The sequence below is a fragment of the Schistocerca nitens genome, chromosome 1 (genome assembly GCF_023898315.1).
Source record: "Schistocerca nitens isolate TAMUIC-IGC-003100 chromosome 1, iqSchNite1.1, whole genome shotgun sequence".
Classification (NCBI taxonomy): domain Eukaryota; kingdom Metazoa; phylum Arthropoda; class Insecta; order Orthoptera; family Acrididae; genus Schistocerca; species Schistocerca nitens.
The window spans coordinates 1,020,828,186-1,020,900,274 of NC_064614.1; positions in this window are offsets into that span (position 1 = coordinate 1,020,828,186).

Consider the following 72,089-nt stretch of genomic DNA (forward strand, 5'->3'; position numbering starts at 1 on the left):
TAATCGCCAGTAGCATATTGTATAGAATCAATAGCTGCTTCTCTTTCGTTATTTCTTTAACAACGGATAATTCCATACTCATGTAGTTACATTACTACGTAAATCAGGAAGATATTTAGAGTGGTTTTAATCTAACGTAACTTGGACTGAATTAGTTGTCCTGAAGCATCTCGTTCAAGTAATGCTACAGCACTAACCAGTTGTAAAAAAAAAAAAAAAATAAAAAAAAATTAAATTAAATTAAATTAAATTGGAGTCCAGCTATTCATTGATATGCGTGTCCTTTTAATCTACCTCGCAAAATCATTTGAAAATCTCTGTCTCTGAACATCCAGACGTTCTTTTAAAATTTCCCCTTGCTTTACGCCTAAGTTGCTTATTCTCTCAGTTAACTGCTGGACAGTTCCTTTTAAGCTACATTCGTCCGACCGTATCGAACTAATTTTGTCGGTTAAACTTCCTGTAGAATCGTTCAGTTTTGCAATTCAGTAAACGACTCCGCAGTGGGGCTAGTTTCCGGTAGAACTCCATCACATTCAGCTTGCGGTTTCATTTCACTAGTTGAGGGTCCGTTCTATTTACCGCCGCATCAGAAAATTTGCTGCTGTTGGCTTCCAGTTCGTGGTGGCAGTTTTCTACATATTAGATATTTAACATTTTGGCTCTCTTTATCATACCAGAAATGGTTAGTATTATTGTGGTTCTTTTACTGATTATACTTTAAATTGAAATAAGTAAATAACATCAACTTGCGGAATGAACTTGGAACAAAAAATGCACGATATGGACAAACAAACTAGCAGCTCGCACAACTCACAAAGTAGGCCAATTTTTTGCCTCTAATCTAATGTAAAATGCACTTATTTAACACAAATTGAAAATTAAGTTTAAAAGATATTGTCGGTCATGAACGATCCAGCCAATCGAATTGAAAGTGCAACGCGCAAAGAGAGATAAATAAACAATGAAACATTTGCCTTCAATTCTGTGATGTATTTCAGTTCATTAATTACTGTAATCACAATTTGCTAAAATTATTTCTGTTTCCTGCGCTTGATTTTATTATTGTTTCGTTTGTTAATTCTCATCCTCAAAATGCAGTGGTTGATAGTAACACGCGAAAAAAGTAAGTCACAAATTTTATTTACGTAATACGAAAACTTCGCTCATACGTAATATCCAAAAATATTACAAACAAATGCGTCCTGGAAACAGGTCGCCATTTGAAGTGGTTCTTTTCGTGCCACTCGTTCAATTACTACGACAGCGCTATTATCGTAAATGTTCATTGAAAGGATCCACTTCATGAATGGTGGATCAAAAATTCTTTACGTTCTACATACTATGAGAAATTATGATTTTAATTATTTGTCTTATGATTCCTTGTGATTATTTGAATGTCTTCCTCTCTTTAAGAAATTTGAAGTTAGATTCATGTTTGTTGCCGTATGTTAGGAAACGTATGAGCAGGTATTTGTTTTGTAAAAACAAAAACATTGAACCGTAGTAAATCTGCAGATTTACCTTTTAATGAACAAATAGTTAACGATAGGGTGCTAGTAGCACTCGATGACTGCATCACAGAACTAGCCACCGCACACTTAGTTAAAACTTTCTATCATTTTAAATTAAGAGGAATAACAGGTTAATCAGTTCACCGAGATAAAACAGTTCTTTAACTAAACGCAACGTTATTATTCACAAACATCCAGCGTCCAGAAGAAAAAAAAGCAAAGTTTCAAGCAATTTAATAACGTTTTTGAACATAGAGATAATTCTTTCCGGATAAAATATTTGAAGTATAGGACCGTGTAACTGTAACTACAAAAACAGCTAAACTGTCGACGTCTCCACCGAATTGCTGCCGTCCTCTTCAGACCAGTTCCCTGAGAATCATATGTCTCCAGGAAAATTTAATTCCTTCAAATCGACAGATTATATACCCCCTGAGGTACAGGTAGCATTTACCCATTGTCGGAGCAATTCGGAAGTAAAGAAGGAGGAAACGGGCTGAAGGAGCGAATATAAGTTCATGTTAGGAAGGGCACTGTACTGAGATAGTCTGTACATCTTCGGTAGCCAAAATCTAGTGATTACCATATCTGCCTAGTATGCGGGACACTTGTGTTCAAGTTCCAGTCGTAGCACTGTTATTAATTCATTGCTTCAATTTCTTTCTTTATTGAATGTCTTATACAATAACACAATAGGAATAACAGCCAAATCTTAATGGAACAAGAGCGAGCGATAGACTCAGTCACATAAAAATAATAGCTCAATAAACTCTAAGTGAATTAATTAAAAGTTGATTTTTTTATCACTGCGAGTGTAAATAATTTGGCTAATCCACTTTTTTAAGAGTGTCTAATGATACAGTTATGCGTGCTCTTTCTCACAGCACGCACTGTCACACACCAAGCCTGCAGTATATAACGAAGAACCAGCTACACAGCATCCACGGGTTTCTGTGCAGATAGTTGTTTCCTAGTGGCTATATTCAATGCACGACTCGCACAAGACACGGTGCAGCTGTACAGTCACAATGCCACCTGCAGGCAATCATTTGTTGCGGTAGCAGTCAAGTAATATTCCTTAAGACATGCAGCGGTTCCTTCGCATCCACTCGAACTGTTGTGCATGCGACCCAGAAAGACAAAAATCGCTGCATCGGATTGATGTCCACATGGCAGCAACGTCTATTCTGACTGTCGTCTCGTCCGAAAACACTCCCCCGTTCCAGACTGCGGCCCATCTTACTTGTGTCACTGCAGTAGTTAATCAGGTAAAATAACTTCAGATGCTGTTCGCCGTTACTGACACCTCGCCCCCCAGCGCTACATCGGAGCTAGGCGGCAAGTCGTGAGCTTCTCCCACCACACCGACGGCGCCGGCCTCAGAACACATAGCCAGTTCTGATCGCTACAGTAGACTATGGCCTTCCGGGCTGTCCCCCGCTCGGGCACGACAGCGCTCTCATCCACTACGTGACAGCGCCATTCGCCCTCTGGTGGCAGAATTGCGACACTCTACATCTACATCTACATCCATACTCCACAAGCCACCTGACGGTGTGTGGCGGAGGTTACCTTGAGTACCTCTATCGGTTCTGCCTTCTATTCCACTCTCGTATTGTTCGTGGAAAGAAGGATTGTCGGTATGCCTCTGTGTGGGCTCTAATCTGATATTACCCTCATGGTCTCTACGCGAGATATACGTAGGAGGGAGCAATATACTGCTTGACTCCTCGGTGAAGATACTTTCTCGAAACTTCAACAAAAGTCCGTACCGAGCTACTGAGCGTCTCTCCTGCAGAGTCTTCCACTGCAGTTTATCTATCATCTCCGTAACGCTTTCGCGATTACTAAATGATCCTGTAACGAAGCGTGTTACTCTCCGTTGGATCTTCTCTGTCTCTTCTATCAACCCTATCTGGTACGGATCCCACACTGCTGCCAAGGGAACCTCCCCATCGCACCCCCCTCAGATTTAGTTATAAGTTGGCACAGTGGATAGGCCTTGAAAAACTGAACACAGATCAATTGACAAAACAGGAAGAAGTTGTGGGGAACTATGAAAAAAAATAGTAAAATATACAAACTGAGTAGTCCATGCGAAGATAGGCAACATCAAGGACAGTGGGAGTCAAGGAGCGCCGTGGTACCATTGTTAGCGAAAGCAGCTACGGAACGAGAGGTCCTAGGTTCAAGTCTTCCTTCGAGTGAAAAGTTTAATTTTTTATTTTCAGTTTATGTGACAAACTCTTATGTTTTCAACACTCTTTTGGGAGTAATTATCACATCCACAAGAAAACCTAAATCGGGCAAGGTAGAAGAATATTTTTACCCATTCGCTAAGTGTACAAGTTAGGTGGGTCGAAAACATATTCCTGCCATGTGACGCACATGCCGTCACCAGTGTCGTATAGAATATATCAGACGTGTTTTCCTGTGGAGGAATCGGTTGGACTATGACCTTGCGATCAAATGTTTTCGGTTCCCATTGGAGAGGCACGTCCTTTCGTCTACTAATCGCACGGTTTGGTGGTGCGGCCGCAAAACATAGACACTAAACTTATTGCAGTGAACAGAGACGTCAATGAACGAACGGACAGATCATAACTTTGCGAAAATAAAATTTTCAGTCGAGGGAAGACTTGAACCAAGGACCTACTATTCCGCAGCTATTCACGCTAACCACGGGACCACGGCGCTCCTGAGGTCATATTCTCTTTGATGTTACATATATTGGGCGTCGACTACTCAGTTCGTATATTTTACTAATTTTTTTCATAGTTCCACACAACTTCTTCCTGTTTTCTCGATTGATCTGTATTCAGTTTTTAAAGGCATATCCACTGTGCCAACTTATAACTAAATCTGAGGGGGGTGCGATGGGGTGGTTCCCTTGTGAGCAGTATTCAAGCAGTGGGCGAACAAGCGTACTGTAACCTACTTCCTTTGTTTTCGGATTGCGTTTCCTTAGGATTCTTCCAATGAATCTTAGTCTGGTATCTGCTTTATCGACTATCAGCTTTATATGATCATTCCATTTTAAATCACTCCGAATGCGTACTCCGAGATAATTTATGGAATTAACTGCTTCCAGTTGCTGACCTGATATAGACGGCCGCGGTGGTCTAGCGGTTCTGGCGCTGCAGTCCGGAACCGCGGGACTGCTACGGTCGCAGGTTCGAATCCTGCCTCGGGCATGGGTGTGTGTGATGTCCTTAGGTTACTTAGGTTTAAGTAGTTACAAATTCTAGGGGACTTATGACCTAAGATGTTGAGTCCCATAGTGCTCAGAGCCATCTGAATTTTTTTTTTTTTTTTTTTTTTTTTGCTGACCTGATATATTGTAGCTAAATGATATGGGATCTTTCTTTCTGTGTATTCGCAGCACATTACACTTGTCTACATTTAGATTCAATTGCCATTCCCTGCACCATACGTCAATTCGCTGCAGATCCTCCTGCATTTCAGTACAATTTTCTATTGTTACAACTGTAAGTAGGCTGTTTATGTTTTCTTATTGGCAACGTTACGTAGCGCTCTGTATGAAAATCACTGGCTGTGCTGTGTGCAGTCTGTGGCTAGTTTGCATTGTTGTCTGCGATTGTAGTGTTGGGCAGCGGCAGCTGGATGTTAACAGCGCGTAGCGTTGCGCAGTTGGAGGTGAGCCGCCAGTAGTGGTGGATATGGGGAGAGAGATGGCGGAGTTTTGAAATTTGTAAGACTGGATGTCAATTATGACTATTAAGGTAAATACATTGTTTGTTCTCTATTAAAATCTTTCATTTGCTATCTATGCCTATCAGTAGTTAGTGCCTTCCGTAGTTTGAATCTTTTATTTAGCTGGCAGTAGTGGCGCTCGCTGTATTGCAGTAGTTCGAGTAACGAAGATTTTTGGTGAGGTAAGTGATTTGTGAAAGGTATAGGTTAATGTTAGTCAGGGCCATTCTTTTGTAGGGGTTTTGAAAGTCAGATTGCGTTGCGCTAAAAATATTGTGTGTCAGTTTAAGCACAGTCATGTATAATTGTTCAAAGGGGACGTTTCATATGTCGACCCTTAGCCGAGGATACCTCACTGGAATCTTCTGATTTTTTCTTGTAGTTTGTGTAATTAGTGTAGCTATTGTTTATTGCTAGCGCGTAATCATAGAGAGAATTTCCTTTGTAGTTGTAGTTTTTCATTGTTGTACAGTAAAACAGTTGTGGCATGCATGTAGATTTGCACCAAGTATTGCGCAGCTGCAATTAACTAGATATTATTTTCAGTGCTATGTTAATGTGTTCTCTTACTTTTGCTCTTCAAATTGTGCTTTTCTGTGTTATCGTGTGAAATATTGTGACAATAATGGCGTGTGAAAAACGTAACACTAGGCTACAAAGTAAACTGAGAAATAATAGTGACGACGAGCGTAGCTTATCAGCACCACTGTGTAATGAATTAACAGACATTCAAAGTGGTAATTTGGTAATTGTGCATAGGGAAATGGAGCGGGCGGCAAATAATGGCGTAGACAGTGGAACAATTAGTGAACAGGGAAGCATTATCGATCGATCGGTCGGCAACAGCTCGCCTCAGGAATCCGAAATGACAGAACACAATATTGCAAATACTGTAGACTCAGGTTTTGGGTCCTCACCGTTTTCTCAAATAAGTCAAGACACATTTTCTGCTCGTCAAAATGTAAATGTTGCCGGTGCAAATGCACTGCCGAAAAGCATAGAGGAACAGATTCCAGACACTAATACATTATTATTGCAATTAATGCAGCAAATGAAACAAAATCAGAGACAAACACAGCAACAGTTAGACACAATGGAACAAAATCTTCAAAAGTTAGACAATGGAACAACACCAGAGACAAACACAGCAACAGTTAGACACAATGGAACAAAATCTTCGAAAGTTAGACACAATCGAACAACACCAGAGACAAACACAGCAACAGCTTCAAACTCATTGGAACAAACTCTTGAACAAACACGTGAAGATTTAACTACTGAGTTACATAACATTGAATCGAAATGTCAAAAAGCCTGTAATGACGTAAAAACACAAATTTGTGAGCATTTTCAACCTATTTTTTCGCGGCATGAAAATGCATTACAGAATCACGAAGCAGCCATAAAAGAACTGTAAATTATTGTTCATGAAAATCATGAGACCTTGCAAGCTAAAATTAACTCAGTTGCATCTACGGATACGGTTACGCAACTTGCGAAAACTCAGGAAAACTTAAAGGACATAGTAGATACGATTTCAACACAAATGGACACTCTGAAACTTGGTTCAGAAAAACATACAGAGGAAATAATTTCACTATCGGATAAAGTAGCCGAACTTTCAGATCAGTTCACTAACTTATCTACAAAGGTAGATGATGATCTGAATGACACAACACCTGTAGCCTTCACTGACACTGAAGAGTATGAAGAAATTAGAAAATTGAAACAAAATCAAAATCAAATCAATACACAGTACAAAAGAGAAATCCTGGAAGTGCAAGATCAGTTGGCACAAGTAGTACAAGAATTACGTATTTCAGAGGACACTCGCGCCCCAATACGGGAAGAGGGACATAGAAATACGGAACAGCCACAAATAATAACACAGCGCATTTCGGAAATTATGAAAGAAATTGGCAAGGTGCACTGAATTTTGAAATGGAACCGCCGAAACGACGTAACAATGACCGATATGCGACTCGCCGACATGATGATTTTGACTATAAGCTGTTCATTACTACACGTAAATTCAAAACATTTAAGAATTCTGGCTACGATATTCATCCACAAGCATGGCTCCATCAATTCTCTCATTGTTTTCCTCCCAACTGGTCTTTGGAGCACAGGTTAGAATTTATGTGTGGCTACTTGGAGAATGAACCAGCTGTAAGAATGCGATCGGTCATTCACGATCGTCACAGTGAAGGAGATTTTTATCATGCCTTCCTCTCAGCATATTCGTCTCAAGCTACACAAGACCGAGTAAAACATAGCATCATAATGATGAAACATTTCGAACAATCTCTCTTTTCCAGTCTTGTGAAATATTTTGAAGACATGTTGCACAAGAATCAGTACCTGTCAAACCTATACAGCCCCTCAGAACTCATCCGCATTTGCTTAATCAAACTGCCTGAACATGTACGACATATTATTTTAGCAGGACGTTGCAAAGACGACATTGAAGCTTTTCAGGGACTGTTACAAGAACTGGAAATTGACACTCACAATCGCGGAACGCGAAAACAGGAGCACAACTATTACAGATCACATCCGTCACAATTCCGCGATGACAGAAATAATACACGACAAGGCTATTCTTTCAACGTAAATCGTGACCAAAACAGACACCACCCATGTGACAACCACTGGCAGAGTAATAATAGTTGCAGAGAAAGATCGCATTTCCGTAGTAATGAATATGACAGAGATTACCATAGAAACAGACAATATGGGAACAAAAACAATTATTATCAGGGGAGACAGAATAACTTCAGACGCAACAATTCAGCGCGCAATTACGATTCCGGGAGAATTTCTCCACCACATGACCGACAAACAAGAAACTATGTAAACTACCGACAAAACGACAGACCTGAATTCCATCAGAACTGGCGGGATTCAAACAGAGCAGGGCACTCTCAACAAGGTGAATTTGTAGAAGTTAGGTCTCCTAATCCCAATAACGACGCACTCCAACAAAGAGATAGCAGATAATGACCCGCACCGCAGGCTGCCACGTGCGCCGGCTGGCTCAGAGAAAAATAACATAGACGCTAACATTGAGAAAAATTCCAGTATTCTTTACCGACGTATACCGTATGATAATTGCGTTCAAGTTGAAACTCTGTGTACTAGGAAGAGTAAAGGTTTACACCACATTTCACATGTAAAACCGTTTATTGAAAGATAATCTGCTTTTTAACTTTGTCTTTGCCATAAAACTTTTCACTTCACATTTCTAGTATTCTTTGTCAGACTTAAGAAACTGTTAACATGCAACAATGTTTGAGGTTAAATATCCAGTCTAGAACCTAGGGAACATTTTTAAATAGAAATTGCGAATGCATTGTTATTGTGAACAGACGACACAGTGTTATTGTGTGTGTACATTCTTGCTTGTTAGTTGCTCGATTACGTAACGACTATAAGGCTCACATACTTAGAACATTTACCAGTACTGCTAATGAGATTTTAATGCAACATTTTGGTTTACTTGAAAATACATTCTGGATTTAAAGTACTTTCTGTGAAATACCAGATAACACAGTGGTTAGTTTATGTGACAGTTACACGATTTAATCACGACGCTACTAATGAGTGACAATTTACAATGTTGCTTTTGTGGTGTATCTGTTTTATATCTGCACAGTTTTTCTGAATTATTCTGGAAAGTAAAACATGTTTTAGTAGTAACTTTTGTGGTATAGCTACAATGAGACAGCCTTTTCCGTAGCACAACAATACGTTACAGCACAGTACTTTCTTCATCACGGCAATAAGCATAATAACTACGATATCTATCTATATGCAAAGCATTTCACTTTTGTTTATCATGAGGTAAGTACATTGACTTCTGCAGAACTTAGCTTTCGGAGGACGATAACTACGACACTTCCACAGAGATTATGTTGCAACAAGATACACAGTTTAGCGCTATAGTGCACGTATTTGAGTGATTAATTTTATACTTAAAACATTTATTTTTAAAGATTTTTGAAATACAAAGAAATTTTTCCGTGATATATTCCATTCCACTGCTGTAATCTGTAACACCTGAGGGTATAATTACATTAATCCTCAGGGGGGTACATGCTTACTTTGTGTACCATGTGTTTGGCAAGCACAAGGAGCCCTAGCTAATATGGTATTTGCTTATACAATTTTACACATCGGTACCATATTTCTCTAACACACAAATTACACAGCTATCTGATCATTTAACTGAGAGATAAACATTTTTTTTACCACATCAGTAACACATGTTTACGCAATTACACAGTTAGGTAACTTCACACTTACGAAATTGTATTTTGTCTGTACTTTGGGAACTCTTCATTTTTTTTTTTGGAACCATTGTGATACTATGTGAGCTTTGAATGATGTGTTTGGTATGGGGTCATGATTTTTAAAGTACGTTTGAGGTAGATGACACTATTTAAATGAGCAGAGAATTTTTTTTTAGGTTGTGACATTATTGCACAAAGCTACGACGTTTTTGAGATTTGACTAAGGTTTTATGATGTTATTATTACGACAACGATGTGTATTATGTTGTTGAGGTATGATTATTATCAATGAGATGATGCTATATGAGGAATCTGATTATGCTATGTATTTATTATGATGAAATATTGAAGACGTGTTGATGAATATGTATATGTGTAATAAGGTAAGGAATAATGAGTAGTGGTTAGGGACTCTGGTTTGTGAAACAGGTTGTTGGAAACCAAGAATCGTACTTTAAGAGTTATGAAATGTATGTAAATGCGTGAGTGTATTACAATGCCGATGAAAATTTTTTGGACTCTGTTATATCAATAGGATTTTGTTTCTACACACTTGTAACGCAAATTCTTGACCTGGGAAATATTTTTATATGAGACTGTCACTGTAGCAGAAACTGCTGTCGTAAATATTTCCGTAAGAAAGTTAAGTGACCACCTGCACGTAATGCGTCTTGGGCACCCAGATGGGCGACAGTCGCCTGGAAAGAATTCATTAGTGAGTGCCTTTCAGAGGCACAGGTGAAAAAAAAACAAAAAAAAAGTCCATTATCCTCGCTATTGACATTCCTTTGTAGAAAGCATCGCAAAAAACGACACGGTCGAACTTGAAAACATATGATTATACTGTGGAGCTCTTAATTTATGATATTTACTAAAATGCCTAATGAAACGATGAGAAACATTTCACAGCTATTGTCTTGCTAATTGAGAGAAATGCCATATGGCTTTCTTTATGTATTTATTTACTCATTTTGTTTAATATCTAGTTTCTAGCTGCACTGCAGCATTGGTTAAAATAAAATTTTACAGATGTACTAATATAAATATTTTCTGTCTACAGATCGAGTAAACAATAATTTTTTTCAAAAAAATGAGGGAGCACAAAAAGACATTTACCTTCACAGGAACTGCATTCATAATTTTCTTTTCAAGTACTTGGTAATTTATTTTGTAGAATAAGTTGTGGTGCACCACTTTAATGACATAGATATTAAGATGTGAATAGACATTTCCCTTATCTGCATTGTGGTCTTTACTGTAATATTTTTCTGCTTGAGCTCTGTCATGTTTAGATATAATTTATTGCATTTGCTTCTGCTGTTTGCCAGGCATAGTACTACTAAATTTCACTTTACATTACTCTGTTAAGCCAGTTTTACTACTGATTTATTTTTCTTGTTTGCTGCTCATTGCATAATATTAGTTGTAATATTGCTGCTTACTTGGCCAATTTGAATATTTTGTCATTGCTGTTTGTGTTAATTGTTTTGTACTGCTGCATTGCCTCGTCCCTTAGTTTAGCATGTGAGCTCAGTAGATTTAAGTTAGCTTAAGATGGGGCAGGCTATATAAGAGAACGAGTTGTGATGAATGGGAAGAAATGCATTGAGAAGCTGTAAGAAAATGGTTTGGCAAAAAAAAAAAGTATTTTGAAAGAGAATATGAACCAAAAAAGTAGGGTTTAGGGACAACAGGTTTAGGTAGGATTTTCTTGGAAATAAATAATGAGGTAAGAAATATGTGAACATATAAATACAGAAAGCATGCTTGGATAGGATTTTTTTGGTGGAAACAAATGTTGAAATAAGACGAAAGATCTATGGAATGAAGTTTTGGGTTGGACTGCAGTACCAAATGTTACACTGAAAACAAACCCTGTCCTTTCCTCCTGTGTTATTCTGGTATGTGTTTGTGCACTCTTGTGTATTTGTGTTTTTCCTGTCTTTATGTGTTTATCTGATAAGAGATATGTTGTAGAATTTTTCAAATACTATGTTATTTTCTTTGTAAAGATGTTTAGACATTATTTATTCTGTTTTGTTTTAATGCTCATGTGTGAAGTTGATGTTTCGAAAGTTATTCTGATCTTTTATGTACGTACTCATGTCATAATTCCTGTAGCACTGACGTATATGTTATTTCGATTCTTTTGTAAAGCCTGTACTACAAATGTTCTCTGAATTGTTATGTTCTTTAATGATGTATTTTGTACCTTTGTAATTGTATTCTTATGTTATAAAATTGTAATTGACACCAGGTCATCATATTAAGTAACTTGTAAGTTCCATTTCACTACACACGTTTCTGTTGGTCATAGTATATGGACAATATGTGAGAATTAGGGACTGTTAGTGTTTGCACGTGTGTTAATAATTCAGCAAGGGACTGGATAACAGCATTGCTGGTTCTAAGGACAATTAAAAAACTTTGTGAGTGCACAAGAGGTGGTTTATGGACTTGCTATATTGTCCGCAAGACTCTCCGATGGGGATTGTGCACCTGCACATTTGCAACAGATGGCTGCTGGCCGTCTCTACAAGGACTACAGTGGGTCTGCACCTTTGATGACCCACCAATACCATTATTTCTACAAGGACTACAGTGGGTCAGCGTCTTTGCTGACTCACCAGTACCATTATTTCTACAAGGACTGCAGTGGGTCTGCGCCTCTGGTGGCCCACCAATACCGTAATCTCTACCAGGACTGCAGTGGGTCTGCTCTGTGGTGACCTACCTACCAATACTCTTCAAAATTTCGACTGACTCTGCTGTGGGTTTGCTCTTTTGTGGACCAATACCTGTCTGCATGTCAAGAGTCAGCACTGTCTTTCCGTTGGAAGGACAACACTACTTCTTCAAGATTGCATGGAAATCAACTACTTCCGTGTGCATTTTCTTTTACTGCTCAGACTTTGAGAAAAACACTGCAATGTTACTGTGATGATGATCAGGACTGTCTTTATGGACTGTGAGAAAATTTTAGTTTTTGACCAACATTGTATCAAGAAGTGTGTGCATTTGATATCTTTCTTACTATAATTATGAAAAATTTTTTCAAATATGTATTGGCCAGTGCCCAAAACAATTTGTAAAATTTTTTTCTGGGGAGCATGGGGGCTATGTAAGTAGGCCGTTTATGTTTTCTTATTGGCAACATTACGTAGCAGTCTGTATGAAAATCACTGGCTGTGCTGTGTGCAGTCTGTGGCTAGTTTGCATTGTGGTCTGCCATTGTAGTGTTGGGCAGCGGCAGCTGGATGTTAACAGCGCGTAGCGTTGCGCAGTTGGAGGTGAGCCGCCAGTAGTGGTGGATGTGGGGAGAGAGATGGCGGAGTTTTGAAATTTGTAAGACTGGATGTCAATTATGACTATTAAGGTAAATACATTGTTTGTTCTCTATCAAAATCTTTCATTTGCTAACTGTGCCTATCAGTAGTTAGTGCCTTCCGTAGTTTGAATCTTTTATTTAGCTGGCAGTAGTAGCGCTCGCTGTATTGCAGTAGTTCGAGTAACGAAGATTTTTGGTGAGGTAAGTGATTTGTGAAAGGTATAGGTTAATGTTAGTCAGGGCCATTCTTTTGTAGGGGTTTTTGAAAGTCAGATTGCGTTGCGCTAAAAATATTGTGTGTCAGTTTAAGCACAGTCATGTATAATTGTTCAAAGGGGATGTTTCATAGAACCTCTCGATATACCACAGCATCATCCTCAAAAAGCCTCAGTGAACTTCCGATGTTACCTACAAGGTCATTTATGTATATTGTGAATAGCAACGGTCCTACGACACTCCCCTGCGGCACACCTGAAATCACTCTTACTTCGGAAGACTTTTCTCCATTGAGAATGACATGCTGCGTTCTGTTATCTAGGAACTCTTCAATCCAATCACATAATTGGTCTGAGAGTCCGTATGCTCTTACTATGTTCATTAAACGACTGTGGGGAACTGTATCGAATGCCTTGCGGAAGTCAAGAAACACGTCATCTACCTGGGAACCCGTGTCTATGGCCCTCTGAGTCTCGTGAACGAATAGCGCGAGCTGGGTTTCACACGATTGTCTTTTTCGAAACCCATGCTGATTCCAACAGAGTAGATTTCTAGTTTCCAGAAAAGTGATTATACTCGAACATAATACGTGTTCCAAAATTCTACAACTGATTGATGTTAGAGATATAGTTCTATAGTTCTGCACATCTGTTCGACTCGAAAAGAATCTTTAGGCATGGGGAAATCGGCCGTGCTGTTCGACACGTAATGAAACGATTCCTGTTGGTGTTGTGAAAGTTGTATCGATGTCTGAACAAGCAATGAGAAAAAAAAAGAAAAAAACACGAGCTACGCTCATTGTTTATATTTCCATAAAATAGCGCAACGTGGAAGCTGTTTATGGATAAATATTACGTTTTCAGCAGCCTCACAAAAACACTTACAGGTTTCTAACGGCGGTGGAACTATGGATAAAGCACATATTTGCTCCGGATAGCTGCCTGATTAGCGATTGTAGGTATGTATTATGTTGTTGCATAAGTTCGTACCGTTTTTGTTTTACATTTTGGTATTTCGGCTTTAACAATTCATTCTCATTTTTATTTGTAGTGAGTCGGGCAGTGGAAGCTAGAAAATGAAGTGCCAGAGGGAGAAATCAGAACATTTCCGAAATATTCTTCGAGTTCAGTAGAGAGGTGACAGCAGTGGAGGCAGCTTGAAACATTTGCGCCGTTTATGAGCATAAATTTTCAGATGGCGACTATTGGGAGGCGTCGCAGATGGATGGTGTATCAGGCCTTCTCCCAGTCCACCACTTGCCTTTTCCTCGGGGAAGAGGAGGTTGCTGTGACCTGTGTACGCCGGTGTGCACAGTAAAAGAAGAGAGACTTTTAACCATTTATTTCCGCCATTACCTCTCTCCTTTTTCGATGCTACGGCAGCCCTTGGCCGCTGCTCGTCCAGGTGCGCCGCCAACGCTCGGCAGCTACTCAGGAGGTGGATGCTGCGTCTCCACCCTCCGCACTCGAAGAAGGTGGCGAGTGCGTATGTGGCTTACACACGCCGGTCTAGGGGGTCCTCGATCACTTCCCGGAACTGGCTCATTTCTGCTCCCCGAACCACAGTGACGGTGTCGTGTGATCGAGAAGTGCACATACCCTGGCTTGCTGCGCAGGTAAGCCCCGTGGGTCTGCTGAAGTGTCATGAACTCTGGTGTCCTGGCCCAAGTCGACACGGAAGACTTTAAGGACTTCCCATCTGCGTTGGAAGCTGTCAGCAGCGCCGAAATCGTGACTGGTACTTGCGGAGATGAAGACATCTCTCCAGCGGCTGTTGGCGGTGTTGAGTACAAGAAGGAAATCTACAACAAACTTATACCCAGCGTATACTGTATACCGTGTCAGGGAATCGAGTATGCGCATCCTGTATGCAATCGATGCTTCTGACAGACTACCTGCTGAACTCAGATGCTGGAGTATTTACAGTGTGAAATATCGGTTGGTGTTGACCCAACGTCACTTGTAATGACCACATAGGCTTTCCTAATACGAATGTATCAGCGATTCATATTGCGTCCTACTTGCGTAATACATTTGTTATACCAACAGACTGGTCTGTAAGAATATTCAGTATGCCTTCTCGCGTCAGCAACGGCGCCCCTTACTTCATGTAAGAAAGTGACGTGATACTTCTCAGTCGTATTGATTTACTAAGCTTCTGCTGATATTAGCCACCCAGTTCACACAAAGCACTCATGTCCTGCTTTCCGCCTAACCTGCTAACGTAATGAAACGCTGCTGTTTCGTTTCGCGCTTGTTGACACTCCCGCAAGAAACAGAAAGTGAACGAAGTCTCGCAGTTACGAAATTCTGCGGCCAGTCGCGTGATACAGGATGGGTACATAACAAATCATTGGACAGATCATGGCAAGAAAATGGTTTTCTCGTTTTAAGTAGGATAGTTTTGATATTAGTGACTCTCCACGATCAGGCACAGCCTCAGGGTTCGATGAATATCGTTGAACCGCATCAGTCCACAATTATCTACGTCAGTGTACTCGAGAATGGTCAAATATGATGAAGTGTGATCAATCCACTACCGTGCGACATTTACACGCGATGGGGAAACTTTAAAAATAGGGTGTATAGGCATTGCGGGCTCTAAGCCAAAATCGTAATAATCAGTGGTTTGGCATATGTACAGTCTTAGACAAAAAAAAACTGACCGCTGGCCGGCCGCCATAGAGACTAGGTCCGAGTCGTTCACTTAAGGTTGCCGATAAAACTGACCGCCCCTGGCAACTCTAAGTCCGGCCATCTGCACAATGTAGCAACGCTGTAAGATGCGGAAGTGTCAGGAGGCAGTGTTGTCTACTTCCGAGATGTTGTCGGATTGTGTGAGCCCGTGGTCTATTGGTAATCGTCGTGCATTCTGAACTTGTGGTCGCCTGTTTCCGTCCACCTGTTTTTTTTTTTTGTTTTTTTTTTTTTACCACGTTTTCGCCCTCATCTAAAGTTATGAGTATTATTGAACATAGAAGATAATTCGCTTCACATACTACCCACCAGAAATAACAAGTACTTCCAGAAACCATTCCGCAGGACAGCTCATGGCCGCGTAGCGATCAGAACAGCTTACGCTCGAGCGTTTCCTCGAGCTGCAGCGGCTACCGGCTACCGGCCAAAAGCCACCCGCTGCCTGAATTCCGGTGCCGCCCAGGTGAACGCCGTGCGATGCCGTCAGTGTAAGTAAGTATCAACTGTCATTTTCGAATTTGAAGTTCTAGTTATCATCTTGCAGTTAAGCATTGGATTTTGCATACTTGCGCAAATTATGAACTACGGTTAGACATTGTAAAATTGAGCCGCAGGTGGAAAAAGGAGTAACACGTGCAACACAATATTTACTTTTGGTGTAACAGAGGGGTGACTGCAGAGGAGACAGCTAGAAAGATTTGAGCTGTGTGTGGAGCGAGTGCTCCCTCTCGTCATATACTCGTAATATATTATCTTTCCCGCTCTTCATCGATCAACTGTCAAGGCAATTCATTTCTAGACGAAAATACTCTTCAAACTACACTGGTTTAATGACGTCGCTGGAACCAGTATGTTTCTACACTCGTAGAATTTGTAAACTGCTTTAGCACTGTCAGATTGTTTTAGATATCTCGAAAGGAAATTCTGCTACTGATTAATCTTTGATGATTACTGCTGCATTCAGTAAACTAATGGAAAACACAATTAAAATATTCACTGTACTAATGCAAATTAAATACAGCTTACTACGGTAACATCACTACGGCAGTCTGTCTTAATAAGGCATTAAGTATCTGTAAGACGACTGAGCCTATTTTAAAACGAATTAATACGATATTACCGACTTTTGACTTGGAAAGGGTCTATATTTACTTCATGTCCTGTATCATTCGCAATTATTATGCAGATATGGCAGTTCATAGATAAAATTATGTTAAATGAAAAGCACCAGTTTGATTTTGTTCTACAATATTACTTTGATTGTTAACCGGTTTTCGGCTTACAAGGCCATCTTCAGAAATTTACTGAGTATTATCACCAAAGAAGTTAAATGTTAGCAGACAACATTGAAAGAGAAGTAACACATCTAGACTGAAGTAGAAACATACAGTAAGTAACATCTTTGCAATGAAAAAGTAAAGACTGAACAGTACATAAATAACAATGGAGTAGACAGGAAAACCTTTAGCACAACATAGGAATAGCATGCCTTCATAACAGTTTCTATTACTAAACAAAACTAATAAAATAAAATTAGTGCTAGACAAGGCTGCATCAAGAGGTATGAAACATGGAGAGTAATCGCAACCAATTAAAAGAAGAGACAGTTATCAATGTAAATACAAAATACATAAGGAACTTAAGAAATATCAATAAGATAAACAGAAATTAATAAATACTGGAAAATGGAGGTGTTTGAGGGAACCTACAGTTTGAGAGTGTGGTGGTACTGCATTTTAACAAAAGCAAATTGGTGCTTTTCATTTATTATAATGTTGTTCTACCAAAAACCGATGGAAGATTCTGTTAATATGATAAAATTATGTATTCACAACAACCTAAAATATTTCGGCAGAAAACAAAAGTAGCATTATGTGTTTTGCAGTACCGTAAGGTTTTTGCTCTGACACTGAGGGCTACTAAAAGTAGCAAGACGAATTTTGCTCGAGCGTTGTCTTACGATTCCCTTATTGAGTTTTTATCTGCCTGGTTGTAGCTCTGCTACAAAAGAATTAAAAATCTGGCCTTCAGTGAGTCTCGAAAGGCGAACGAAAGCAGCTTGCACCTGACAGCCAAGCATGTTACCTGAGAACCGGTTTTTTCCTAAAGCACGTAGACATCATTTTGAGGTTGAATTGTTGGCAAATGTCAGTCAGACGTGTGCAGTTGGTGCAAGTGTTTCGATGTGTTGAATTTGTACCAATGATTTTTCTTTAGGTTTTTTCTGTCTCAAATAGAGAGCTGAAGTTTCCCCATTAGTATTTTCACGTCATCTTGGTGAATTTTGCACATAGTTTTTTCGAGTGTGTTCCAGAAACTTTAGATTATGGTGGGGACATGTGCATTGATGAGTGTATATTTTTTATGGGGGCTCTGAATGAGCATAGTCATAAGTCGATTGTTGATGGGTATGATTTCTTTCACAGAAGTAACGAAATAACAGTTTATTTACAGGAGCAGAGCCCAATCCATCATAGCAGAGCAGTGCAAGATTGGTTTCAGGGCCAAAGAGGACAAGGCTGTTGCCGTTTGTTCTACGATCACCGTATATCAACCAGATAGAGAATATGTGGGCAGAGGTAACAGGGTCATTGCCATGTGGACCTACAAATGCAAGGGACCTTTGGACAAATATAGAAAACGTATGGTGGGAAGTAAGCCATGACGCTACACTATCGACGACTTAATGAAATCAATGCCTCGACTCCTTCGAGAAATCTTACGTAATGATGGTGGGTAGGTTGGTTACTAAAAGTATACTCATCCAAAAAACCCATGTGGACAATTATCTGATAATCGGTCAAGCTTTGCTTTATCGCAGCTCTTTAGCATACAAGTCCATTTACTTTCAGTCTCCTCCTTATAATTCTTGCAATGCAAGGTAATTGAAAAATCTCATCCACTCGAAGCCAACTGAGGAATTGAGAGGTGCATGTCTTGTTAAACACACAGTAGTCGTCACCCTCACTGAAATCAATGACTGTTTGTGTGTGTGTGTGTTTTCGTGTTCATGCACAATCTGAATCAATACTATTAACATTAGAGAGACAACCAATAATAAATATTGCATCAAATATGAGTGTAAAGTATTTTAATGCGATGGGAAGTTACAAATTGAATTTTTACCCAACCCACGTCCTGCATATAACGTTAAGGATGATGCATTAACTCCATAATATCGTTAGGAGAGACAGTGCGCTCTTGTTATCGCAGCTCGCGACAAGTGCAGCGATTAGCAGTGCCCAATGCCGCCGCGACTTGTTTATGTTGGCTGAGCGTGGACACTGCAGCAGACGCTTCGCCATAAACTGAAAGAAATCACCTTGGCTCTGACTGCAGCGAGCGGACATAATTTCCCGCTTGTTCTTATAGTAACAAACGTGAGACTCTACTCACAGGTGCCATGGAAGAATTGCAACGGGTATCATATCATTAGTCACCAGAATATCTACCAGTGATGGAATGTCCACTCTATTGGAATCCCAAGAGAATGGGAAGACGCAAAAACTAACTTCAGAGCTTTTATGCACGCAGTGGTAGCACACAAGGAAATATTATGTCTCGGAAGCGTATATTTCATTTCCTCTTCTCATATCAACGCCCTTGTTTTAGTATGAAGTGAGAAAATAAACACGAAAAACTCAAGTTCCTGAGAAGCATATAAGTCATTTCCTCTTCTCAAATCATAGCTTTTGTTTTAGTATGAAGTAAAAAAATAAACAGTTTAGGGTTCTGAAGCATAATATGACACCTGAATCTTATCGTAGGCGCTATCGGAAAAGAAAAAAGCAGGGAGCTGTCCATTCTTTTGTCCAACAGTCTGTTTCCTTTCATGCATTACTACCGCTCGGAGATTCTAATTTAAGGACTTGGGGGCATCAAGTTCTTCAGCAGAATAAGCCTTATGTTATTGTGCTAATTACAGTATGAAAAAATGCAACAAAGGCGAGTTCCCCTAGAGCAGTCAGGATATTTGCACATGCATGTATTCAGCAATGACTGCCAGTTGTCAGAACACTTCACAGAATCCATGCGGCAGGCAACACGACTGTGTGTGCACTTCAGACTTCATTCAGTAAGACGTCAGGAGATGGACGGAAACGTCAAATTAACGTCACTGTCCGAGTCGTATTCAATCCAGAATGAGGTGTTATTAAGGTAGTTGAGCGTTCTAGCATTTACACTTTGATAATTCCCATATGAGTATTCCGATAGCCAAAAGAACCCATTAGTATGAGACCATCGGGAACGGCATTACTATCAAACTCCAAGAACTTGAGACAATACGTGGACTCTTCTCTTCACTGGGTGTCCTATTACTGTTATTTAGGATTCTCACCGTCCTATGCGTAATTCAAATGGAACTTCACATACATGAGGTGCTTTCCGCTATTCTTGACAAACAATTAGTGTAATACCCGCACGATGATATCTGTAGTCATACTGTATCATTAGCAGCTCGCGAATGGAGTACTATGTTCGTTAAATCGGATTACTCAAGGAACTTGTAATCACTGCGAGTTACAAGTGTGCGAAGATAATGGTACAGGTTGTCAGTAGTTGTGGTGTTGTTGTCGAACTGCTTACAGTAACGTCAATGGTGGCGCTGATAATTTAGCGCTGACTTCCTACTTAAGTAAAGATGGTGTGGTAGCGTCGTCGCTTCTCTTTATTTGGCATCAGTTTGAGTAATCCGATTTAACGAATATAGTACTCCATTCGCGAGCTGCTAATGATACAGTATGACTACAGAGATCATCGTGTGGGTATTACATTAATTATGCAGTGAATTGCTTAACAAATATTACCCTCAGCTATGCAGCTGGAATGAATCATTACACAGGTACTCTACGTTGCACTTGGTTAAGTGATCAGTTCGCTGCAATCCGGCTTCTACTGTTCGTAAATACTTGTATACTGACCATTCGTTATTTGACTAAGTATGCGCTACAATCAGATTCGCATGTATATGACATGGGTTGGCGCCGTGACAAAGAAATGACTAAGGGTGGGATGCCGTTGAAGTCCCGTTACTTTGATGGCAAGACAAATGTTCGCAAATCACCTCTATTGCCTCAAAAAACAATTGCATCTTAAATATCGAAGGACCGACGTCCACACTGTCACATTGCGTTGAAATATAGCAACGACGGCAGATGAAAATTTGTGACCACCGGGCTTCGAACCTGGACCTCCTGCTTACTAGACAGACGTGCAGACCACTGCACTATTATTTTTAAGTTTGAGAAGACTTTCAGCGCCAGGTAGGCGGAGGCAAAGAGGGCAGGGGCTGAAGAACCTGGGCCTGGCCACAATGCCTCCCCCATGCCTGTCACTGAGCAGCTGCATTGTTCCTATGTATTCCATGTTCGTGGCCATATAAGCCTTAAATTGTAGAACAAAATTGAAGTAGTAATTGAGGTAAAATAAATTACAGATTTCCGCCTCCAATGGCGTGCGTTCCTTGTAGAACCTAACTTATAACAGTCGAAAGAGCGACGGAGAAATACATAACAAACATTCATTCAGAAACATATTCACAATTTAAGTTATTGTGCACTGGATGCATATGAGGCCTGTAAAGAAGCCATATATTTTTACACAAATGAAAGAAATTTCGGAGCCAGAGGGGTTTTGCCAAATTTGAACAATTCTGACTTTAGAACCAACGTAAAAGAAGATTCCAAGAATAAATGAAGTGAAAGAATAGTATTCTCCTTCTAATCAATAAAACTGTCCACCTCGTTGTAGCCCACATAAAGCAATAGATAAAGAATTTTGTAACCATTGCTTATGTGGTGTCACCGCCAGACACCACACTTGCTAGGTGGTAGCCTTTAAATGGGCCGCGGTCCACTAGTATACGTCAGACCCGCGTGTCGCCACTATCAGTGATTGCAGATCGAGCGCCGCCACACGGCAGGTCTAGAGAGATTTCCTAGCACTCGTCCCAGTTGTACAGCCGACTTTGCTAGCGATGGTTCCCTGACAAATTACGCTCTCATTTGCCGAGACGATAGTTAGCATAGCCTTTAGCTACGTCATTTGCTACGACCTAGCAAGGCGCCATTATCATTTGCTATTAATCTTGTGATGCATGTACCGTCAGACCGATGTTCACCAGTTATGGATTAAAGTTAAGTATTCCAGCAGCTACGTACTTTATTTGCTAGTATTCATTCCGTGTCCTGTTCCAGACCTCACGCCAGCCTGCGTGAGCTTAAACGCGTGCCTTTCGGCTACCTCATAGTGGCTTGGCTGTCTGGCCAAGTCACAACAGTTTGACGACGAGGATTTTGCGTTCGTATTTATACCGACTGATTTACTTGTGTCATGGCTTCGCCACAATCTCCAGATGTACTGTCCGAATTTTATCGCTTCCAGAATCAGCAGACGGAGGCCTTACTGGATGCCCTTGGACAGCTCGTCCAGGGTCAACGTGCAATGCAAAGCGATGCGGCGGCCGCCGCTCCACCGCTCACGCGGCCACAACACGCAGTGGCACCACCTTTTCGTCCATTTGATGCTGCACTGGAAAGCTGAACGGAGTGGTCACGCCAATTTGGTTTCCATCTCGCCGCCTACAGAATTCAAGGTAACGAGCGGCAGCCTTTTTTGTTAGCATCCGTTGGCGTCCAGACGTACCGTGTGATAGTGAAATTATTTCCCCGACGCGACGTAGCAACTCTGTCCTACGACGAAATTTTGTCTGCATTAGATGCATATTTCAAAGAATCAGTCAATGTAGTTGCAAAAAGGTATACCTTCTTTCGTACAAAACGTACGGCAGGTCAGACTAATACAGAGTGGGTTGCAACTTTGCAAGGCCTTACTAGGGATTGTGCTTTTGAGTGTAAACGTGGACTCCCTTATTCAGATACTATGGTACGTGATGCAATTGCACAGAACGTTTCTGATGTTCGTATAAGAGAACAGATTTTGAAACTAGTCAATCCCTCCCTTCAACAAGTGATGGACATATTGGATCGGCAGGACACACTTGACTCTGGCAGGAATCATTTGATACTTCACCAGCCGTGTGTCACATTAACCGGCCTGCCGGGCAAGCTACACGGAACAGTAAACAGCCCTCGCGCCCGTCCGCACAGCTGCCGCCAAGCTCTCCGCCACGTGTGCTGCGCAAACAAGCAAATGCAGTGAAATCATGCCCGCGGTGTGCAACTAGACATTCGCGTGAGAATTGCCCTTCACGCCAAGCTATTTGCTTTCTCTGTAATAAAAAAGGCCATGTTCAAAGTGTTTGCCAGAAAAAGCTCAGATCGGACACTAACAACCATTCCAGGCCCTTTGCTTCACGCTGGAATCGGAATCGAACCAAGAATACTCAGGCTCGTGAACCTTCGCCCATGGAAATTCATGTAGTTCATTCCACTCCGCCCAGTGCCACTCTCTCTAACAGTGCCTGTGTTCATCCCACAAATAGTGTGCGTCGACATCGACGGAAATCCCGTCAAGGCGCAAGTGTTTCTGTACCAGTGTCAGTTCACGTTGCACGAGACAGTCGCTCTTGTCGTAAGCAGGACAATAAACTTTTTGTAGACTTGGGCATTAATGGCAATGTGATTCCGTTCCAGCTCGATACCGGAGCTGCAGTTTCTCTGATCAATCAAGACACGTACAAACAGCTAGGCACACCTCCGTTGCGTGCCGCAAATGTTAAGCTAAGTAGGTATTCCGGTCAGCATATCCCTGTGTTAGGACAGTGCAGCCTTCTTGCAACATACAAGGGACAAACAAAACTTGTGTCATTTTATGTCCTTCGTTCTTCTGCAGTGAACTTGTTTGGTTTAGATGTATTTCAGTTGTTTAACTTGTCTATAGTCAATCAGGTCCTATCAGTGAACCAGACTGTGCCTTCAGCCAGTGTTTCTTGTCTATGTGAAGAATTTGCAGACATTTTTGCTAGGTGGTAGCCTTTAAATCGGCCGCGGTCCGGTAGTATACGTCGGACCCGCGTGTCGTCACTGTCAGTGATTGCAGATCGAGCGCCACCACACGGCAGGTCTAGCGAGACGTACTAGCACTCGCCCCAGTTGTACAGCAGGCTTTGCTAGCGATGCTACTCTGACAAATACGCTCTCATTTGCCGAGACGATAGTTAGCATAGCCTTCAGCTACGTCATTTGCTACGACCTAGCAAGGCGCAATTATCATTTGCTATTAATCTTGTGATGCATGTACCGTCAGACCGATGTTCACCAATTATGGATTAAAGTTAAGTATTCCAGCAGCTACGTGCTTTATTTGCTAGTATTCATTCCGTGTCCTGTTCTAGACCTCACGCCAGCCTGCGTGAGCTTAAACGCGTGCCTTTCGGCTACCTCACAGTGGCTTGGCTGTCTGGCCAAGACACAACACCTTATATTCGTTATTGTTCTTCAACTTAAAATGTTCTTATGAAATATAAAACATGTACTATTCTAAGCTGGAAGTTTTGTTTGTTAACACGTAAAACACAAACTGTCCCAGAAGCCACGAAAAACTGTTATTCTTTGCGGACGGGCAACATTTCCAGTTGGATTGTAAAGCTTCAGTTATCGGTAGATGACTTTCTGCGGTTGTGTTGATAGTGCTAATTTCGTCCTATTCCATTGCAAATTCTGATTCTATTTTCACATAAGAACATGTGCGCTACAGTTTCTACAAGCCGACATTTGTCGCGGTATGGCAATGGTCTCAGTTTGATTTTCCATAATCGTTCCGCTGTGGGTATGGTTTCGTTTACACCGTCGTACCATACGGCATTGACTCAAGTTGGTAGAATTTTATTGTTGATATTTTTCCATACGTTCATCCAATTTTTAGTAGGTCAATTTACGTGAATTGGGTTGTGAAGACGATGCCTGGTAATATTATCATAGACAGTTCTAGTGTTGGTTTGTGCTGGTGGAAGTCTTATACGGCTGCAATCGAAATAGTACTTTCGGGCGTAATCTAGGTTGGCATCTATATGTGCTACATTAACAGGAGCGTTCCTGTCCCCAGGATCTAACGAGAGGAGCAGAAGTTTCGTGATGCCTGTCTTAGTGACATGAATTAGTTTGGAAGCACGAGTTAGAAACAGTGCGTCACATCTAGATTTAATGTCTTTAACTCCAAGTCCTCCGTTTTGCCTCTGCAAACTCGCCGTGTGGAAGGATACTTTGAAGATATTTTGTATCCACACATACCAGCACGCTGCAGCTAGTAATTTATGTGTAGTCAGACTGCTGCAACATGATATATTTTGCTAAGTATGTATGTATTTATAGACTGAACTTTCTGCAGTCGGTTTAACGATCGCATGTCATGGTCCTTCAACAAGGCTCCGATGACATTAAGTTTCCGCTCCCAATTGTTCGTAGCCGTGTGCTTGGGATTCGCCCTTAACCACAGTCCGAGTTGGAGTCTCTCTTCAGTTACATCTAACCAGTGCGCACCTACTACACTATTGTAAGAATCGTGATGCAGTATTTTGGATTTAAAATTCTGTAAATTTGTGGTAAGATCTTATGGGACCAAGATGCTTAGGTCATCGGTCCCTAAGCTTACTCATTACTTAAACTAACTTACGCTATGGACAAACACACACCCATGCCGGAGGGAGGACTCGAACCTCCGACGGTGGGCACTATCAAGACACAGCAGCCATCCTCTTTGCAACACCTATCTATACACGCTCCTCCTCAGATCCGAATTCCCATCTTTGCCGCGCGGTACCTCCTCCCCTCCCTCCCTCTCGTCCATTATCCCACTCGCCTGCGGCAACACTGCATTTCTGCGAGGGTTCGGACGTTGACGTGCGTCTAGCAGTGAAAACATTCGATGATCCGTCGAGACCTGAATAATTATACAGGACGTTTCAGGAGGAATGGTAAATACTGTAGGAGGTGATAGTAGAGACAAATGGCAGAAATAAATTTCATATAACATGTGTCCAATTTTTACTGAGCGCATTTTCGTTTCGTATGTTGATTCTTACAGGACCCAGTTGTCTACACTTCCTTGAAAAGATCTTCCAGCGTTATTGGAAGAGGTTCATTTGGCGACAAGAATGCGTATGTTCCTCCAGTATGACGGGGCTTCTTCACATTCTAGTCGTCAGGTGACACATTATCCAAGCCTAACATTTCCCGGAAGATGGATCAGTAGAAAGACACTGCAGTCATGGACTGTGCGGCTGGTCCCGGCGGAGGTTCGAGTCCTACCTCGGGCACGGGTGTGTGTGTTTGTCCTTAGGATAATTTAGGTTAAGTAGTGTGTAAGCTTAGGGACTGATGACCTTAGCAGTTAAGTCCCATAAGATTTCACACACATTTGAACATTTTTTTTTTGGATCAGTAGATATGGGCACTTTTCTTGGTCACCAAGGTCCCTGGACCTTACCTCTTTGGATTTCTGCCTGCAGGTATGGTTAAAGGCGAAGTCTACAAAGAAAAAGTAAAATCAAGAAGTTGGAGGAGGAATTTTTGAAAATCACCTTTGAACGTCCTAATCTGCCTTTCCTTTGAGTTTGTTAGGGTTACGTACTAATAGCTGTATCTCTGTACTCAATAAAATGTGGACACATTTATATGGAATTTTTGTGCAATTCGTCTGTACTATCACCTGCTAAATATCTACTATTCCTCCTGAAACACCCTGAATATGGATATATGTGTGGTGTCTGTTCTTTCGGACATGTCCGAAAGACACTCCGAATCCGGGTTCGAACGTGATCAGGCACAAATTTTCATCTGACGCCGTTGTTCTAATTAACGCCCATGACAGCCTGAACATCTGTCCTTCGATAATTAATTGATTAAGAAGGCTGTCTATATTTAATTGATTAACAAGGCTGTCTATTTCGATTCGTAGTGTCTGTTCCTTCGCAAATGTCCGTAAGATCAGACACACTTAGGTTAGTTAGATTTAAGTAGTTCTAAGTTATAGGGGACTGATGACCTCAGACGTTAAGTGCTCAGAGCCATTTGGACCCACTGGAAAAGTATGTTTCAAGTCAGATGGTTTTGCTCCTCCCCTACTATCATTGAAAACGGTCACAACGAAATTAAGAATAGGAATCCTATGAAACCCTTGAGTTCATACTGCTGTGCAGTGCAGATGAAAAAAGTAGTTTTTCACAATTATCAAGTGACAGATGGAATTTGTCATATTCCACTAATTATGACTGCATTATTAATTGTAGGTTCACAGGCGCTTTTCTGCCGCTTACTGTAACTGACTTTTGAATGCTAGAGCTGGTAGAATGGAAACATCAAATTTCGCAATATGGAATCATCGAATTCACCTTAAGTCTTCACGTTGCAAGCAACGGCAGAACATTCGTCAGAAAAGCTGACAATAAAAAGCCAGGTTATGTCTGTCTTCTGGCGGATGTGACAATGACAGTGATCTCAATAGCAATATTGTACAGTAGAGATACGTTGCCAACTAAAACCCTGGAGAAGCTCCAAAATTGTGAATCGCGTCTGGTGAATACGCTTTCAAGGTTTCGGTCCGATAAAGACAGTAAAACACAAATCAGTATCGCAGTCATTAATTTATGACATTTAGTTTGCACTCTGTGCATCGATGTATTACAAGTAATTACACTCTAGCCCCTAAACCTAATTACAGAAATGCCGTATAATGAGGATATTGCGGACATGGCCACCCGCAAATTTGAGACGAAGCTGTAGTCACTTACGTGGTCTCTCACAGAACACATCAGCTGGTATCCTTCCTGGCAGTATAACAGAAACTTGGCAACAGCGCACAATATGTTTGACTACTCTGTTACCGACGAGTTACTTCCTTGATGGCACAGAACTATCCTGCTAAATTCACTTGATATTATCGTGTCATTTCAATTGAATAATGTGATTTTCTCTTGAAATGTTACATAAGGATATCAGTTAATGAGTCAACGAAAGTCTTTCCACACGGGAAATACAACTACTCTCGTCTCTTACGTTGCGATTTACCTGCCATGTGCCTACTGGCCCAATAAGTAAGTCAAAGACACCCAACCTGTTCGCTAGCTCCTAGGTAACGTGATTGCCTGTCAGTTGCAAGCCGCTTTTGTTCGCATTTCGAGATCCGCTGAAAGACAGATGTTTAATTCTTTTGTGGCAGAGCTCCAAGCAGGCAGATATAAACTCAATAAGGGAATCGTAAGGCAACGCTCGAGCAAAATTCGTCTTGCTACTTTTAGTAGCCCTTAGTGTCAGAGCGAAAACCTTACAGTACCACAAAATTCATAATGCCACTTTTGTTTTCTGCCGACATATTTTTTGTTGTTGTGAATACATAATTTTATCTATGAACTGCCACATTTTCATAATACTTGCGAATGATACAGGACATGAAGTAGACCTTTTCGAAGCCAAAAGTCGGTAATATTCTACTAATTTGTGTTAAAACAGGCTCAATCGTCTTACAGATACTTAATGCTTTGTTAAGATAGACTGCCGCCGTGATGTCAGTTTGGTTTTTAGAAAGGCTTTTCAACAGAAAATGCTATATACGCTTTCACTGATCAAATATGAAATGCTCTGAGTAACCGGACATCACCCATTGGTATTTTTTGTGATCTCTTAATTGTGTCTTTGATTGTGTAAATCATGGAATTCTTTTAGATAAGCTAAATCATTATGGTTTGAGTGGGGCAGTGCACAAATGGTTTAATTCATACTTAACTGGAAGAATGCAGAAAGTTGAAATAAGTGGTTCATGTAATGTTAAAACAACAGCTGATTCCTCAAACTGGGGGGCTATCAAGTAAGGGGTCCCACTAGGTTCGGTCTTAGGTCCTTTGCTGTTCTTGATATACATTAATGACTTACCATTCCAGATTGATGAAGATGCATTCTTTTTGCTGATGATACAAGTATAGTAATAACATCCAAAAACCAAGAACTAAGTGATGTAATTGTAAATGATGTTTATAACAAAATTATTAAGTGGTTCTCAGCAAACGGACTGTCTTTAAATTTTGATAAAACACAGTATATACAGTTCCGTACAGTAAATGGCACAACTCCAGTAATAAATATAGACTTTGAACAGAAGTCTGTAGCTAAGGTAGAATTTTCAAAATTTTTAGATGTGTCCATTGATGAGAGGTTAAACTGGAAGCAACACATTGATGGTCTGCTGAAACGTCTGCGTTCAGCTACGTATGCTATTAGGGTTATTGCAAATTTTGGTGATAAGAGTCTCAGTAAATTAGCTTACTATGCCTACTTTCATTCACTGCTTTCGTATGACATCATATTCTAGGGGTAATTCATCGTTGAGAAGAAAAGTATTCATTGCTCAGAAACGTGTCATCAGAATAATTGCTGGAGCCCACCCACGGTCATCCTGCAAACATCTATTTAAGGATCTAGGGATCCTCACAGTAACCTCACAGTATATATATTCACTTATGTCATTTGTTGTTAATAATCCAACCCAGTTCAAAAGTAATAGCAGTGTGCATAGGTATAACACCAGAAGAAAGGATGATCTTCACTATGCAGGGTTAAATCTGACTTTAGCACAGAAAGGGGTAAATTATGCTGCCACAAAAGTCTTTGGTCACCTACCAAACACCATCAAAAGCCTGACAGATAGCCAACTAACATTTAAATATAAATTAAAAGAATTTCTAGATGACAACTCCTTCTACTCATTGGCTGAATTTATAGATATAAATTAAGGGAAAAAAACAACTTAAACATTAATGTCACGCAATATTTTGTGTAATGTAATATCTTGTACAGACATCTTTTATTAACCTGACACGTTCCACATCATTACGAAGTGTCGTATTCATGATCTATGGAACAAGAATTAATCTAATCCAATCTAATCTAATGTGTTAGTACAGTGAATATTTTAATTTAGTTTTCCATTAGTTTACTGAACGCAACAGTAATCATCAAAGAGAAATTAATCAGTAGCAGAATTGCTTTCACGATATCTAAAACAATCTGACAATGCTAAAGTAGTTTACAAATTCTACGCCTGTAGAAACCTACTGGTTGTAACGACGTCATTAAACCAGTGTAGTTTGAAGAGTATTTCCGTTTAGAAATGAATTGCCTTGACAGTTGATTGATCAAGAGCGGGAAAGGTAATATTTTACGAGTATATGACGAGAGGGAGCACTGACTCCACACACAATTCAAATCTTTCTAGCTGTCTCTTCTGCATTCACCCCTCTGTTATACCAAAAGTAAATATTGTGTTGCAAGTGTTACACCTTTTTCCACCTGCGGCTCAATTTTACAATGTCTAACCGTAGTTCATGATTTGCAAGTATGCAAAATCCAATGCTTAACTGCAAGATGATAACTAGAACTGCCTGAGAGACGACTTTCCTATCAATTTCCTGGAGAGTTTCGTTGCCTTATCATGCAGTAGCACAAGTGATGTAGTTTTGTCGGTCGATTTTCTTACACTGCAACCGAAATGTGTCTCAATTGTTGGCAACTAATTTCAGCTGTGATGCACACACCCCTTGGGGCAGAATTCGTAGCCCAAAACACATTTTTGGAGCTATCAGATATAAAATATTATGTTCACACTACCCTTTGCTCGAGTTTACGTCTTTTGGTGGGGCTCAGCCTTTTATTTTTTCTTAGGAAGTTAACGATAAAGGCATCAGAACTCGTCACCAGTGACAATATTGCACTGGAATGTTCAATGACCGACCTGATAACGTTCAATAACAGTCACTCCACTGATTTTTGTTGTTTCGAGTTAGAGCATGCAGTACTCCTACACCAGACTTGTGAACTTTGCCTGTTGAATGCAAGTGTTGCATGATGGTTAAATGCTAATCCATCACTTATATCAGTGGTCGAGACTTCCTTAATGTGAAAAATCATTCATGCCAAAACGATCTTCGTTGAAACAAGAATATCTTTTTCTGGTGTATTTTTTCCAAAAACACTCGCTCCACATACAGTTCAAATCTCTCTAGCTGCCTCCTCTGCATTCACCCCTCTGTTACACCAAAAGTAAATATTGTGTTGCACATGTTACACCTTTTTCCACCTGCGACTCAATTTTACAATGTCTAACCGTAGTTCATGATCTTCAGGTATGCAAAATCCAATGCTTAACTGCAAGATGAAAACTAGAACTTCAAATTCGAAAATGATAGTTGATACATACACTGACAGCGTCGCGCCGCGTTCACCTGGGTGGCTTCTGGCCGGTGACCGGTAGCCGCTGCAACGCGAGGAAACGCTCGAGCGTAAGCTGTTCGCCGGCCGAAGTGGCCGTGCGGTTAAAGGCGCTGCAGTCTGGAACCGCAGGACCGCTACGGTCGCAGGTTCGAATCCTGCCTCGGGCATGGATGTTTGTGATGTCCTTAGGTTAGTTAGGTTTAACTAGTTCTAAGTTCTAGGGGACTAATGACCTCCGCAGTTGAGTCCCATAGTGCTCAGAGCCATTTGAACCATTTTCGTAAGCTGTTCTGATCGCGAAGCAGCCACGACTGTCCTGCGGAATTGTTTCGGGAAGTACTTGTTATTGCTGGTGGGTAGTATGTGAAGCGAATTATCTTCTGTGTTCAATCAGACTCATAACTTTAGATGAGGGCGGAAGAGTGGTAAAAAAAAATATAGTTGGACGCAAACACGCGACCACAAGTTCAGAATGCACGACCATTAACAAAAGACCACGGGCTCACGCAATGCGACATCTCGGAAGTAGAGAACACTTCCTCCTGACACTTCCGCATCTTACAACGTTGCCACATTGTGCAGATGGCGGGACTTAGAGTTGTCAGGGGCGGTCAGTTTTATTGGCCACCTTAAGTGAACGACTCGGACCAAGTCTCTATGGAGGCCGGTCAGCGGTCAGTTTTTTTGTCTACGACTGTACATCCCTGCTTGCTCGTCATCAGTTGGCTATGAACAATACTGACCATTCCTATCCAGTATCGTTATTGATGATGAGGAAAGGAAAGGAATTGTCAAGACCAGACAAAGTAGCAATTCGCTGTGCAAAGACCTGAGTGTATACACAAAAGATAGAGCTATTCATCTGATTGAACAGTGACGGTGCGGTGTACAAGGAACTGCTTCCGCGAGGTGTTCCCATTATTACTGACACTTATTGTCAGCAACTGAGACGTTTTGCGGACGCAGTACAAGAACAACAACCATGAAGACTGCTCGAAATGATGCTACTCGATGATAACACCCCCCCCCCCCTCCCAACACACACACATACATTCCGCTACACAGACCAAAGGTGCTACACAGGAGTTGAATTGAGAAGTCATTCCGTACCCATCTGGCTCACCTAATGTTGCGTCGTCAGATTTTCACCATTCCCGCTCTCTGTCGAAGAACATTCAACGAACTCCGAGCTCCGAATGTGGCTCGACAGGTTCTTCACATCAAAACGAGGTAAGTTACTCCATCATCTCCATCAGTGGCACGCAGTTGTAAACAGTGAAGGGGAATATATTAGTGATGACTTACGTCTCTGTTATCTGTATCTGTTGTGTTTATTAAATTTACAGAAAAACGCTACAAACTTGTGCACCAACCAAATGAAATAGGTTTTCGCGCTCTCCACAGGAAACAAAGAGAAGGAAGGCAACAGAAGGCAACCCCACATCCTGTTCTGTGCCGTTGGCTTCTCACAAAAAATTATAGAAGTGGCCAGCCAGAGTGGCCGTGCGGTTCTAGGCGCTACAATCTGGAACCGAGCGACCACTACGGTCGCAGGTTCGAATCATGCCTCGGGCATGGATGTGTGTGATGTCTTTAGGTTAGTTAGGTTTAATTACTTCTAAGTTCTAGGCGACTGATGACCTCAGATGTTAAGTCGCATAGTGCTCAGAGCCATTTGAACCATTTATAGAAGCGGTGAAGACAATTCCAGCAACAAACACCAATATTTCCGCCCACAGAAAATGTTTAGTGATACTACGTCTCTTTATTCACGGACAAATTACAGTAACCGACATCTAACTAGTCAGATAGTTGTGTAAAAACCTCCACTGGCCGCCACCCACCCCAAACATGAACATTATTGAGCATATCTGGGATGCCTGGCAACGTGCTGTTCAGATGAGATCTTCACCTCCTCGTACCCTTACGCATTTATGGAGAGCCCTGCCGGATTCATTGTGTCAATTCCCTCTAGCACTACTTCATACATACGTCGAGTCCATGGCACGTCGTGTTACGTCACTTGTGCGTGCTCGCGGCGGCCCTACACGATATTAGGTAGGTCTACCGAATTTCTTTGGGTCTTCAGTGTATACCTTACAGGTCTGCTACTAGTTTTCACATTAGTAGCCCCAGAGGAAGGACACTGAACCCGTAGCCAAAACGTTGACTTTATCCATCTAATCACAGGTACTCTACATGACGTGGCTCGATACCTAGAGATCTTTTGTATTAACTGATGCTGGCCCCAAATCCGTAATACTCGCACGTCAGTTATTAAGGAGCGCTTTTTCAGGGATGAACATTCTAAAATGGCTCTGAGCACTACGGGACTCAACTGCTGAGGTCATAAGTCACCTAGAACTTAGAACTACTTAAACCTAACTAACCTAAGGACATCACACACATCCATGCGCGAGGCAGGATTCGAACCCGCGACCGTAGCGGTCGCGCGGTTCCGGACTGTAGCGCCTAGAACCGCTCGGCCACTCCGGCCGGCGATGAACATTCTACGTAAGCAACCAATCGCCCTTCAAAGTTAGTTGGAATGCTCCTGTATATTGATTAGAATAAAGACAAACAGACTGTCAGTGGAAAATTATGCTACAAAGTGGGTAAAAACACTCTGCTGATCTCTAAATTCGCTGCACGACTGCTAAGGTCTCGACGAGGCTACAAGTTTTAGAGACTTATTAAAAACTGCTAGCTGCACCCGTTTAATACAAGTGTCTTATCACCCGACGGAACACATTAAATAGCATTAGTTCCTGTCAAGGGGCTCAGTCACACCATTGCGTTTCGCCACAATACCAGTGATAGTCTATCGCAATATTCGCAAGGCGCTGTACGATGTCAGGGCTGCTACCTCTACCAAAATTATTCCCATATTCAAGAAAGTAGCCATCCCCCTCCCCCCCCCACCCATAGAACTCGAACGAACAGCCATCAGTCTGTGACAGTTCCTGTCTGCTTCTCCCCCCCCCCCCTTTTTTTTGTCTTCATTCTTCTGACTGGTTCGTTGCGGCCCACCATGAATTCATCTCCTGTGCCACCCTCTTTATTTCACAGTAGCACTTGCAACGTACGTCCTCAATTATTTGCTGAATATATTCGAATTTCTGATCTCTGTTTTGCACTCTACAGTTCCCGTTAGTACCATGGAAGTCATTCCATCATGTCTTAACAGATGACCTGTCATCCTGTCCCTTCTCCTTATCAGTGTTTTCCACAAATTCCTTTCCTCCCTGAATCTGAGTAGGACCTCCTCATTCCTTACCTTATCAGTCCACCTAATTTTCAACATTCGTCTGTAGCACCACATATCAAATGCTTAGATTCTGTTCTGTTTAGATTTTCCCACAGTCCATGTTTCACTACCATAAAATGCTGTATATTTTCAGAAATTTCTTCTTCAAATTAAGGCCGATTATTGATATTAGTAGACTTCTCTCGGCCAGGAATACCTTTTTTGACATGGGTAGTCTGCTTTTCGTGTCCTCCTTGCCCTGTCCGTCATTAATTATTTTACTCCCTAGGTAGCAGAATTCCTAAGCTTCATGTACTTATTGACCATCAATCGATATAAGTTTCTCGCTGTTCTCATTTCTACCACTTGTCATTTCCTTCGCCTTTGTTCGATTTACTCTCAATCCATACTGTGTATCCATTAAACTGTTCATTCCTTTCAGCAGATTATGTAATTCTTCTTCACTTTCATTCAGAATAGCAATGTCATCAGCGAATCTCATCGTTGACAAACTTTCACACTGAATTTTAATTCCACTCCTTAACTTTACTTTTATTTCCATCATTGCTTGTACAGACTGAACAGTAGGGGCGGAAGACTACATCCTTGTCTTACACCCTTTTTAATACGAGTACTTCGATGTTGGTCGTCCACTGTTATTATTCCCTCTTGGCTTTTGTACATATTCTGTACGATCCTTCTCTCTCTACAGCTTACCCCTAGTTTTTTCAGATTTCAGACATCTTGCACCACTTTACGCTGTCGAACTCTTTTTCCAGGTCGACAGATCCCATTAACGTGTCTTGATTTTTCTTTATTCTTGCTTCCATTATTAACCACAACGTCAGAAATGCCGATCTCGTGCCTTTACTTTTCTCTAAAACCAAATTCATCGTCATCTACAGCATACTCAATTTTCGTTTCCAATCTTCCGTATATTATTCTTGTAAGCAACTTGAATGCATGAGCTAATAAGCTGATTGTGCGATAATTCTCGTACTTGTCAGCTCTTGCCGTCTTCGGAATTGTGTGGATGATGTTTTTCTGAAAGTCAGATAGTACGTCGCAAGACTCATACAGTGCACACACCAAATGCACACACTTCCCCAAATGATTTTAGAAATTGTGATGGAATGTTATCGATCCCTTTCGCCTTGTTTCATGTTGGGTCCTTCAAAGTTCAATTAAACTCTGATTCTAATACTGGATCCCCTACCTCTTCTAAATCGACTCCTGTTTCTCCTTCTGTCACATCAGACAAATCTTCCCTCTCATAGGGGCTTTCAATATAGTCTTTCCGCCTATCTGCTATCTTCTCTGCATTTAACTGTGGAATTCCCGTTGTACTCTTAATGTCACCAACCTTGCTTTTAATGTCGCCGAAGGTTGTTCTGACTTTATGTATGATGAGTCTGTCCTTCCGACAGTCATTTCTTTTTCGATGTCGTCACATTTTTCCTGCAGCCATTTTGTCGTAGCTTCCCTGCGCTTCCTATTTATTTAATTCCTCAGCGACATGGATTTTCGTATTCCTGAGTTTCCCGTAATATTTTTGTACTTCCTCCTTTCACCAGTCAACTGAAGTATTTCTTCTGTTACCCAAGGTTTGTTCGCAGTTAACTTCGTTGTACCTATGTTTTCTTTGCCAACTTCTGTGATGGTCCTTTTTGAGATGTCCATCTCTCTTCAACTGTATTGCCTACTGAGTTATTCCTTTCTACTGTATCTGTAGCCTTAGAGAACTTCAACTGTATCCTGTAATTCCTTAGTACTTACGTATCCCACTTTTGTGCGTATTGATTCTTCCTGACAAACGTCTTAAACTTTAGTCTACCATTCATCACTAGTATTTTGTGATCTGAGTCTATATCTGCTCCTGCGCAGGCCTTACAATCCAGTATCTGATTTCGGAATCTCTGTTTCACCATGATGTAATCTAACTGAAATCTTTCCGTATCACTCGGCCTTTTCCAAGTATACCTCCTCTTCTTGTGATTTCTGAACAGAGTATTTGCTAGTACTAGCTGAAGTTTTGTACATAACTCAGTTAATATCTCTCCTCTCTCATTCGTTGTCCCAAGTCCATATTTTCCTGTAACCTTTTCTTCTACTCTTTCCGCTACATTTGCTGTCCAGTCTCCCTTGACTATTAGATTTCCATCTCACTTTACATACTGTATTACCCTTTCAATATCCTCTTACACTTTCTCTATCTCTTCATCTTCAGCTTGCGACACGGCATGTATACCTGAACTACCGTTGCCGGTGTTGGTTTGCTGTCGATTGTGATAAGAACGACCCTGTCACTGAACTGTTCACAGAAACACACTCGCTGCCCTACCTTCCTATTCATAAAGAATCCTACTTCTGTTCTACCATTTTCTGCTGCTATTGATATTGTCCTACACTTCCGCTTCACTTCATCGACACCTACTATATATAGATTGAGCCTTTGCATTTCAAATTTCAGGTTTGGTTGTTTTCCTATTACCTTCAAGCTTCTGACATTCCACGCCCTAACACGTAAAACGTTATCTCCTTTGATTATTCAATCTTTTTTTCATGGTAACCTCTCCCTTGGCAGTCCCCTCCCGGAGATCCGATTGGGGGACTATTCCGGAATCTTTTGCCAATGGAGAGATCAATTACAGGACACATTTCCTGTGGATACGTGTTACGTGTCTTTAATGCAGTGGTTTCCATTGTCTTATGCATCCTCATGCCTTTGATCATTGCTGATTGTTCCCCTTTATTGATAGTTTTCCACCCCTAAGAAGAGAGAGTGCCGCTCCTCAGCCCTCTCTGACAAGGCCGTTGAAAGACTGAGGGTGACTACTTATGCCGGAAGCCTTCGGCCACCATTGCTCTCTGCTACATGACGATATCAATACTACGCCTTTGTCATATATATATGGTGATTAATTCCATGAAAATCTACTGGCGATTGTGACCGCTCCTACTATCATCAAAAATTTGTTGAGATCTCTGTCTCAGATTTGACTGCTAAGCCTCATGGTGATAATTATTTTTCTCTGCTATTCTGATGCTGTTTGCAGTTGCTTCTATCTTATCCAATGGAGGTTGGGTTTATTCGACGACTCTCCTCGGTATTAAAGCATTTGTTCACACCGAGTTAGCACTCCCGTGGCTTAGTGCTTTCATCATTGTTTCTCATGTTATGCGATGATGTTGGTTTGAGCATCTGTAGCTTCTAGGTAATTGCTTCAATAAACCGTAGTTTCTCGCGTCAGGCAGTGAGTTCAAAACTTTGAGTCCGCAGCTCATGATCTAGTAGCTAACGCTGCTGCCTCTAGATCACGGGGTCCCGGTTTCGATTCCCAGCAGGGCTGGGGACTTTCTCTGCTCGGGGACTGGGTGCTTGTGTTGTCCTCATCATTCCATCATCATTCTCTTTTCCGCTCTTGAATGACTTGAAGAATTAAATGAGAGTCTCTTTACGTACACTTTGTTTCACGGCACGCTTTGTACGCATTACTCAAGTAACACATGCATATTTCATTTTTTTCACACAGCAGCCAGCACGCAAATTGTAGTTTGTTTTTCACGTTGCTAATCCGCTTTGTTAGAGCTGCTACATTAGCTACAATTTTTCTGCACGTCGTCCGACGCACGTGGGTGGCACTTATGCATTTTTTCACTTCCAAGTACTTGGTGTTTCTAACGTGTTCTTTCCTATCATTGCATAATGCCTGTCTCTACGTTCCTCTGTTTTGTATAGCAAGGGAAGTTTTGAATTTTTGTCACACAGGAATGAATTTATGGGTTGATGTTTGCCCTAAGTTCGGAAGATGCCTTCTGTAGTGTACTCTTATTTCTTTCTCAGCTTTTGTTTTCGTTAAATCTCTTCTGTTAACCAAACGTGATAAAGGTCCGAAGCTCGTAAATTGCATTCAAGTGCTTTTAGGCCACATATTTCGTATATGAATTGCATTTCCTTAACAGTCTCTCAATGAATGTCAGCCTGACATTTGCTTCTCTGATAATTTTTGTGTCAAGCCTCTCAGGATTGTTCCTTTTAGGTATTCAACGTCAGTTGCTGTTGACTTCAATGGTGTACTCGATCAGTAGTACATTTTTTTTCATCTTTTTATGTGAAATGCGATATATTTACTTTCGCACATATTCAACTGGCAGTCACACGGTCAACCAGCCATCATCTGCATGGCTTCTTGTATTTCGCGACAGTCTTCTGGCGGCGCTAACCTTGTAAGGTCGATAGCATCGTCAACAAAAATAGTCTCATTGTGTCAACAACGACTAGGTCGTGAATACATAGCGTAGACGGTAAAAGCATTACCAATTTTTTATGGGCTATGTCTGAAGCTGCATTTGCAATTGTGAGTTTTCTTCTGTTAAGGCCAACATGTTGAGTTTAATCTGCAAGAAAAGCCTGGGTCTAAGTAGAAATCGGGTCCTGTGCTCGGAAAGCTCGATACTGTAAAGTCACTTAAAGCTTGAAACTTCCTGGCAGATGAAAACTGAGTGCCGGACCGAGACTCGAACTCGGGACCTTTGCATTTCGCGGGCAAGTGCTCTACCATCTGAGCTACCCAAGCACGACTGAGGCCCGTCCTCACAGATTCACTTCTGCCAGTACCTCATCTCCTACCTCCCGAACTTTACAGAAGCTCTCCTGCGAACCTGTAAAGTTTGGAAGGTAGGAGACGAGGTACTGCCAGAAGCGAAGCTGTGAGTATGGAGCGTGAGTCGTGCTTCGGTAGCTCAAATGGTGCCGGCACGGTAGCTCAGCGTGGTCGGTCAGAGGGTTAGCTGCCCTCTGTAATAAAAAACTGAGTCAACAGATCAACGAACAACCTGAACGAGTGTCATCGGACGTCCGCCACGAACAAATTCAACGAACAATACAGAACAAAATGAGATTAAAAAAAAACTAAACAAAAAAAGATGGTAGAGCACTTGCCCGCGAAAGGCAAAGGTCCCGAGTTCGAGTGTCTGTCCGGCACACCGTTTTAATCTGCCAGGAAGTTTCATATCAGCACACACTCCGCTGCACAGTGAAAATCTCATTTTGGCACATAAAGCCTTCTTGAAGTCAAGAATACGTCGTCAATCTGGGCGCCGTGGTCTACAGTGACCTTTATCTCATGGATGAACAGAACGAATTCCACGAGATCTTTTGCAGAATCCGCGTTGACGTTAATAGAGGATATTTTTGTTCTTCAAAAACGTTGGAAAATGTGATCATTTAACGTGTTTCTTAATTCCACAAGAGACTTAAGTCAGTAGCAGCGACACAGAAATATCTTTTCCCGATATGCCTTTTAGTAAACGAATATGACCTACGTTGATTACTGTCTGTAGAAATAAGATAAAGTACACTACTGTCTCGAGCGGAGAGATTTCATCGCGCAATATTTGTAGAATTCACACATATATCGCATCAGGTCCAGACAATTTTCATACGTAGATCAGTTTCAGTTGATTTTCTATTCTGCAACCACGTGTCTAAATATCAGACATTCCTCTAGTCGATCGATTATTCGAAGGAGGATTACGATTTTCCTCTATGAACAGTTTAGAAAGTTGGAAGTCAGTATTTTACCGTACTCTGTGATTATCCGTTTCGGTTTCGGAATAGTCACTCAACGACAGAGTGGAGAATTTCGAGCCCCTTAGTGACTTCAAGTGAGACAAAAGTTCTGAAAGTTCCGATGAAATTTGTTTGGCAAGATTATAATTGCGGAATCGCATTTTCACATCGTTCAGAAGATGTACACTACTGGCCATTAAAATTGCTACATCACGAAGATGACGTGCTACAGACGCGAAATTTAACCGACAGGAAGAAGAAGCTGTGATATGCAAATTATTAGTTTTTCCGAGCATTCACACAACGTTGGCGCCGGTAGCGACACCTACAACGTGCTGATAAGAGGAAAGCTTCCAATCGAATTCTCATTCTCAAACAGCAGTTGACTGGCGTTACCTAGTGAAACGTTGTTGTGATGCCTCGTTTAAGGAGGAGAAATGCGTACCATCACGTTTCCGACTTTGATAAAGATCGGATTGTAGCCTATCGCGATTGCGGTTTATCATATCGCGACATTGCTGCTGGCGTTGGTCGAGATCCAATGACTGTTGGCAGAATATGGAATCGGTGGGTTCAGGAGGAAAATACGGAACGCCGTGCTGGATCCCAGCGGCCTCGTATCACCAGCAGTCGAGATGACAGGCATCTTATCCGCATGACTGTAACGGATCGTGCAGCCACGTCTCGATCGCTCAGGCAACAGGTAGGGACGTTTGCAAGACAACAACCATCTGCACGAACAGTTCGACGACGTTTGCAGTAGCATGGACTATCAGCTCGGAGACCATGGCTGCGGTTACCCTTGACGCTGCACCGACAAACCTGGGTGCACGAATGGCAAAATGTCATTTTTTCCGATGAACCCAGGTTCTGTTTGCAGCATCATGATGGTTGCATCCGTGTTTGGCGACATCGCGGTGAGCGAACATTGGAAGCATGTATTCGTCACCTCCATACTGGCGTTTCACCCGGCGTGATGATTTGGGGTGCCATTTGGTTACATGTCTCGGTCACCTCTTGTTCGCTCTGACGGCACTTTGAACAGTACACGTTACATTTGAGATGTGTTACGACCCGTGGCTCAACCCTTCATTTTATCCCTGCTAAACCCTACATTTCAGCAGGATAATGCACGACCGCATGTTGCAGGTCCTGTACGGGCCTTTCTGGATACATAAAATGTACGACTGCTACCCTGGCCAGCACATTCTCCAGATCTCTGACCAATTGAAGACGTCTGGTCAATGGTGGCCGAGTAACTGACTCGTTACAATACGCCAGGCACTACTCTTGATGAACTGTGGTATCGTGTTGAAGCTGCATGGGCAGCTGTACCTGTACACGCTATTCCAAGCTCTGTTTGACTCAATGCACAGGCGTATCAAGGCCGTTATTACTGCCAGAGGTGGTTGTTCTTTGTACTGATTTCTCAGGATGTATACACCCAAATTGCGTGAAAATATAATCACATGTCAGTTCTAGTATAATATATTTGTCCAATGAATACCCGTTTATCATTTCTTCCTCGTGTAGCAATTTTAATGGCCAGTAGTGTAGATTTTTGACTTTGATTAAATATCTGATGAAACCTATCTTGTTTTCATAGCAATTTTCCAACATGTTCAATGAACCGCTTAATGTTTCTCAGATCCCCGAAAATCGTGCCCGGCACGTACTGTTCCAAGACGTATTGTAGAATGTGGTTTTCTTTTGTTTATTTATGCCCCACATGCCCGCTTTGAACATTTGATGTGGACTACTGTGGATCACCGGTGATTCAGGGATAGCGTGTTTGACTAGTGTCCAAACTGTCCTCGGTACTGCGGTCTAGACTCATCAGTACTTAAAGTGTGAATAAAAATCAACCTCAACGGACTTGTCGGAGAGGACGGAGAAACAGAAGGCCACCCCCATAAGTTGGTAGTGGCAAACACCCCTAAGATGTGGAAGAATAAACAATAACCAACGGCATGAGAATGCAGAAGGCAGTGGAAATCACAGTATCAAGGAAACACTTGTGTCTCTATAGGACTTGTAGCCTGAAATTGAGAAAGTGTTATGACGATCTCTCCATCGCCAAAAGAATCGGACTGGCCTCCCATTCAGATCTCTGCGAGAAGATTGCCAATAGGGATGTGACCATGAGAAATAGATCGAATAACCAACCAAGGGGTAACGTTATACGAATCGGGGTATGGAATGTCAGATGTTTGATTGTGGTAAGGAAACTAGAAAATTTGGAGAAGGGAAAGCCGGCCGCTGGTGGCCGAGCGGTTCTGGCGCTACAGTCTGGAACCGCGCGACCGCTACGGTCGCAGGTTCGAATCCTGCCTCGGGCATGGATGTGTGTGATGTCCTTAGGTTAGTTAGGTTTAAGTAGTTCTAAGTTCTAGGGGACTTATGACCTCAGCAGTTGAGTCCCATAGTGCTCAGAGCCATTTGAACCATTTTTTGAGAAGGGAAAGCTAAAACTAATCTATAAAGGTGGTCAGTGAAGTGAAATGGAAAGAAGAGAAGAATTTCTGCTCAGACAAATATACGTAACAGCAACAGCAAAAATGATATAACGGGATTAGGAACCGTTATGAATAGAAAAATAGAGCAGACAGTTCTATAAACACTTCAGTGATGTGATAGAGTACTTTTCATTAGAGTCGACAGCAAACCAACAGTGACAACAACAGTTCAGGTATAAATGCCGACGTCGCAAGCAGAAGATGACGAGTGAGAGAACGTATATGAGGGTGCTAAAAGGGTAAACCAGTGCTTAACGGGAGATGAAAACCTTATGCTAATGGGGGACTGAAATGTGGCTGTCGGGGGAGAATAGAAGAAAGGGTGACGGGGGAATATTGGCTTGCATCTAGAAATGCGAGAGTGAAAGAACTAATTGAGTTCTGCAACAAATTTCATGTAGCAGCAGCGAACACTCGGAATCAGATACTGGATAGTAAGAAGTATCTAGGAGCAGATATAGACACGAATCACAATTTGATAATGAGGAAGAGTGGGTTGTGGCTTAAGAGACTAGCCAGGAATAGTCAGTATACAAAGAAGCTAGATATGGTTCTACTAAGGAATAAGGAGACACGGTGGAAGTTCGCTGAATCTGTAGATACTTGGATAATGAGTAACTTAGTAGACAGTTCAGTTGACGAGGAGTAGACATCTGTAGAAACAGTAACCACAGATGATGGAAGAAAACTAGGTACAAGCAAGAAAACTGCGAAGAAACTATGAGTAACGGTAGAAATACTGTTGCTGATCGACAAAAGAAGGAAATAAATATTCACGGAAATTCAAGAATACAGAAATAAAAGGCACTTAGGAATGAAGTAAGAAGAGTGTGCAAGGAAGCGATGGCGAAATGGCTGCATGAAAAAGTTAAAGAATCGAAAAAATGGACCTTTGATAAAATTAATATCGACGATGGTAACTGTAAGAATGAATGGGGAATTCCACTGTTAAATCCAGATCAAAAAGCGAATAGGTTGAACGAGAACGCTGAAGGTCTCTATGAGGGGAAGACCTGTCTGAAGACTTGACAGGAAAAGAAACAGGAGTTGGTATAGACGTGATAGGAGATCAGTTATTATAATCAGAATTTAAAACAACTTTCTTGGACATAACAATAAATTAAGGCAGAAGGGACTGATAACATTGCATAGGAATTTCTAAAATCATTGTGGGAAGTGGCAACTTTGTGTGTGGCATGTATGAGACTGTTGACGTACCGTCACACTTCCGGAAAAACATCATTCAGAAAATTTCAAAGACTGCAGAGCTGACAAGTGACGAAAATTATCACACAATCAACTTAATATTTCATGCATTGAAATTGCTGTCAAGAAGAATGCAGAGAATACTCGAAAAGTATATTTAAAATCTTTTCGATGGCGATCAGCTTGCCTTTAAGAAAGATAAGGCACTAGAGAGACAGTTCCCACGTGCGGTTGATAAAGGACGCAAGATTGGATAATAATCAAGGCAGGTTCGTAGGATCTGTCCATCTGAAAATCATTTGACATTTTAAAATGGTGCAATATGATTGAAATTTTGAGAAAAAAGGGGTAAGTTATAGGAAAAGACGGGTTATATACAATATCTAGAAGAACTGAGAGTGACTCAGAAGACTGAAAGATCAAGAACAAAGTTCTCGGATTAAAATCAGTGTAAGGCAGAATGTAGTCTTGTGCCCCTATCATTCAATCTATATGTCGAAGAAGCAATGGCGGAAATCAAAGAAAGGTTTATGAGTGGGATTAAAATTCATGGCACAAGGATGTCAGTGATAGGATTCGCTGATGACATTGCCGTTCTCAGTGAAAACGAAGAAGTGTTACAGGATTTGCTGAATGGAATGGTCTAATAGGTACAGAATATGGCCTGAGAGTACACCGAAGTAATGACGAGTAGCCGAAATGAGAACAGCGAGAAAATTAACATCAGAATTGATGACGTGAAGTAGAAGAATTGAAGGTATTCTGATACCTTCCTAGCAAAATAACCCATGGTGGACGGAGTAAGGAGGAAAAAAAATGCACACTAGCATTGACGAAAATGAAGTCTACTAGTATCAAACATATGCCTTAATTTGAGGAAGAAGTTTGCGAAATTTTACATTAGGAGCACGGGATTGTGTGGTGGTGAAACATCAACTGTGGGAAAAAATGAACACTAGAGAGTCTGACGAATGTTGAAAATAATGTGGACTTACAAGGTAAGGAATGAGGAGATTCTCCGCTGGGTGACAGGACATCTGTTAAGTCATTAGGGACTAACTTCCCCTGGTATTAGGAGCTGTAGCAGGTAAATACAACAGAGGAAGAGAGAAACTACAATACATCCAGCATATTACTAAGGAAGTAAGTTGCAATTGCTACGCTGACATCAAAAGGTTGGCACAGGAGTGGAATTAATGGCAGGCCACATCAAACCAGCCATAAGGCTGATGGCTGCCACCTTTCTGAGGCAAAAATATCCCTTTCTCCGTAATGCTCCATGTGACACCCATCGTAATTGATGCTGGCAAAGTCCTTTGAGCACTGTTAATATCCCTTATGTTAAATGATAGGAGTCTGTGCTCGGAAGGCTAAATATTGCAGTCACAAGAATGTCCCCTGTCTGCACAAACTAAGTTTCAGACAAGATTTTCAGAACAATCTCTGAAACTAGTTTTAATCGTATGACTCTCCCATACTATAGATGCGATGTGAATTCTCTGGCCATTGCAACTTCATAATTAAGATATTGTTATTGTTCTCTCTGATCCTCCCTGCCTCTATACTTCCTGACGTAAGTGGTCTATAACAGCACCCAATAAGCAAATTTATCCTTCTGAACACAACTCTCCTATCTATCTACACGTATATAAAGCTACCTGCCACTGTTCCTGTCTGTAAGATCGGGATAATATCAGTTAATAGAATATAAAATTGCATATCTTTTCCAGTAATACTTTTACTGATTTACTAAGCAAGTTTGTGTGTACAACTTACAAACATTTCATGTATATTGACTGACTTGTGATTCACTAAAGCCCTCTACAGTTGTGAAAACAACGTCATTGCGTTCATAATTGAACCGGAGTACCATGTGCCGAAGGCAGATTTGATGCTGTGTTGCGTGGTAGGTGGGTGGGGGGCGGGGGAGGGGTCGTAAGAACGTTGCATGGCACAGGGTTCTTCATACAATCTTTACGCAGCAAATAGTGCTTCACATTGATATTGTAAGGCTGAGCTTGATTCGTCCCAACATTGTATGAGGGAGGCTGCTTCCTACGAAGGTTACACAGCAGTATTTCTGACTGATACTGGGTGGCAGATGGTGCTTTGTACCGATGTTGCATGCCGAGGGATACTTCGTACCAGCGTTGTGTCACGGCAGAGAACTCTTTGTACCGATATTGCATGGTAAAGGCTGCTTCGTAACAGTGTTGTGGAGGAGAGGAATGGCATCCTACCGACGTAGTGCGGCCGAAGGGGCTCTGTTCAAGTGTACTATGGCAAGTGGCGCTGCATACCGATGTCTTATGGCAGACGGTATTTCTTACCAGTATTGTATGACAGGTGGTGTTTCGTACTAAAGTAGCATGGCAGACTCTGCTTTGTACTGCCGATACATTGGAGAGAGTGCGTCGCACCCGTGCTTCACGTTGGAAGGTGAAACTTACCAATTTTGCATGGCAGAGTGCACTTTGTGTCAATATTGTGTGGGAGAGGATACTGTATATCAGTGTTGCTTGGCAGAGGGTTCTTTGTCACCACGTTGTATTGGGCAGTGTAGAGCATGTCAGATAGAAAATATAGCTCTGGGCAGACAAGTGACTCTATTTCTTATCGAACTGAGCAGTTGGGTGGTTCAGGCAGCCTGGTAGCTCACTACAAACGCCAATTAAATACGGAACACGTAAAATTTGTGTCTTCTGAGAACTTCACTGTCGCGCACAGTTCTAATCATTTAATCATCTGAGAGTGATGACATTCGGTTATTTAACTTTCTCTGAATTTTAAAAATAATGCAATGAGGCGCAACCATAATTATCATCATGCCAGAAAAATTGTGTGGTCATGGACACTCACAAGGAAAATTCCACATCGCACACCCCTCAGGTTAGTGGTCCAGTGGACACTCTGTTAAAAACTGAACATAGATCAAGCATGAAAACTGAAAGAAGGTGTATTGAACTGTGAAAAAAGAAGCAAAATACACTCCTGGAAATTGAAATAAGAACACCGTGAATTCATTGTCCCAGGAAGGGAAAACTTTATTGACACATTCCTGGGGTCAAGTACATCACATGATCACACTGACAGAACCACAGGCACATAGACACAGGCAACAGAGTATGCACAATGTCGGCACTAGTACAGTGTATATCCACCTTTCGCAGCAATGCAGGCTGCTATTCTCCCATGGAGACGATCGTAGAGATGCTGGATGCAGTCCTGTGGAACGGCTTGCCATGCCATTTCCACCTGGCGCCTCAGTTGGACCAGCGTTCGTGCTGGACGTGCAGACCGCGTGAGACGACGCTTCATCCAGTCCCAAACACGCTCAATGGGGGACAGATCCGGAGATCTTGCTGGCCAGGGTAGTTGACTTACACCTTCTAGAGCACGTTGGGTGGCACGGGATACATGCGGACGTGCATTGTCCTGTTGGAACAGCAAGTTCCCTTGCCGGTCTAGGAATGGTAGAACGATGGGTTCGATGACGGTTTGGATGTACCGTGCACTATTCAGTGTCCCCTCGACGATCACCAGTGGTGTACGGCCAGTGTAGGAGATCGCTCCCCACACCATGATGCCGGATGTTGGCCCTGTGTGCCTCGGTCGTATGCAGTCCTGATTGTGGCGCTCACCTGCACGGCGCCAAACACGCATACGACCATCATTGGCACCAAGGCAGAAGCGACTCTCATCGCTGAAGACGACACGTCTCCATTCGTCCCTCCATTCACGCCTGTCGCGACACCACTGGAGGCGGGCTGCACGATGTTGGGGCGTGAGCGGAAGACGGCCTAACGGTGTGCGGGACCGTAGCGCAGCCTCATGGAGACGGTTGCGAATGGTCCTCGCCGATACCCCAGGAGCAACAGTGTCCCTAATTTGCTGGGAAGTGGCGGTGCGGTACCCTACGGCACTGCGTAGGATCCTACGGTCTTGGCGTGCATCCGTGCGTCGCTGCGGTCCGGTCCCAGGTCGACGGGCACGTGCACCTTCCGCCGACCACTGGCGACAACATCGATGTACTGTGGAGACCTCACGCCCCACGTGTTGAGCAATTCGGCGGTACGTCCACCCGGCCTCCCGCATGCCCACTATACACCCTCGCTCAAAGTCCGTCAACTGCACATACGGTTCACGTCCACGCTGTCGCGGCATGCTACCAGTGTTAAAGACTGCGATGGAGCTCCGTATGCCACGGAAAACTGTCTGACACTGACGGCGGCGGTGCACAAATGCTGCGCAGCTAGCGCCATTCGACGGCCAACACCGCGGTTCCTGGTGTGTCCGCTGTGCCGTGCGTGTGATCATTGCTTGTACAGCCCTCTCGCAGTGTCCGGAGCAAGTATGGTGGGTCTGACACACCGGTGTCAATGTGTTCTTTTTTCCATTTCCAGGAGTGTAGAAACATTGAACGGCCGAAGCTCAAGGTGTGCAACATCGAACGAATTGCAAGAAGCACGGCGCCGTTGTTGTGTGGGAACGATGTTGGACTACAGCGTGGGAAAACCGTGTTCAAATCTCCCTCGAGTCCCTGTTTTCACGAAATTATAAACTTTCCGCCCAGTCACTCACGTGTCTATTCTCCTTCCGCAGGCTTCGCAACCGTCATACTACACATTGCTTATAGAATGTGACTCATGTGGTAAAAATGTATTACCGTAACAGTAAATGTGATGAATAGAGAGATCATGCGACATTCCGCATGTCCTCTCAGAAATGAAAACAACAAATAAACTGTTGTGAACTATATCAGAACAAAAGGGCGCCCGGCTAGCCGTGCGGTCTAACGCACTACTTCCCGAGCCGGAAAGCGTTCCGGTTTCCGGCACGATCCGCCCGACGGATTAGTGTAGAGGTCCGGTGTGCCAGCCAGCCTGCGGATGGCTTTTAAGGCAGTTTTCCATCTGCCTCGGCGAATGCGGATTGTTTTCGTTATTCCGCCTCAGTTACACTATGTCGGCGATTGCTGCGCCAACTCTCTCTCCACGTACGCGTAAACCATCATTGCCGGCTTTGGTGGACGAGCGGTTCTAGGCGCTTCAGTCCGGAACCGCGCGACTGCTACGGTCGCAGGTTCGAATCCTGCCTCGGGCATGGATGTGTGTGATGTTCTTAGGTTAGTTAGGTTTAAGTAGTTCTAAGTTCTAGGGGACTGATGACCTCAGATATTAAGTCCCATAGTGCTCAGAGCCATTTGAACCATTTGAACCAAACCATCATTACTCTACCATGCAAACATTGGGGTTACACTCTTCTGGAATGAGACGTTCCCGTTAGAGTCCACTGGGGCCCGAACTGCACAATAACTACAGGTTCGGTGTGGTGTGGCGGTGAGGTGATTGGACTCCTGTATGCTGTTCTGGGGCTGTGTACCACTGAGGGCTACGGCGGGGACGAAGCCTCTCCGTCGTTTCTAGGTCCCCAGTTCAATACTTAGATACATACATACATGCATATCAGAACAAAGGAAGTCACGGGTCGAAACCTCAAAAGCTGAACGCAAGAGTCGTAACATATGGTACTGGTGTAGAACGAATAGGATATACGTACGTCTACAGATCCCTTCCTTAAAACACGGTGTTGCCAACCGATTTGCCCCACGATACAGATACAAGTTAGAATACAGAGCACGAATACGTCAATTACCGGTCGGACAGCACATAATTTTGTGAAAAAAATAGGCATTATGGAGATTTGAACGCGGATGTACCCCTTTGTAGTTTAACGCCGTGATCACATAACCACGATGCCATCCATAGTCATTTCCGGTCGATGTTGCACATCTTGGTCTTGGACTATTCACTGTTCCAATTTTCCTTCATTCTTCACATTTCAGCCGGCCGGGCTGGCCGAGTGGTTCTAGGCGCTACGGTCTGGAACCGCGCCACTGCTACGGCCGCAGGTTAGAATCCTGCCTCGGGCATGTATGTGCGTGATGTCCTTAGGTTAGTTAGGTTTAATTAGTTCTAAGTTATAGGGGACTGATGACCTTAGAAGTTAAGTCCCATAGTGCTCAGATCCATTTGAACCATTTTCTTTCACATTTCCGTACACTTTTTCCTCTTTTCAACCTTGATCTGTGTTCCGTTGTTGATGGACTATCCACTGCGCCATCTTACCACTGCATATGACAGGATGCGATTGGGAGTTTCCCTTGTTAGTGCTACCCATGCAACTCCAGGTCGAGTCACTAGTTGACAATTTCTACTCTTTGGAAGTAACTTTGACTACAACTTTACCCTAAGATATTTTAGTCATTTTTGTCACATTAATAAACATTATAATTTAAAGTCCCTTCTACTTTGTCATTAATCGTTCTGCACAAATAAATATTGCCTGAGAAGAAAAAGTGAAGCACCTAGAAAACATGGTCAAATGTAAAGTTACTTCTTTCGTGTACACACCGTCTGTGAATAAATAAATATTTAGAATGACAATGAAGACAATTCTCATTTGCACATCTGAAACCGAAAAACAATTTTTAATACGTGAAATACTTTGATGTCTTCAAATCAAAAGGAAAGTAAAATGTGCTGTCTCTTATCTACCAATAAGCAGAAATTAACTGTACATATATATTGAAAAACTATGCAGTCAGTTGGCGACGTGATGCGTCCGTGTCATGTCATAGTACAGCATTTTGCAACTCTAGTCAACGTTTTACATTAATGTCTGATAGAGTTAGGGAAGAATAAGTAATGAAGGTGGGTGGAAGTGGGGGGAAGTGGGAAAATGGAGTAAGGTGATTGGATGTGGGGAAAGAAAGCGCGGAGTGGTAGCGGTTGGGCGTTCTTGAGTTTAGCTAGGGAGGGCATTAAGGTAGACTTCTAAAAAGAACATTGATGTGGAAGCTCTCACTAAAATAATTAAAACAGTTGAATAGTGGGTGTTTATACTTTAGAGATAAAACAGAAAATTATGAAATGCAGTGAGGGCTTTTGGAAAGGAGGTAATATCCGTTGGGGGTGGGCGGCGAGAGGGGTCAATGTTGATAGGGTTGATAGGGATAGTTTAACAAGTGAGGGTCATGCGCTAAAATTGTAAAAAGGAACATCACGTAAATTTTGTTTCGTTTAAAACGTTAAAAATTTAGACCAACGGTTGTGTGAAAACTTTAAAAGGCTTAAAGCAGTAAATTATAAATGTGGAATACTGTATAAAGTACATTTTATGAATTGTGTAAAACTGTATTAACTGAATAGGCGACTTAAAATATCAGATTTGTGACTCACTGACAGTATAAAACCATAAGGGCCATACCATAAAATTATAAAGTGCATAATTACTGTGCTGATTGTTGGCACATTCAAGTTACGATGAATATGGGTGGTTCGCGGCCGTGGTGTCACCTGTAGGCTGCAGCGCGTAGGTGTCTGTCTAGCCTCGAGCGAAATGTGCGGCATGCTGTGAGCAGAAGAGCATCACATTTCAGCAGCACTTGTCATTGTTTGTCTGGGTTACAGGTGCAGTTACAGGACGTGTGCTGTATTTGAGTTCTGCACTGCCCACAGTCGTTGCACTGAGTGGTTGAGTACCACTGGTATCAGAGGACGAATTGCTGGTCAATGTTCTGTGAATTGGCAGTAATCATTATGATATTTTAATAGATTCTATGTTGTGTTGTTTGGGCCAAAGAGCCTTGTTTCTTAAAATCACTATTAAATTGTACGTTTCTGAATTGTAAAATTTTATCTCATTAAGTCAAGATAAACCACATTTCAAAAAAATTATTTTACAAACCAGTTCTATGTTTTGAGACATAAATGTTGGAATTGTCATTTTGAACGCTAATCACCCAGATCTAGTTCCACATCACTCAGTAGCACAAAAGTGGTAGCAGAATGAAAAGATTGGGAGGGGTAAATAGACTTGTAATAATATTATACAATCTAGGACATTGGAAGAGAGCAGGGATTGGAAGAAGCAACTGAGACTTAGATGAATAGAATACGAAAAATGGGAAAAGCATTATGTCTACCATATACTGCGACAGAAATTATATTGCATGTGCTTGACGTAGAAGGTAAAATAAGGGCAATCTTTTGTTAAGTGCCAGAAACTTTTAGACAATAACACTGAGGTGACAAAAGTTATTGGACAGCGATGTGCACAGATACATATGGCGGTAATGTCACGTACACAAGGTAAAAAAACACATTGCAGTGGCAGAGCTTTCATTTGTGGTATGGTGATTTATGTGAAACCTTCTCCGACGTGACTAAAGCCGCAAGACGGGAATTAGCAGACGTCGAACGCAGAATGGTATTTGGAGCTACACGCATGGGTCATTCCATTTCGGATATCGTTAAGGAATTCAATGTTCTGAGATTCAAAATGCCAAGAGCATGCCGAGAATACCACGTCTCACCACGGACAACATAGTAGCCGACGGTCTTCATGTAACGACCGAGAGCAGTGGCGTTTGCGTAGGGTGGTCAGTGATAACAGACCAGCAACACGCTCTCAATAACAGTAGAAATCAATGAGTGAAGCACGATGAACTTATCCGTTAAGAAAGTGCCATGAAATCTGTCCTTAGTGGGCTATGACAGCAGACGTCCGACACGAGTGCCTTTGATGACAGCATGACATCGCCTGCGGCATGTCTCCTGGTCTCGTGACCACATCAGTTTGACCCTAGGTGACTGGAAAACCGTGATCTGATCAGATGAGTACCGATTTATGTTGGTAAGAGCTGGTCATAGGATTCGAGTGTGTTGCAGATCCCACAAAGCTGTGCACCCAGGTTGTGAACAAGGCACTGTGCAAGCTGTGGTCCGTGTTTACATGGATTGGACTGGGTCCTCTGGTCTAGCTGAAGTGATAATTGACTGGAAATGGTTATGTCCGGCTACTTGGAGACTATTTGCAGCCAGTCATGGACTGCCTGTTCCCAAACCATACTGGAATTTTTATGGATGACTATGCGCCACATCACCGGTCACATTTGTTCGCCATTGGTTTGAAGAACATTCTGGACATTTCGAGGGAATGATTTGGCCATCCAGATCACCCGATATGAATCGTATCAAAAATGTGTGCGACATAATCAAGAGGTCGGTTTGTGCACGGAACCCTGCACAGGCAACACTAGAAATAATGGACAGCTGTAGAGGCAGCAAGGCATCATATTTATGTAGGGAACTTCCAACGACATATTGAGTCCATTCCACGTCGAGTTGCTGCACTACTCTGGGTAAAAAAGGGTCCGAGACGATATTAGAAAATATCCCATATCACCTCAATGTAAATGGTCTTGTACTCCATACAGAGTGGATAACATATGTGGATGAGAGACGTGAAGGGACGGTATTGAGAAGGGACCGTTCTCGGTAAAATCAGTCACCCAAGTAAGTATGACTAAAGGAATTATTCATAAAGATAAAATAAAGCTAGCATTTATATTTTCTTCACTAAACGAGGTACCTGTATGTGCTTTACCAGAAGGCACTAACAATCATGATATACTCACGGAGCTTGAAAGTTTCACGGCAGCAAACAGCACAATATGGGAATGATAGGACAAGTTTTCGTAAATATCAGGTTAAGTCCATGCGCTTAGATAACTAATGCCGGAAGAATAACAGGAGTTACCATACACTCCATTTTGGGGACCGATTTTATTGGTAAAGTAGGGCTGAATTGTTATTGGGTAGTTAACTAACTCTACGTCAAGTTTTAGAATCGTAATATAAGACTGACTTTTTACAGCATAAGTAGGTACAGGGTGTAACGGAAAATAAAAGCCAGAAGCAATTAATTCAGGCAGATAGTTTGACGCAACATCAGAATGAGCCACTTGGTCATCAACAAGACGAGATGAAACGAAATGTTACAGCCACATGCAAAGAATTTTTAGATGTTCTAAAGAGTGAGCTACACTGAGTTACGAATCCTCTAATGTGCAAACAGCTTCGTAGGATGTAGCCACCAAAACAGAAGGCGTCAAACAATTTATTTACAATATGTTACACAAACCTCTTCTAAATTTGCTTCCCAACCATGGAGCGGGCGCTGTTTCGGTTCCCGACCGGGTTGGAGACTTTCTCCGCTCGCGGACTGGGTGTTGTGTTGTTTTTATCATTTCATCCTCATCACCAGCATGCACGTCGCCCAGTGTGGCGTCGACTGAAATAAGACTTCCACTCGGCGGCTGAAGTTCCCCAGACGGGGCCTCCCGGCCAACAATACCACACACTCATTTCATTTGTCAATGAATTTAAGTTGTTGGTATTTTCTAATTTTCTGTAACAACTTTGTTACTACCGAAATCGGACAATTGTTTCTTACTAAGACATGTTTTATAACAGCAATTTATTTGTTACTCTCTTGCTATCTTAATGGCAGATTTAATAATTGTTAATCGTAGATCGAAAATATGTCATTGTGATTCTATCAGACAGCCAAAACTTCGAAACAGTATTGTCTGCACAGGTACGTATACTGTACAGGATAAAATGGTTTTTCCCTGCCTCTCTTGTAACCCTAAAGGCTCCTTTATGTTCATGCTAAACTATAAATCTCATTTTTGAGAGAGTAGCACTCATTCTCCCCGCTATATCAATTAGCGGTTGTTTGGTTTCTTTTAACTAACAAAATCGCATTATCAACATAGCGGTAATAACAGAAAACTTCATTGGCTATCACAGAGTTGTTACTGGAAAATTAGTGTACCAAATTATTAAGGAAAACCTAGGCCATAACGCAAGCTAGGGAAATGCCAATGGCCAACTCTTCAGATTCGTGATATATTTTACGGTTAAAAGTGAAATAGTTATAGAATAACCCGACTTCTAAAAATTCCATTCATTTAACTACAACGCAGTAGCCTTAATATGTTCAATAAGGTGGTTTTTAATTACTAGTTTTTAATTTATTGCGGACAGTCAGGTCAGTGAATATATTCACGACGTCGAGCGATGCAGATGGAATCATCTTGCATTACTGTAAATTAGTCCACAAACAGTATTTCTCAAATTATATTGCAGGTATTACAGGTGTATTGCTTTTAATCTTTCTGCTAGCATAGCATTTACCTTGACGTTCGTCCTATTAGATTAAGTCTCATGGATTTGTCTCTTTTATGTAGCTTTACCAATGCACGAGTCAGGCGTTTGCGTATTGACGGCTATACAAGTATATCCCTCTCATCCGATCAGAAAACTATATATCAGAGTTTTTAACTTTACGTTTCAGTTGTGCTCTCAATTCCCCATCACATCAGTTCATAATTTTTCTGTTTTATTCCTCTTTCATCCGTTGTTGTACACTGTTAATATTTTAATGAGAATTTTTACATAGTTGTACTTCACATAATTTGCGCGTAAAAACGGTGTCTGGTGATATCATGACTCCATGACAAAGTCTCATTACAGTTCTCTTTCACCTCTCCCAATTACCCTCATTCAATTTCCCCCCTCCTCCCTTTTCAATCCTTTCCTCTCCCCCATCCTCCTCCCATCTTCTCCCTTACGTCCAACCAGATACCAGCTTAAAACATTCACCGCAGTTACAAAACACAGTACTCTGGCTTGAGGCTCCGCCACGGATACGAGGTGCGGACGCAACTATATAGATTAATTCTACTTTTATATACGATTTATTTCCACTTATTCTTCAATAAAAGAAAGCATATTCTTTGTTTTAGAGCTGAAGAAGATCCAGTAAGGTTTGAACTTGTCACGTATAAAAAAGGGCTGAAAAACAAACGAGTATAGTTGATACACACTTGCGATTAATTTGCTGACAGTAGTAAGAATTATAAATGTCTGTGAAGTAGGATGATTACCAGTGTTGTTCAGTCCTAATACGATGTATAAGAAGTGCGTAACCCGATCTGTCCTGCATCGGTCGTTCCAAAACTGCGAGGCACGCAAAATTTACCCCAGGCGCCCTTGGATGCACACCGGCGATTGCGTTATTGTGTACTGGCAATAATGGGCAGCCTCATCGATATTAAAGCGGCTGCCTGTAGGGCTGGGCAGCCTACATCCAGGGGTCTGTGCGCTCGAAGTGGTACTCCCAGCACGCGTCCTGAAAAATGCAACACTGCAAAATCCCATTCGTTATCATCCTTTCTCTCAGAGTTCTGACTTTATTCGTCGCTCAGTGGGCTATGTACGTGACTATATTGGTCGTCTTCTCTTCCTCTGAGGAAACGTACGTTTCGGAATTACGTACCAAACGGCGTCAGCAGATGACAGCTCATAGGACCGACGTAATGAAGCGACATTTCCACAAATAGCGTTACAGAATGAAAGCACAATTTTTCATCTCTGGAGAAACAATTCTTATTTTTTTCTATGATTTACTTACACGTCCTATTATTTTTATCCCACAGAGGGGTCACTATTCCTCCGCCCATGACCCACACGAGTCTAGTATGACCTCGTTGTGTGCTTCGTCAGGGAAATTTCACCATATATTGAGATTCCATTACTACTCATACTAGATCACAAATGAAAAAAATATCTTTGGCTATGTTGCAGTATGTATATCCACAACGAAATCCGTCTGAAGCATTAAAAAAATGCCTCTATACGATACTAAACAAAAAAGAAATCAGGTCTGTTAGTTTTATGAAACCAGAACGAATCTGAAAGTATATGTTGCTGCATTAGGATTAATTCTCTTATCGTCGGGCAGTGAACCTAAGTATCCCATACGGTGCTCGTCGGATGATACGAGAGACGGACGGACGGGTTCAAGGGAGAGTCTGAGCTAGTCCCAGTCGAGAAAGGAAAATAACAATGCGTCATTTAATTCATCAGAATAAAAACATTTATTTACCATTATGCTGCAATTCCTCCGCCCCCCCCCCCCCACACACACACACACACTTGTCCCCAGAAAACTTCTACAGGCTACTTGGACAAGTGTAAGCAATGTCAACCAACATGTTCGCCATTCAACTTGCCCTCCATCACTGAGATGACGTTCATTCCCACTCATAACCAAGACAATCTAGAAGTGGTTTTGTCTGCTTTTGCAGGTCATTTCGTAGAATGAACTCTCGCCAGGGACAAGTTTCTTGAAGACGTCCTGTACACATGACATGTGGGAGTTTGTCCGACACCTACTATGAGTACCTTGTAATCGCATGCAAGAAGGTGAGACGGGATATTGGTCGTGATGGACTTTGTTACGAATCTTATTCCATAGTAATACTGAATCGTGTATCTGCCAGACCCATTTTCGATGTCGATACTATTTATCTGCATATATCATGATAGTACCTACATCAAATCCTTCTTGTTCAACACAGTATTGCCGTCATTTGTGTCAACGTTGCCGACAGATTTACTCCGATGTGGAATTTCTAATTTAGCCCTGGTTTTCAATGATATCGCTCTAACATAACAGAGCTAGGCAGTTTTTCCATGACGCAATATTTCTCATTATACATTTAAATAAACTCACCATTATCACCAAGGTTAATGAATTTCCAATCTTGTTGGTCGCACTTGTTTCGTATTCTTGTCATAGACGGACCGTAAGGCATTTTCCCAATCGTATTCATGAAAGTGCTTAACGGGTATGATGCGAAACTTCTGCTTCACAAACTTTACACAATACGATGTGTACAAAGAGGATTAAGAATTTACAAATACGTTGGTTCACAAGGAACACAAACACACGTAGAACAACGCATGTAGACGTAACCAGTCATCTACACCATAGAGCGTCACCCATCATGTTCTCCCCGTCCGAGCACTCGTCCGCGGCTGCGCCTAGATCACAGCGTCGCGATACATTCCATAGAAAGTAGATGACGCAATGGGTTACTCGGTCAGAAGATTGCTTTGACTGTTACTGAGAGAAGATCAACTGATGCCTTGTATGAGAAGGAGGTATACACTATGTGATCAAAAGTATGAGGTCATACTTTTTTCATATTAGGTACATTGTCCTGCCACCTGCTGCCAGATACTCCGTATAGGTCCACTGTTTCCGATGTGTCGGTGAAGTGGAAACGTGAAGGGACACGTACAACACAAAAGCGTACAGGCCGACCTCGTATGTTGCCCGACGGAGACCGCCAACAGGTGAAGAGGTTCGTAATATGTAATAGGCAGACATCTATCCAGACCATCACACTGTAATTCCAAACTGCACCAGGATCCGCTGCAAGTACTATGACAGACGGGAGGTGAGATAACTTGGATTTCATAGTCGAGCTGCTGCTCATAAGCCACACATCACGCCGGTAAATACCAAACGACGCCTCGCTTAGTGTAAGGAGCGTAAACATTGCACCATTCAACAGTGAAAAAACGTTTTGGTACACAATGTGGCGATACGATGGTAGGGTGTGGATTTGGCAAATGCCCGTTGACTGTCATCTGCCAGCACGTGTAGTGCCAACAATTAAATTCGGAGGCGTTGGTGTTATGGTGTGGTCGTGTTTTTCATGGAGGGGGCTTGCATCCCTTGCTGTTTTGCTGACACTATCACATCACAGGCCTACATAAAGGTTTTAAGCACCTTCTTGCTTCCCGCTGTAGAAGAGCGATACGAGGATGGCGATTGGGTCTTTCAGCACGATCGAGCACCTGTTCATAATGCACGGCCTGTGTCGGAGTGGTTACACGACAATAATATTCCTATAATGGACTGGTGTGCGCACAGTCCTGACGTGAATCCAGTAGAACACCTTTGAGATATTTTGGAACTCCGACTTCGTGCCAGGCCTCACCGACTGACATTGATAGCTCTCCTCAGTGCAGCACTCCGTGAAGAATGGGCTGCCAACCCCCAACATAACTTCCAGCACCTTACCGAACGTAGGCTTGCGAGAGTGAAAGCTATCATTAAGGCTAAAGGGGACCAGCACCTTATTGTATTCTTGCATTACTGATGGAGGGTGCCAGAAACTTGTAAGTCATTTTCAGCCAGGTGATGGATACTTTTGATCACATAGTTTATCTACCAACAGACATCACAATTCATCAGCGGCAGCCATTATCATTCCTCACCACTTCCGGCTGCACGACTTTTATCTTAATAGTGAATCACACCGGATCCTGCGTCTGCAGCCATGTAGAGATTAGTTTGGTCGGCCGCCCATATCATACAGGTATATCATGTAGTTTGTATCGGGTCATGAGCATGTTTATTGCAAGACAAATATCTCCTGGACTTTGTGTTGACGTCTAGAGATCTATCAGGGTTGTAACCGTCGTTGTGACTTTCCTTAACGCGAGAGCTGCGTCGACTGTGATGCGGTCATCGATTGGACATAGTAGCCACACGTCGTCTTTCCCTGTTCTGCGTACTGAATCGTATGACCCGAATGCGAAGTCTCCTTTAGGGACGAACGTTGCTAATTTGGTATGACTCGGCTCTTGGTGATATGGTTTGGTGTGCCAATTAAATACACTTAATCACAGCCCCTACGTCACATAGACGATACTCTGGAGGGCAGGCGTTACATTTTTTGATTGCGAACCTAGTGACTGCACCCTGTCTAAAATTTCCATGATGTTATATATCAAGAAGACAATGCAAGACTGCACGATGACCTTGATGCCTTGACCTGCCAGACTACAGAGGGTAATCAACTGTTTTGCTATCCAGTACATCCTTCATATCTCTCACTCACTGTAAAACATCTGGTCATGGGTCGATGAAGGACTGGCATGTCACCACTAGCCGGGCACAGCGAAAGGTAATCTTTGATGTAGATCTGAAGCAGGATAGAACTCCTTTCGGAGACGGGTCAGAACCGTCTTGTATTTGAACACTCTTTACAATATTCTTCTTTCCCTATAGCATATACCTATTTCGCTGAAACTTTCAAACGAATTGTACCTAGAAACATATCTTAATACTCCCTCAGATACGAGTACTATTTATTAATTTGCTAGTGTATTTCTGCACGGTATCTTAGAGCTAGAGCGAACTATACTATCCACTAGTGAAACTGGGAAAAGAGAATATTAATGTGTAGTGTTGTCAGATGTAATTTCTGATGTTTTCACGCTCTAGCTTCCGACCTTCCTATTCCCTCTGAGTGAAATCCACATGCAGTGATACCTACAGTGTATCCAAAATCTGAGGATCGGAGAAAGATGGGAGGTGGGCGACACACCACAGTGAATGAAGAAGTGGTTTCGAGATTTAGTGCTCGAGATTTACTGCCCTGTCCCAATCTGTTGCACTGACTCCAAATACTCTAGATTGTATGTTGGATGTTTTCAATTTCAGGAGAATTTAGGAACAGAGAAATACAAGTCACTTACGATGGAAAAATAGGGTGTACATGGAGAACAGGGCAAAATGACGGCATGTAAAATGTGAAGAAGTAGAGAAAGAAATGATTGTTGGAAGGATTGACGCAGCATATACGAGGCCTGTTCGGAAAGGAAGGTCCGATCGGTCGCGAAATGGAAACCATTGTGAAAATCAAAAATGTTTTATTTTCAAGTTAGCTACACCTTCCAGATATTTGTCTACATAATCGTCACTCAGACTTAGACATTTGTCGTAGTACTGTACAAACGTTCCAGTACCCTCTTCATAGAAGGCAGCCGCCTCTGCTTTTTTGCAGTTCTCTACACTATTCTACTGTTCGTTGTCTGTGCCAGATTGCAGTCTTCGTAGCTAGCGGTCCACGTGAGCAGAGATAAAACTCAGGAGTCAATTAATGCCTGTATTGTTGGTGACATAAACACTTCCCACTGAAAACGCTACACATGCTTCTTCATTGCCCCTGCAAAGTACGACCAAAAATTGTCATGAAGAAGGAAATGCGCACAGTTATGTTAAGTGGGCTGCATGACATCAGGGGAAATCTCTCACTAGGCTGCCATACACAGTGAGAGACACTACTTTCTATGCATTTTTACGTGCTCAATCAGCCCTCAGAACTCAAAAGGGCGACGTGACGTGGTCGACGAGCATACTAGAGACACTGCCCAACACATCTGTGCAAAGCTTCATCGGCTGTTTACTATAGTTTCCATTTCGCACCCAATGGGACCTTACTTTCCTAATAGCCCTTATAGAAAAGTTACAATAATTCTTGGTGAAATTAAAAGTAAGGTCGGTAGCATTAGAAGTGTAATGGGAATAAAAGTGTTAGACACAGAGGAGAGAGCGGATGGGTGGAAGCAGAACACTGAAGACATTTATGTACTGGTGGCCCTGTCTGATGACAAGACAAAAGAAGAAACAGGTTCAACAGGGAAGAGAATGGGGATCCAGTATTAGAACCTGAATTTAAAAGAGCTTTGGAGGACTTTGTAAAATAACATTGAGTAGAAAGAATACATAACATTCCATAGGAATTTCTAAACCCATTGTAGGATACATCAACAAAACGTCTATTCACTTTGGTGTGTAGAATGTCTGACACTCCACTCCCTTTCTCTTTCGTCAGACATCGGCAAAAAAACACCTTTGAGTACGTTAGCGTCTATAGAATTAATGATTGGGGTTAGGAGTGGACCCTTATTCTATGACAGAGCATAACAATGTTTAGCTATACACAAAATGTTTTTAATTCAGAATTATTATCAAAGAAGTAAACAAATTTACATAGGTTGTAACGTGACAATGTTAGGACAGTTGTCAAGATTACGCCTTTCGTCCTGATTAATCGAAGTAACTCTAAACACAACAATATCAAATTTTTAACCAGACGGTGCTCTACATAATTATTGTTACTACTATATCGTGAAGTTGGCCAATATTACGAGAAATCGTCCGATATCGGTTCTAAGTTCGGTACTATTTAGGATGACAATCAAGTCTACAGGGACTGGTTAGGTTTTTTGACAAGCTGAGCAAAAGATTACTCAAGATTGCTCGAGTTCACAGTGGACACAAGCTGGTGAAGCAACAAGTTTACGCCTCTGCTGGATGTTTTTACCCTAGCTGCGATGAGCTGTCGGCTTCATAGCTGCTGTCATCCTCTGAAAGTCCTATAAAGGCTAATCAAACTTTTTGCTGATTTTACCAGCAGAAACTGTCCTATGTTTCTCGTTAGGCAAGAAAACATGCACTCATCCCTAGTCTTGAAATATGGCGATGTGCATGCGCATGGATGGAGCAGTGAGCATATCACAATATCCTTTCAGTTCTTGCAAGAACAATTAACTATTTGGCTGTTTCGTTTCTCCGCTACAGTTAATATCTAGCTGAATGTCACCTTTGCGTCGTACAGATCATGATGCTCCCTGTACTGCACTTGACACTAGTTCAGAGGAGAGTCCCCGAAATTTTCGGTGTCTCTCATAGCAAAACTGTCCCCCACCTGGGTCTTTTCATGCTCCACATCATGACTTTTTCCGACCTATCCTTTCATCTTGTGGAAACTATCCCTGCCAATCGCAAAGGGCCTACCATCCAACTACGTCGAAATTTCGGCACTTTACTCCTTGCTCGTTTATGTCAGCCAGTTGGACATTTTGTGTCCACTCCAGACGCCTAAAAGTTACATGTGTAAATGATGAGTGTACCACGTACAGTTCACGTGATTGACTGCAACACCGGTTTGTTCGTATCCATCTGGAAATTCCCCACTACAGTTTCCTAAAGATTCTTTCCATAATACTCCGGTGGCCTGCTACTTGCCCTCCTGGATAAGTCACCTGGCCTGTTCATTGTCCTAAGCTGCAGGTCGCTTTAAGCACTTTCCTTTGCACTCAGCCCGTGATACCACCCCTCGAATCTGCTCCCAAACGAAACATTTTCTCCAGCAGCTTGTTTCACCTGTTTCTCATTGACATGCTGCATTTAGGTTCAGTATGTTAGTACTGTCAATTGAGTGTCGTCCTTCTATACTGCATACTGTAGATTTTAATAGGCAAATCCGCTCATTTACCTTCCTGTTACGATGTAGAAAAACTCTCATGTAAGGTGCCAGCCAAATTGAAAATCATTTAATCTACCACCTTTCAAATGTAACAGACTGGCGACACACCACAAGATTTTCATAAGAGAGCAAGGACCGAAAGCGCGAGAATTATCGCGCAATCCGCTTAACAACTCATACATCCAAGCTGCTGACAAGAATAATAAAGAGAAGAATGGAACAAAATTGAGGATTTCTTAGTTGTCGATGCTTGGTCTTAAGAAAGGTAAAGCCACCAGAGAGGCAGCACTCACATTGAGGTGTGTAATGGAGACAAGACTAAAAAAAGAATCGAGATACGTTCACATGATTTGTCACCCTGGCAATTGTAAGAAAAACAGGGGTAGACTACAGGGAAAGACGGGTAACATACAGTATGTAGAAGAATTCAGAGGAAACAATAACTGGCAGACCAAGAACGAATTGCTCGGATTTGAAAGGGTCTTTCACCCCTACTGTTGAATCAGTGCATCGAAGAATCAACAACTGAGTTGAAAGATTGAAGAGGAGGATTAAAATTCAAAGTGCAAGGATAACAAAGATGAAACTAGCTAATGACATGTATCCTGAGGGCAGTTAAGAAGAACTGGAGCATCTGTTGAATGGAATGAAGAGTCTAATGAGTACAAAATACAGATTGAGTATCAATCAAAAAAGACGAAAATGATGCGAAGTAGCAGAAAAGATGATAACTGCCAGAAGCATAACATCAGAATTGTGTATCATAAAGTAGATGAAATTAAGTAATTCTGCTATCTATGCAGGAAAATAAACTTTGATGGACGCAGCAAGGAGGACATAAAAAGCAGACGAGCACAGGCAAAAACAGTATTTCTACTCGTATCAAACATAGGTATTAATTTGAGAAATAATTTTTTTTCGAATGTATGTTTGGAGCACAGCTTTGTATGGTAGTGAAACATAGACTGTGGGGAACCAAGAAGAGTATCGAAGCATATGAAAGGTGGTGCTATAAAAGAATCCTAAAATTTAGGTGAACTGATAATTCTGATTTTAATTTTCTAGCTGTTCTCACCTTTTCTGCTACTTCTCATCGTTTTCGTCTTTTTTTATTGGTTCTCAGTCCACATAGTGTACTAAATACACTCCTGGAAATTGAAATAAGAACACCGTGAATTCATTGTCCCAGGAAGGGGAAACTTTATTGACACATTCCTGGGGTCAGATACATCACATGATCACACTGACAGAACCACAGGCACATAGACACAGGCAACAGAGCATGCACAATGTCGGCACTAGTACAGTGTATATCCACCTTTCGCAGCAATGCAGGCTGCTATTCTCCCATGGAGACGATCGTAGAGATGCTGGATGTAGTCCTGTGGAACGGCTTGCCATGCCATTTCCACCTGGCGCCTCAGTTGGACCAGCGTTCGTGCTGGACGTGCAGACCGCGTGAGACGACGCTTCATCCAGTCCCAAACATGCTCAATGGGGGACAGATCCGGAGATCTTGCTGGCCAGGGTAGTTGACTTACACCTTCTAGAGCACGTTGGGTGGCACGGGATACATGCGGACGTGCATTGTCCTGTTGGAACAGCAAGTTCCCTTGCCGGTCTAGGAATGGTAGAACGATGGGTACGATGACGGTTTGGATGTACCGTGCACTATTTAGTGTCCCCTCGACGATCACCAGTGGTGTACGGCCAGTGTAGGAGATCGCTCCCCACACCATGATGCCGGGTGTTGGCTCTGTGTGCCTCGGTCGTATGCAGTCCTGATTGTGGCGCTCACCTGCACGGCGCCAAACACGCATAAGACCATCATTGGCACCAAGGCAGAAGCGACTCTCATCGCTGAAGACGACACGTCTCCATTCGTCCCTCCATTCACGCCTGTCGCGACACCACTGGAGGCGGGCTGCACGATGTTGGGGCGTGAGCGGAAGACGGCCTAACGGTGTGCGGGACCGTAGCCCAGCTTCATGGAGACGGTTGCGAATGGTCCTCGCCGATACCCCAGGAGCAACAGTGTCCCTAATTTGCTGGGAAGTGGCGGAGCGGTCCCCTACGGCACTGCGTAGGATCCTACGGTCTTGTAGTGCATCCGTGCGTCGCTGCGGTCCGGTACCAGGTCGACGGGCACGTGCACCTTCCGCCGACCACTGGCGACAACATCGATGTACTGTGGAGACCTCACGCCCCACGTGTTGAGCAATTCGGCGGTACGTCCACCCGGCCTCCCGCATGCCCACTATACGCCCTCGCTCAAAGTCCGTCAACTGCACATACGGTTCACGTCCACGCTGTCGCGGCATGCTACCAGTGTTAAAGACTGCGATGGAGCTCTGTATGCCACGGCAAACTGGCTGACACTGACGGCGGCGGTGCACAAATGCTGCGCAGCTAGCGCCATTCGACGGCCAACACCGCGGTTCCTGGTGTGTCCGCTGTGCCGTGCGTGTGATCATTGCTTGTACAGCCCTCTCGCAGTGTCCGGAGCAAGTATGGTGGGTCTGACACACCGGTGTCAATGTGTTCTTTTTTCCATTTCCAGGAGTGTAGAATCGGCGAGGAAATGAATGTGTGGAAAACACTGACTCCACGAAGCGACAGGATGAAAGGACATGTGTTAAGATGTCAGGGAATAGCTTTCATGATACTAGAGCCAGCTGTAGAGGATAAAGCTGTGGAGAAAGATATCCTCCAAATGAATGTGGCCACAGGTCGTAAGTGCTATTCTGAGGTAGGAAGACTGGCAGATTGATAGTACGTCATAAGAAATAATCTTCCGTCCCTGCAGGGTGAACACAGACTTAAACGACCGGGTCACAGAGGCTGTTCGGTGACATTCTCTGACTTTTTGATGTGCGGGATCCGTGTTTTCTGGTGGATTGCTACAGAGGAAATGAATTTCCTTACATTTCGTTCCCTCATATATCTTTCTGTCTCTGGTGCACAGAAAATATCTGTAAATTGCAAATTTCAACGGTAAGATTTCAGTTTCTTGCTTGCATTTAGCAGCACTCTGTCTGTCTGTATTTTTTTCCGCCAACTGTGTTAGTTGAGCGTTAGCAGTGGTACACAGCAACATGAGTAGGCCCATTGATGACAAGGAAGCCTATTTTTCCTGCGTGTATGTGTTCAATTAATGTAGTTTGCACTTGATTGCTTGGTTAGTTGACTTGGGGGAGGAGACCAAACAGTGAAGTTATCGAACCCAGCGGATTAAAGGAGGATGGGGAAGAAAGCTGGCATTGCGCTTTCACAGAAAACATCTTGGCATTTGCCTGAACAGATTTAGGGAAATCACAGAAAAAGTAAAACAGGAGGGCCCGACGCGGGTTTGAGCAGTCGTCCTCCCCAGCGCGAGTCCAGGGTGCTAACCAGTTGTGTGCACTTGCGGAACTGATGGGCCACACAGTTTTGAAAGTGTACAATCTGAAATGACAAACCGAATAAAACCATAATTACATTGTTATACGAATAATCAAAATTTGTAGATGGAGCAACATGTGAAATTAAGGAAAGGTAACCACTCAGCTAATGCAGATCGATGCATGAAGCACAGAAATACGTAACAGAAAACAAGATGAACACTAGTATTCCAGCACTAGCTGTTTCTCCAACATAAGTACACACATTCACACACACAACACACAAACACCCAAACCCACACTCCCGTGGTCATTGCAAGTTACCTATTGATACTTGATTATAATATTAGTAACACATTGTAAGAAATTGACTTTCCTTCTATTCAGGGTGAATACAAACTTAACCGACCAAAGTCCGCAGCTCGTCGTCGTGCGGTAGCGTTCTCGCTTCCCGCACCCGGGTTCCCGGGTTCGATTCCCGGCGGGGTCAGGGATTTTCTCTACCTCGTGATGACTGTGTGTTGTGTGATGTCCTTAGGTTTGTTAGGTTTAAGTAGTTCTAAGTTCTAGGGGACTGATGACCATAGCTGTTAAGTCCCATAGTGCTCAGAGCCATTTGAACCATTTAACCGACCAAATCGCGAAGGCTGTTCAGTAACATTCTCTAAATACTGAACTGCTATGAATAATCGAGTCTTGTCTGGCTACGGGAGTGTGTGTTTTGGTGTCTGTGTGGTTGTTTGTGTGAATGTGTGTACTATTGCTAGAAGACAGAGCTAATGCTCGAAAGCTAGTGTAAATGTATTCTTCTGTCATGAGATTTTGTGCTCCTCCAATCGATTCGCTAGAGATGAGTTGCTACCTTTCCTTAACTTCACGTGAAAATCCACTTTTACTACTTAAGAAACCACCAGAGACCGCGGGCCTCTCAGAACATTCAGACTGCATCCCTGCGAAATTTGGTCTGTGGAGTTGAGGTTTGCCCTGTGGAGTGATGATAATGTTACAGCTTCCTCACATCAGAATTAGTTGAGCTTAATGTAAGGCGGAATCTCAGATTTAACAGTAATATTGCGATATACCAGAGTAGCTCTCTTTTGTTGTTGCAGACGCGTCGTCTAGCTGACCTTAGAAGAGCAACACTTTGTTCCTTAGGTGTCGTCTGTAGGAGCCAGAGGCTTAGTAGAGGGCCTGTATAAAATTGTTTACTCCACCAGCTGTTTCACACATTGACGTCTCTGCTGCTCTTGTTACGTCGGCAAGAACTTCTGCATAGCCCATATTTTTGCTTCAATCACTGACACAACCTTCGTCTAAAGCGACTGTAAATACCTGTTCACCAACAGCGGCAAAGAAGGAATATTTATAGTGGCAGTGCTTCACTCTGACGGCGACAGCTTATAGTAGGAAAATATCATAGTGTGTCGTTGGCCTCAGATGCGTGTTAGGAATATTAATGGGCGGGTTAGGTACTTCGGTGTGACACATAGAAAATGTATATTGCTGTTGCAACGCCGTACTGAGCTTCTATGAAAGTAGGGCAAACACTGTGTTTGGTAAGTGCTGCGCGCGAGATACGGCGTACGATACAAGTTTGAATAAATAACTACTCTCGATAAACTGCTTATGACTTACAACGAGCATCTAAGACTTTCGATGAACGGTACCATAACAGAAAGAAACATGATGCATACAAATTATTTTTATTCGCCTTCCAAGTAGCACTCCATCTCCTAGTTCAAATTTTGATAATGTTTTGAAGTGGCTGTCAGCGAAGGTCTCTTTTGCAATTGATGGAAGTATTATTCACGTCATAAGTCTTTGGCTGTGTTGGAACGTGATCCTGTGTGGATGGTTTTACAGAAAGTATAGAAACACGTGCGAAAAAGAAGAAAAAGCTCTACAAATTTTCATTTATATTTAATTCTACTCCTAACACAGTTGGTGCCACCGGAATAAGGGAAGCATTCTTTCATGTCTTTGTATGGTGCAACATTGTTCTCCTCCGCCTACTACTCAACATAAATCTCAGAAGCTGAAACTGACTTTGTACCAGTGCAAGGCACATTAAGCCGACGCTGTCTGTCGTTCTAACTGATAATAATAGACACGTAAGAGGAACAGCATAAAAGTTTCCGCTTAGAAAGAGTTGACCCATCCGCAGATACCTTTCCAGTGATCAATTTGTGTTCCCTACATATGCATCATTATTTCGTTAATCCACGTGTGAAATGTTTCACTGTCTTCATCTAGTCACAGCGTACATATTTCTTTTACATTGAAATATTGTACAGTTGGAGACGAATATGTATATGTCTCCATTCCCACACACATGTGCCTCAACGTATTTTCAATACAGTAAGCCTCAACATGCCCATCTATTCCTGTCAAATGTGGAAACCGTGATATAATGTCCTATTGTATGTGATCTCGAGAGTATCGCACTCTATCATACTGTCAGCTAGTCCATTGATACATCGTTAAACGTACGTATTTGGACAAGCAGAAAGGATCGTGCCACAATTACAACCCCGAAAAGAACCCAGACATGACTCGTTGACTTAAATGCACTCTGAGGCACAGAAAACGACGCACCGCAAAAGATTATCCGAATGAGACGGAAATCGTTAGGTGTAATGTATATGTACATACAGACAAATGATTACAGTCTCAGAAAAAACGGACGATTAATTCAAGAGAAAGAACTTCACAAACTGAGCAAGTTAATTATGCGTTGGGCCTACTCTGGCCTTTATGCAAGCAGTTATTAGGCTTGGAATTGACTCACACAGCTGTTAGATGTACTCCTGAGGGATATCGTACAAAATTTTGTACAAATGATGCGTTAGAGTTTAAACCATCAATAGATGGTTCGAGGTTTCTGGTCAGAATGCTTCTGACGTCTGTAGTTGAGGAGAGACCCGGTGACCTTGCTGACAAGCACGAAAACAAATTCTAGCCGTGTGAGTGTGGTCCTTATGTTCTTGAAATGTAAGTCCTGGATGGCTTGCCATGAAGGGTAACAAAACGGGGCATAGAATATCGTCAACGTACCACTCTGCTGTAAGAGTGCAGCGGATTACATCCAAAGGGGTCCTGCTATGAAAAGATATGGCACCCTAGACCATCATTCCTTGTTGTCGGGCCGTATGGCGGGCAACAATCCGGTTGGTATCCCATCGCGGTCCGGGGCATCCCCGGACACGTCATCACTGGTCATCAGGGCTCAGTTCGAATTGGTACTCACTACTGAAGACAACTCTACTCCCGTGAATGCCATTCCAGAACCGACTGTTCATCTCGACATGTACATCTTTTCTACCGAGTCCCCTCCCATTCGGATAATTCCTTTGTGCTGCGTCCTCTTATGTTTTGTTTCGGTTTTTTGTTCTTCTTCTTACAGAATGTACTTTCATAAAAATTTAATTTTATTAAATGAAGCAATAATTAATGCTACCATCCTCTTCAAAACGTTGCGAACTGCAAGACTCAGGGCACTTAAAATTGTTTCAGTTCTAGCACTTTTTCCAGTTCTACGACGCACGTGGTACCCTCTACCATACAACATACGGTACCTTGCAGAGTATGATGATGTCTATGTAGACACAATTCAGAACAGAAAGGTGGGTGAATCTATTGGTTAACATCAATGGAATTCTAAACTAAAATTGCAAATCAGCACAAAGCGTGTGTAATTTCATCGTTACTACGCGAAATCGCAGTAAACGTCTGAAAAGGCCGCATGCAGAATCCTGGTTGAATTTGAGGGGCGGGGAAGGGGTCTTCGTGCTCGGTTCCTAATTGACGTAGTGAAATGGGGTAAAAGGTTTTTGGTTAAACCCTTACCTATGGCCATTTGTATAGCCATTCACACATTGGTGTTACTGTAGCTATGTTACAGTGTATTAAGCAAGATTTGAACGACGAACCGGAGCTGGCGCACAGGAAAATTGTGCTAATCGATTACCGCGCGAGATTAGCCGAGCGGTCTAAGTCGTTGCAGTCATGGACTGTGCGGCTGGTCCCGGCAGAGGTTCGAGTCCTCCCTCGGGCATGGGTGTGTGTGTTTGTCCTTAGGATCATTTAGGTTAAGTAGTGTGTAAGCTTAGGGACTGATGACCTTAGCAGTTAAGTCCCGTAAGATTTCTCAAACATTTAAACATTTAGCGAATCGATCCATTCCTTTCGCAAAAAGGTTTAGTTGGGCTCAGATTAATGCTCAACTAACAGCGCCACTTGTACCTGCTCCGTTCGGATTTTCCGTTCCAAAATATTTGAAAAATACGTTTTATGGGGGTTTTGAAGGGTGGCACTTCTATACATGTACGAGTCAGTTCAAACTTTCTACAAAGCTAAAGTCAAAACTAAATTTTTTTGTCCAATAATCTCTATCCTTCTCGAGATGCTATAGTTTGAAGTCGAGCTAAATCTAGCATGTAAAATTCATTGTTTGTGAACTGAATGCGCGGAAACAGTTAAAACTGAATGAAGTAGACAAAAAAAAATACTTTCTTAAGTTAAAGTGAATACTAACTTTCAAAATCTGCATTCGAATTTTACGTGCAAAAGCACTTTTCATGTGCTTTTACGAGCGCTGATTCTGTCTTTGAGACTTGTGCAAATCGTTTCAAATTTTATAGGAAGGTGGGCAAATACATATATTTCAAGGTCGTCCTGTTTTTTCTTAGGAAAGGTTTACCCGTTGCCACGGTATAAGCAACATGATTCAAAAGACAATAAAAAAAACCGTGCCGGAACAATTGTCGCCCGAGTCAATAAAAATCTACATCGTTTGCCAAGCTAGGGCTGGCTAATGTCAAAATTATAGTAGAGTAAGATATGAAACCAGAGTAAAAATGCACAATAGTACAAAAAGGCAGACATGTCCTGGACATGAGTTGCTTTAACATTTATCTAGAAGCTTCATAGACATTTAAATGAAAACATTTTGACATATTCACCCTATTTTTCGAGTTAATCGTAGTTTCTGACGGCAGTGAGCTCTCGTAGCAGCAAGATGTCAGTGGTACTCCTGCGTCTTGCAGTTTGTAGGCTATAGTCCCTGATCCTGTGCCCAGAGGAATCGTCAGCTGTAGTAAACAACGTACTGTGCCTCTGCAAGAACAGCAACACAACTCCAAAATAAAATACTTCAGAAAAATCGACTTAAGGAATTCTAGAAAGCTTATATTGAAAATAGTTTAAGCTTCATTTAAATTTCAGGTAATTATTTTAGGCAGTAAATTCCATTATATTATACGCAACAGTAGTAAAGAGATGTAGTCCTGTTCTCAGCGGGTGTGCTACCACGTAGTTTCTGCTTAGCTATTTGAGATGTGTCACTTTTCTTGCTGTTCTAAAACCTTTTTATGATCCCTCACGTTATACATTTACCAGCTTTGCCCCTCAAATAATATATTATTTTGTGTACTGTATAACACGACATTCAAACCTCCATCAGTCAAAATGAGTACTTCAGTTAGAATTAAATATGAAAAACAAGTTAAAATTGTTTTCTTATAAAAATACTAAACGTGAAATTACAATTTATGCAAATCAGTTCAATTTAATAAGGAACATCAACTGTATACAATTTAACAAAACTTAGAACCACAAAGTGGATCATGATCTATAGGGATAGTTTTCGCCGAGATATGGGATTCAAATTGACTTTTCTTTAGACCAGAAAGTTCTATTTTGTTATTCTTACATACTGCAACACACAAAATATCGTGCTAAATACAGCAGTTATGATGATTAAAACAGTTTCTAATCATTCAGACATGCATGTCTGAAAGGAATTGTAATGTAAGAAATAGACACTGTATAAATACAAACATTGTAATAATTAATGATATTAAATATTACATTCACCTTACTTTATAGATGAAAAATGTAACGGCTCAGAATGTCACGCTCATCTCGAATAACCTGTGAACCGCCGCCAGTAGCAACGATGAAGCAATTCTGTTCTTGCCGTGGAGAATCAGTAAGTAGCCTACAACAAAACTAACAGAACTGCCCTAAAGCGGACGAATTACGAGATTCACTATATGATCAAAAGTACCCGGACACTGAACTGTAAATGGCTTACAATTTCTTGGTGCCATCCACCAGTAATGCTTGAATTCAATACGGTGTTGGCCCCCCTTAGCCTTGATGACAGCTTCCACTCTCGCAGGCATACGTTCAGTAAGGTGCTGGAATGTTTCTTGGGGAATGGCAGCCCGTTCTTCAAGGAATGCTCCACTGATGAGAGGTATCAATGTCGGTCGGTGACGCATGGCACGAAATGGGCGTTGCGAAACATCCCAAGGGTGTTCTGTAGGACTCAGGTCAGGACACAGTGCAGGCCAGTCCATTACAGGAATGCTACTGTCGTGTAACCACTACGCAGGCATACGTTCAGTAAGGTTCTGGA